This window comes from Schistosoma mansoni (assembly GCF_000237925.1).
Source record: "Schistosoma mansoni, WGS project CABG00000000 data, supercontig 0183, strain Puerto Rico, whole genome shotgun sequence".
NCBI lineage: Eukaryota > Metazoa > Platyhelminthes > Trematoda > Strigeidida > Schistosomatidae > Schistosoma > Schistosoma mansoni.
Genome location: NW_017386067.1, coordinates 349905 through 421993, shown reverse-complemented (window position 1 = coordinate 421993; position 72089 = coordinate 349905). Strand labels below are relative to the sequence as shown.

Here is a 72089-nt window from a genome sequence, read left to right as displayed (position 1 = left end):
CTTTATTTCATAACGAGTTATCTAGTAGTATGTTTTACAAAATTCCCAATAAAATCTGTGCTTCGTTTTCTATCTCGGTTAAGAACAAAATAATTTCTTAGTGGAAAGTTATCTTTTGGTTACTCAATTTGTTTACATTATTGTCAAGTTCATTTCAAGGTTTATATTCACTCTATGGGAATGATCTTCTTCACTTAGTTAATCCAAATAAATCTTCTGTACAAGATTTATTATTTTTTGATTACTCAACGAGAAAAAATAAGTTGGATGATGCAGGTGCATCCAACTGACGAGTCCCGAATAGGACGAAACACGCGTCTTGGATTCCACTGCTAGCCATTATCCATCTTTGCTTACAAAGTTGGATAATGATGGTTATTATAAAATAAAATGAATAAATAAGAATGACAAACTTGAGAAGTGCTCTGACGCGAGACTGGTAGGTCCTGAGTTCGAATCCCGCGAGGCGGGGTCGTGGATGCGCACTGCTGAAGAGTCCCATAATAGGACGAAACGGCCGTCCAGTGCTTCCAGGTTTTCCACGGTAGTCTAGCTTTAATTTACTCATGATCTTAACTATATAAAATTACTAAAATCTCCACAAAACCCCCTTGGAAATTATTTGTTTGAGAAACATTTTGTTGATAAAAATTTCATGGTCTAATTGTAGACTTTCATTTGATACATTAACTGTTCTATTTTAGAAAAAAAATTTTCTAAATTAATTATAAACAGAATGATAGTTTGTGGAAATTGTAGTAATTTATGAATCGGTTTTAGCTAAATCACCATGGAAACCTGGAAGCACTGGTGATAATCATCATAAGCTCACTAATGACTGGCTTAAAGATATGTTTCTTAGAGTTCTAGTAAGTAACCTTGACCAGTGGATTAGAACTGTGTCTGTTGTGAGATAGTTACTCACTGAAGACAATGGTGAACGGAGGCGCAACATCATGGATTGGTTAAAGTTAGACATTAACATCGTTGGATGCCGGTCTGCTCAGTGGTCTATAAGTTAAGTGTTCACGCGAGAGACCGAGGTTTGTGGGTTTTATTCTCGTGAGTGGAATCGTGGATGAGCACTTCTGAAGAGTCCCATACTAGAATGGAACGGCCGTCCAGTGCTTCCAGGTTTCCCATAAGTGGTCTAGTTTAAATCAATTCATGAATTCAACTATTAAATTAATTATAATTCTGTAATTTAGATTTGCACCATGAATGCTTTTATCAGGTATAGATTGCGAATTCTTGACAATAAAGCCGCATCACAGTCTTTTAGTTTAAATCTATTTTAACTGACTAATTGTGTTAATTGATTAATGTACTGAAGTCGCTGCAACTTATTATGGTAAAAGTATAGCATATGGATAAGCCAATCAGAATTTAAAACATAACTTCTAGGCTATTGAGAGACATTAACACTTTTGGATGCCGGCTCAGTGGTCCATCGGTTAAGTGCTCTGGCACGAGACTGGTAGGTCCTGGGTTCGAATCTAGCGAGGAGGGATCGTGGATGCGCACTGCCACTGAGGAGTCCCACAATAGGACGAAACGGCCGTCCAGTGCTTCCAGGTTTCCCCTGGTGGTCTAGCTTCAATTGACTCACGCTTTCAACTATGAAAATACTAAATTCTCCACAAAACCCCCTCTAATCTATTGAGAGAAAGTCAAAACCCAGGAAAACACCATTATGTAATACTGTTACTAAATCATAACCTCAAACTCATTATCCTGAAACAAATTTAAATTCCTTCAGGTTATATTTTGTAGATGAACTAATCCGATAACTTTTTTTGGATTTTTGAACGAGGTTACGGAAAATCTGCATCTTGATAGATGTAGGTATTGGTCTGAATTTATATGTTAAGATATATTCAGAGTAATTTGTAAAGAATATGATTATGTAACATCTTGTTCCATTAATTATCTATTCAGAAAGGCTGTCTTCTAACTGGTTAAGGGCTAGCCTAAAATCAGTCTCGATTGATTTAATCTCATGTTTACTTTATGTATACTCTTGCTGCTATGACTAAGCTAATTACCACAAAATTTAAGCTGAGCAATGCAGGTTATTTTTATATTTTTATTTCGTTCTGGTCTTTGTAATATAAGAGTTGAAATAGAACTCACACATCGAATTTATTAAGCTATGAAAGAAAATGGAATCTGAGTAAATCACTTATGGATAAAAAAGAATACAGCAAAATCCTACTAAGGTTTCCTTGTGGCTCTGTTGGATATTGGGGGCAACTCTGTCAGCCAACTTAGGCGGTCATAGAGATCGAACTAATTACCAACTCTGTTGTATCCGATCGAACCTGGATTCCATATTCGGGGCTTACTTTGTCGTTCAGCAAGTAAATCGTAAACCTCTTTACTTGTTCTTTTGGTGCGATACCATTATGCATACAAAGACTCGTGAGGCAACGGTCCCCACTAAATTACATTTACGTGGTAGTTTAGTAAGCCTCGAAAAGATGGAAGTAGTTTCAAAAGGACCTATAGATCTCCCCAGTAAGCTTCACCAGCTATTTTCTGGTTAGAACACCGTACCAGTCAGTCACAGTTCAGAAATCAATGTGTATATGTGGATGCAAATAAGATATTAAGAAATCTTTCAACTAATCAACCATACTATTTATTGAATTAGGTGATTGCCAATTATAACGAATATTATTGATAATGTGTTGTGATCCTGCTAATATTCTAGTCCGTACAAACATATGGATAAGTAGGCTGTCTTTTCTCATCTTCTAATTGAAGCTTGGAGGATATAGTATAATTCTATGTAGGCTAATTAATTTTAACACCAATAATAACTACTCTACACTTTGGACAATATTCATTAGAATAATTGAATAACACCCGGTTTTATCAAACATAGTAACGATAGTTTAGTTGTGTTTTTTTTCTCGTTTAGTAACCATGGTGAATAGTGAGTTCTCAGCTGTCCTTTTTTTGGACTTTTCATTACCAATTTCGCACAAATAAATTAAGGTTATCGTTATCTATTTAACTAATGACATTTCGATGGGAGAAAATTTATACATTTTCCCCTACTCTAGTTAAGTCAATAAATGGAGGAAAACAACTTATTTATTTTGGGAGATAATATTCTGATATACTGATTACATATTTTAGTAAAGTTAATGGTCAAAGAACATATTACGCCGGGAAATAGAAGCAGATATGAAAAGGATGAATAACAACTGGAAAGAACTGGAAAAGATTGCCCAGGACAGAGTTGGATGGAGAATGTTGGTGAGCGGCCTATGCTCTTTCACGAGGAGTAACAGGCATAAGTAAGTAAGTAAGTAATGGTATGAAACGAGTGTATGGAAATTCTGGCTATATTGGTTTTCATAGTTTACTGCAAGAACTAATTCTTTTTTTAGACAACCAATCAAAATTAAAAAGTACTAGAGAACTGTTAGATATTAGTATAAGATACTTTATCAGTATACGTCAACAACCGAAACAAGGATCGAGCACAAGACATTCACTTATTTGTTATTGTTTGTTTGAATCTTTTCATTGATGTTTAGGAATGCATTTGATCAGTCTCTTATTAGCATATGTATATACTGTGCAGACGTCTTCGATACTATAAATAAAGATAGATGGTTGTTAGCAGTGGAATCCAGGATGTATGTTTCGTCCTATCTTGGACTCATCAGCGGGATGTGCCTGCATTCCAGAGTTGATATTCACTCCGGGACTCAAGCCCAATACCGTTCGCTTCAACTATCATCATGTTGTGTCAACTCCACTGGTCACGGTTCATAATCGGTTTACGATTTCAATGAAATTCAACAATATCCATAATCTCAAAATGGAAACTGTCATTCACTCACCAGTGACTAGCTTCGAGAGGGAATTCTCGGAGTTCCTACTGTTGATGTTAAGGAGTACAACTGACCAATCTCTGCTGACCAATCTAGCTTCAATTGACTCATGATCTCAACTCTATAAAATTACTAAAATCTCCACAAAACCCCTTCTGAAAATAAGACAGTAAACTAGATTATTGTACACTTACCATCTGATCTTGTTCGATCTCGGTGTTTAAATTGTTCCATATTAAATGTATCTAGATTACGTAATTTACGTAAATCTTTTGAATCGCCCGGTTGAATTGGTGTAGACCATTTTACAGTTTCTGGCATTTTTTTTACAATCATACTATTATCAGTGAGTTGAGTACTATCATCCAACCAATCAGTAGTCCTATCACGTTTTTTTAAAGGATTTCTATAATAAATCAGATTTGGCCAAAATGGATTCAAATAGTCAATGTTTTCATCTGTAGGAGGCGTTGAAGAAGCAGATTCTTGTAGTTCATCAGTAACGTCATCTATCGGTGAGCTAATTTTTGGATATAAAAATTCTTTACGATTGAAGTTAATTGAATCGGTTGGGTGTCTATTTGAGTTGAATAAATACAATAATTCATTATCATCGTCATAACCATCATCATGATCATCGTTATCCTCATCAATACGATTAATGCCATCTTGATATTGTTGTTGCTGTGCCTCCTTTTCTGGGTTCCAACTATGACTGTTCCATGAATGCCCTGAAAAATGGAGAGAAAAAGGGTTTTTACATAACATTTCGTGCGAAATAGTTGTGTACTGAGTTTATCATCCACATTAGTTCTTTAGTTAGAACGGTTAATATAAACCAATAATCTAATTGAATCTAGAAGTTTCAGGCCTCCTAAGTAGGCCCTACAGCGGTTTTATTCGTTGTTTATATAAAGTTAGTCCATCGTTCAAAACCTAAAATTCATTAATATTTCTCACTTTTTGCAGCTTTCACACTACGAGGCATTGAATCCTATCCCTGCTTGACGTAGTGATTTGAGGAAATGTTCCTCTATCATTTCCCTTATGGTAATGGGCTTCGGTCTGGTTAGAGTATCTATACCTATGTTTATACTATGAGATGCATAAGTCTTGACTTGTGTATTTCATGTGTTCATGTATCGTATACTTGAAATGATCTGCATCTATGCGAATGTGCAATAATAAAACTAGATGGCTGCATTCAAATATTCAGTATGATGTATATGTGAAAAATATTAAACCAGTTAAGGAGATTCATGAGTTCATAATCTTTCGCTATGTATAGAGTAAACCTTGGTCATTCGAGCCTACAACCATAGTCCTTAGATGTCAAGGAAGTTTGTAATACTTCTATCTCTTACTTGGTCTGAGGATTACTTTCATCCTTTGCTTATTTGTTTCTCTTTACCTCTTTTTTCATATCCCCTTCTTTTCTACTTATGTAATATTTAACTAATCATTCATATACTACTTATTACTCAATAGTTTTAACGATCATTGTCCCATTGTTAAGTTTATTTTTTGGAGGTTTTAACTGGATTATAATGATGGAATATTTATTCAAGCTATTGTCATACATATCACTATTAATAAGCTTTTATATCTACTATGAAGAAGCATTCAACCAGACGAAGATCTATCTGGAAACGATATTGTTATTATCAAGGGTTGTGAAGATTCATAAATTTGAAGTCATTCATTATGGAAGGGGTTTAACTAAAAATTCATTGAAAACAAAGGGACTTTGGGCAATTGTTTCGTCCTGGTGTAGTACTGCACAGAAGGCCTAAAAATCCTGGATACGAAGTTTGGTTCGTTTATTTTGTTGTGCTCTTCTGCTCCATTTTATGTTATCTAGTGCTCTTTAGTTTTGAATTGTTGTCTAGCTACGCTAAGACCATAACATTCAATTATGTAAACAATCCCCTTTTCATGCTAATAAGGTTTTGTTTCCTTGTTAACTTACCTACAGCATGATATGAATAGTAAAATAATTAATTCTATGCCCCCTCAATGTCATTGTCACCACCCAACTGAAATTCTCTATTCATTTACTTATTATCATCAGTGTTAGTTTTATTCTCTCTTACTTACCTATTCGCATAACAGATTTGTATACTGAACTTCTTATATATGTAAACAAATAATTATATTAATTGTCAGAAGAGGTTTTGTGGAGATTTGGTATTTTCATAGTTGAAAACGTGAGTCAATTGAAGCTAGACCACCATGGAAAACCTGTAAACACTGGACGGCCGTTTTGTGCCATTATGCGACTTCTCAGCAGTGCGCATTCACGAGCCCACACTCGCGGGATTCGAACCCAGGACCTATCAGTCTAGCGCCAGAGCACTTATCCGATAGACCACTGAGCCGGCCGGCATCCGATGGTGTTAATTTCTAACTCCAACCAATCCACGAACTTTGAGCAACCGTTCACCAATTGTCTTCAGTGAGTTCCTATCTCCCAACAGACCTGGTTGAACTTCACTAGTCACTGCATCTCACTAGAATTCCTGGATTTACCTCTCGAAGTCAGTCACTAGTGAGCATATGATTATTATTATCATCAGTGGTCTATCGTTGGAGTGTTCTGGCGCGAGACTGGTAGGTCTTGGGATTGAATCTCGCGAGGTGAGATCGTGGATGCGCATTGCTGAGGAGTCCCATAATAGGACGAAACGGCCGTCCAGTGCTTCCAGGTTTTCCATGGTAGTCTAGATTCAATTGACTCACGCTTTCAATTAATTATATTGTTAGTTATGTATAGCGAATCGAATTCAAATATCCTCTTATTTAAATTATATCATAGTTAACGCATTAGTTTATACTTTTTGTTACATGATGTTAACTGGCTAAAAAGTATTTCTCCTCAGCGGTTAGATGTCAGCGGTCTAGAGGTTAAGCGTTCACGCTCGAGACTGAATGTTTTGGGTTCGGGTCCCGAGTAAGGGATCGTGGATGAGCACTTCTGAGGAGTCCCATAATAGGACGAAATGGCCGTTCAGTGCTTCCAGGTTTTCCATGGTGGGGTAGCTTTACTTGATTCGAGAATTCAAACGAATGCATAATTGAGGATAGAACATTGAAAACAATTTTACGGCGGTTTACTATATACAAACATCTATTTTTATTGCTTTTCAATTAAATATTTGATATACAGTATTTTTATAAAGCGCCAAATTTAAGTTTTCATTTTACTCATCTGTAATTCAGTTTTGTACCGTGAACATACTGCTGAGCAGACACTAATAATACGAATATGGTTCCATTTTGATAAGATCGACTGGAAGACTAATATATCATGACATTTCAGTGATAACAGTTCTACGCAAGAAAAAATAAAAGATTTTGATGAGAAACCATGACTAGTGGAGCTTAACAGTTTTAAGTGTGAGACTGTTACCGTAATAGCATTGACAAATGGTTACACAACATCGTGAATCAATTGAAGTCAAACATGTTAACCAGTGGATCATGAATGAGTTGTCTGAAGACTAAGAATCCCCTTTAGAAACTTGAAGGTAATTTACTGGATTGTTTGTGAAGTCGTGAACAAGCACTACTGATGATTCTTATACACGAATGAAACTGATATAACAGGAAGAGAAGATAAAATTGCATTTTTAACTCATTGTGATTCTTGCTCAACATTACTACCGTTTTTTAATTCAATCTGATGATTATTCAGTACACTATCTGTTTTGTTTTTCCAGTGTGATATTATATTCAATGAAACATCAGTTTATATGAGTGTGTTGTTATCTCAGGGGCCGCATCCCTACAATTGAAGAATATATACAACTCAAAACAACTGTAAACCAATATCAAAGTTAGAATCTTCAATACATACGTCAAGACTACCATAACCATCATCAAAGAAGTACAAGTATTTCTAAACAATTTTCTACGTAAGATACTGAATGTCCATAGGCCGGATACCATGAGCAACAGCATACTGTGTGATAGAACAAACCAGATTCCAGTTGAAGAGGAAATTAGGAAAAAGCGTTGGAAGTGGATAGGATACACATTGAGGAAATCATCAAACTGCATTAAGAGGCAAGTGCTAAGGAATCTTGAAGGAAAGCGGAAAAGAGGAAGGCCAAAGAACATACTGTGTTGGGAATCGGAAGCAGACATGAAAAGAATGAACAGATATTGGAAAGGACTGTAAAGGACTGCCCAGGACAGGGTTGGATGGTGAATGTTTGTGGGCAGCCTACTCTCCTCCATGAGGGGTAACAGGCATAAGTAAGTAAGTAATCTGAGGATATGATATCATTGCATAAAATTAACGTGAACAATGCTCAGCATGATAGACAATGTGTGATTTTCACATAGTATTGTTTGTTTGAATCTTCCCATTGATGTTTAGGACTGCAACTCCTCAGTCTCTTATTGGCATACGTACATACCATGCGTATTGCCTTGATATAACCTGAATTCACAAGCATGGTAAGCAAAGATGGATAGTGGCTAGCAGTGGAATCCATTTTGACGCGCGTTTCGTCCTATTTAGGACTCGTCAGCTGGACGTACCTGCATCTCAGAGTTGGTGTTCACTGTGGGACTCGAACTCAGTACTTTGGGAAGATTCAAATAAACAATACCAAATGAATTTAAACTTCACCCCATTGCACAAACAAGTGGCTATCAGGACTCAGTGGCCGAATCGATAACGCGATATCGTCTGAAGAGAAAGGTACTGAGTTCGAGTCTCAGAGTGAACATCAACAAGTCTGAGATGCAGGTACATCCAGCCGACGAGTCCCATATAGGACGAAACGCGCGTCCTGGACTCCACCGCTAGCCACTATCCATCTTTGCTTAACGTGTGATTTTGTCATAACTCTGGGTAATTTTTCATATATATGTGATTTTATTTTAATTAACAATCGAAATGGATGAACAATCAGTATACATTGAGTGTATTTTCGACTAGAGTCATTGTCGAGTTTTTAGTTTAGTAGATCATCACTTGTAACAGTCTTGCTGTTCTTACTTTGCATCGTGAGAATTGAAGTGGTTCCTCTTTCTTCCAAGTATAAATATTCAGTGATGAGGATACAACAATCAGTGACGAGGATGGGATAGTATACTACTTCTTGATTTTCAATGATTACTTGACTAAGATCAATGTATGATGTGAACAAAGAAAGAAGGTCAAAGAATGAATTTGATCGTAAGAGTTCTTAAAAGAACATTCCTTGAAATCAATCGATATCATAGTACATAATATATTTTCATTCGTAAACTTACCTATATCAATTTGAGTTGATAATGAGACCAAATAAACAATTAACGTAGTTGTTTGGAACAGAATTGACATTGTTTATTGAATTTCGTTCTTTGTTTTCCTGTTATCTGTTTTTATACGATCGCTGTAAATAGTTTAATGGCTGGACAGTAAGGAAAAGGCAGAAAACATAAGTGTTTCATGCTATGGAATGATTAAAATTTTACTGTCTTTCACTACAATAAATCAATGGACCATTGAAAGTGATCGGTAATACTATAGAGACATTTCGTTTAGTGTAAAAATACATTTCATAAGATGGTATTCCATTGTATTCAATGAAGACTGAGATGTGTATGAAAATATTGATCAAATGTATCGTAGCATTTGATTCGAAAGTTGGAATACATCTAGTAGAGCTCAGATTCTTTAAATACACTTGTATTTACTTTAGGCGGTTGGAGGTAGTCTGTAGGACACATCTCAAGGGCAAGGTTTTGTACTGTCTGTGATTCGTCAGCTAGACGTACTTGTAATCTGGGGGAATATGATACCACGTATGGGATAAGAATCTAAATCACTCACCTTCACAGCCCGAGGCGTTACCGTTGAGCTATTTGGGTTATGACTGGAAAAACACGACATTGGCTACTACTTAGTAATCAGTCAATGATAAATTTGTGATTATTACGCTAAGAGAACTATGCGTGTAGCTCTTTCAGGGTTACTGCAGGTCTCAAGCCCGGATAAATGACGAGGGTAGGGCATAAGATCAACAACTCCACGTCCCGTAGAAAACAACCTTGCTAAAAATCGCCAGCCAGAATAAACAAATTAAATCACTTAAACTGCCCTCCAATTTGAAGGATCTTCATTCAGAAGAATTATGACAATTCGTGATGAAATCCGAGGTTCTTCGGAAGTCAAAAGGCTGATGCCTCTTCTAACAACCAGAGCAACAATTACCATAAGTACATGGAACGTCCGGACAATGTGGGAGACCGGAAAGATCAGTCAAATGGCAACAGAAAAGAGGATATACAAATTGGTAGTATTTGGAATCAGCGAAACCAATTGGACCCAAGTTGAACAACAAAGGCTAGATACGGAAAGGTGCTTCTGTACTCCGGTCACGAAGAGAAAAATGCTGCACACTCTCAGGGAGTCTCTCTAATGCTGTCCAGAGAAGCATGAAATGCACTTGTAGGATGGGAATCTCATGGATCTAGGATAATCAAAGTATCATTCAAAACAAAGAAGGAGGGGATCACAGTGAATGTTATCCATTGTTATGCACCCACCAATGATAGCAGCGACGACATTTAAGATCAGTTCTATGAGAGGCTGCAATCGAACATAGTGAAGCGTTCAAGAAAGAACCTCACCATCCTGATAGGAGATATAAACGTCAGAGTCGGAGTGGACAACACAGGATATGAAGATATAATGAGACGACATGGACTAGGAGAGAGAAATGAAAATGAGGAGAGATTTGCAAATCTATGTGCATTCAACAAATTGATTATAGGTGGCACAATATTTGCACACAAACTCATACACAAAGCTACATGGATCTCACCGGACCACACCACAGAGAACGAGTTAGATCATACTTGTATCAACAAGCAATTCCGAAGGTCAATGGAAGATGTGAGAACCAGGAGAGGAGCTGACATATCTTCGGATCACCACTAGCTGGTTGTGGCCAAGATGAGACTGAAGCTAAAGATACACTGTAATAACATGAAACCTTATACAAAACAACCAACCAGTCTGCTTGTTTCCCAACATAACAATCAATCTCTATTGATATATGTGTATTGTGAACAGATTGAAAATATGTTACCATCTAATAATACATTTTTGAAGTTGATTAGTGGCTAAGACTGGAAATTAGCTTACATATTTAATTATAGTGAGCATCAGAACTAATTTATTTATTTATTTAAAAACATAAAAAATGGTACAAAGGGTTACCAGATATATATGCACCACACAAATGTCATTTGATTTGTGTGAGGGCTGTGATACTACTCAGGTGCCCAAACTGAAGCAGGTGGTTTTCTTAGAAGGCCACACCCGGAGCCTTTGACCTAAAGATCTAATTGACAAGGCAGTAGAACATTGTGAGGACATGCAGTCTCATGGTAGCCGGTGACCAACGATTGGTTCATACACCATTTGTTCCTTCAGGATATTAGAGCCCATGTGCACCATTGGTTTGGAATCAGGGTTTTCCAACTCCCCTAGGTGGATTCTCCACATCCACCAACCCGGTTAAAGCGCCGGACATTCGCTTTTCGTCCTCTCACTTTTGTGAACAACACCCCCGCCACGAGAAGGCAGTGAGTAGTACTTCCCTGACAGAGGCTATATACGCGTGGTCATATGAGAGCATTTCGAGAAGGAGAGCGGACTTTCTTCACTCTCAGTCGTACCGGAGCATTTAGGGGCAAGTAACTCACAGAATAGCATATTGACGTTCGAGTATGAATATCAGTACTAGAACATAGATACATTCAGCTGATAAGCCCCAGATAGGAATAAACGTGCATCTTAAATTCCATTATTAACCAGCTTTAATGAAATTGTCTTTCTTTGCTTGACATTACATAAGCAAAATAAATAAATGAGCAATTTCATTGCTTAATTACTAAAAAAAATTAGTAAGTAGCCTTCTATTATCTGAGCAATATACAATTATCTAACTCGGAGATTTTTGATTACGTAACAGAGAACTTTATCTGTCTGATAAAAAAACTAAATTTTCTACATGACACAATTTGATTTTGATTATTTTTGTCAAGTTGGAAACAACACATTGATTTTCTTTGTAATTCCACTATTTGTATTTATGTCACCATTCATTAAATTTATTTATACTATAGTAATGATCATTATCAATGAATAGGGTAACTGATCAACTAATAACCTTAGTTACTATATATACAACATGTAGCACACCTCACGAATTTCGACATGACCAAGTTATTGAATAATTAATCAGATGAAGATTTATGGAGATTGTAGTATTTTCAAAGTCGATTTAAGCTAGATCACCATGGAAAACCTGAAAGTACTGAACGGCTATTACGTCCTAGTATGGGACTCATCTGCAGTGCACATCCATGATCCCACACCGAAGGCATTCGAATCCAGAAACTTCAGTAACATGCGTTAATGCTTAACCTCTACACCACTGAGTCAACTGACACCAAACGGTGTTCATGTCTGACTTCAATCGACCCATTATCTTGAGCGACCATTCATTCGTTGTCTGAATTGGATAACTGTCCCACACCTGACACATATTGGACTTCGCTGGTCATGAATTCTCCCTAGAAGTCCGGCAAGTTCATCTTCAAACTAGTCACTAGTGAACACATGATGATTACTGTCATAATGGGGATTTGTGGAGATTGTAGTATTTTCAGAGTTGAAGGTCCTGGGTTTGAGTTGCTTTTGATGAGGGATCATGGATGTGCACTACTGACGAGTTCCATACTAGGACAAATGTCCATCCAGAGCTTCCAAGTTTTCAATGGTAATCAAGCTTAGATTGATTCATTAATTGAACTTTAGGAATATTTAACGATGTATTCTTATCACAATCTAACAATGATTCCTAGTTGTTTAAAAATATTATTGCATTAACATTCATTCATCAAGTATATACACATATATAATACAAATGGATACTTTTGTCGGTATAAGTTCACAACTGATAGTGTAATCTAGTTTATACACATACACGATCATTCAATGTTCTATCACAGATAACTACTGATGAAATTATGTGTATACCATTACTAAATCTACACATTATACATAGTAAATAGTAAAACAACCAATCAAGCAGAAAAGATTAATTAACTAATTAAGTTAATGAGTAAAAGTTATAAAATTATAGTTTCATTGAATAAGATATAAGTAATTACAATTATATTGATTATGTAATAAAATTTAAAGATACATGAATGTTTATCGGTTAAGTGCTTTGGCGCGAGACTGGTAGGTCCTGGGTTTGGATCTCGCTCGCGAGGCGGGATCGTGGATGCGCACCGCCACTGAGGAGTCCCATAATAGGACGAAATGACCGTCCAGCGCTTCCAGGTTTTCCATGGTGGTCTAGCTTCAATTGACTCATGATTTCAACCATGAAAAATATATGAATATGTACTGATTAATTGAGATCAGGTTTTGATTCAATGTTTGTAAGGCATTCATTATCATCAATTATTCAACCACTGAAGCTTAGGGTAAATACCAGTAAGCCAGGGTACATGCAATCCAGCACGAAGCCAGGTGCATGCTTCATTATATCATCAATTGATTAATATTTATTCAATGATTACCTTTTAGTACTATATTCTTTGATGAAGCGTAGTCGGTACGAAAATGTATGAACAATGAAATCAGAGAAGACGTACTGATATTTGCAGAAGGAACAGTTAAGATTGAGACAATTGATTGTTACTTTGCAAATTAACTGTTTACTGTATGGTTATCAGAATTTAGTGAGATAGTCTGTAATTTGTGCTTAAATACATTCGATTGTCTCCAGTCTTGTTCTTGTTCACTACAGTACTTTAGGTCCCCTAATTTTTTGTGTTTATCAGGGCCATATTTTGTTACTTTTTTTAAAATACAGAACTATTGTCCTGTAGTACATCTACTTGATTGTCAGGTTTTTCCGTACATTTATCTTCTTCCTGTTTTTCTCCATAATAGCGGATTATTTCTAAATTACTGTGCGGCAATCGCCATTTTATCGAGTCCGCCATATAAATCCCTTCTTATTAGAATAAGCTTAACCGTTCTGCAATTAGCAGCTACAGTAGGCTTGTACTGAACCTCAGTCACAAGACATGACATAATGATTTAATCACAAAACACTATACTACAATTTTTTTATTAACTTTCATCAACTGGCAAGATCATGTACGTACGCTAGCTGCTCACTAGGTAATAATCAATGCCACAATCATTTGATCAGTTAGTTGGGAATAAATCCTATCGACTGAGGTGAAATTCAGTTACTAGTCTAAATAACATGACATCAAGTGCATTATGTAAGGGAGTTCGAGATAATCAACAAGAAACCCTACATGACCATTGAATAATCTTATTTACCATTTGGAACTCTAAGAAAACTGATATTCTATAAGAGATTCAAAACCGTGTAAATCAGTGACACTGTTAATAGAATTCGATCAACATGAATTAAACCTACATAGTATTGTCTACTGCTTCTTAGACAGTCAGTATAAATGTCACAGTTTGCATTGCTGTCTGTTATGTATCAGATAGTTCAATCGTAATGTATCAGACAGTGAAGCTTATTAACGACAGTGTGAATTTCAAAGAAATCATTCATTGCCTTATAACTGTACATACACCTTCATTTATTTTAATGACAATGAAACTTGAATGGACGGTTTCTAACCAATTACCTCTTATAAGTTAAATTTAAAAGAGCGAATTGTCTTGTTCTACATTGAATTATTATTGTTATCAGAAGTATAGTTATGTAAACCTATAAAATATTGTAAGCAAAGATGGATAGTGGCTAGCGGTGAAATCCAGTTTGACGAGCGTTTCTTCCTATTTGGGACTCTTCAGGTAGATGTACCTGCATCTCATAGTTGATGTTCACTCTGGAACTCGAACCCAGTACCTTTCTCTTCAAACGCCATCGCATTATCCACTCCGCCACTGAATCTTGTTAGCCGCTTGCTTGTGCATTGGAGTGATATTTTGATTCACTGGATAATGATTGTTAGAATCTTCCAAAGTACTGAGTTCGAGTCCTAGAGTGAACATCAACTCTGAGATGCAGGTACATCCAACTGACGAGTCCCAAATAGGACGAAATGCTCGTCAAACTGGATTCCACTGCTAGCCACTATCCATCTTTGTTTACAATGCTTGTGAATTCAGGTTATATCGAGGCAATACGCACAGAATGCACATATGCCCATAAGAGACTGAGGAGTTGCAGTCCTAAACATCAATGGGAAGATTTAAACAAACAATACCAAGTGAACTATAAAATATTATTTGAGATTCATTCAATAACATTCATCTTTAATGTACAATTTTGTTTGAATGTATGTTTACATGTTCTATGAAGTGTGAATCTCCATTATATATTCATCTCTATAGGAAATGAAATAGTTGTCTAATCTATAAATTTGTTATAAATGATGAGATAACAGGAAATAGAATGTCTGATTTCTTGTTGCTAAGAGTTTAATCAACCATGAAAAATATGAAATATAGAATAAAAAAAAAACTTTAGCCTATCAACTCAGATATTATTGATCATTCTATCAGCGATACAACAACAAGACAGATAAAATATTCTAATGCGTCCCAGCCCTTTTAACTAGAGGGAGAAGTCCAGATTCAGATGAGGGAAAGTATATTCCACAATCAACCAAAAAGCTCGAACAATAACAAGCACACAACTCAAGTGTATATATACAGTACAAAAATGTTTTTGGGAAACGTCGAAAAATAGCGTATTGAAAAGGGAAATGAACCAATGACATTTTAGGTTCCTCCACGTGGGAAATGGGCGCTTTTGGAACGGAAACAAGGTATTCAAATTTCCTAAATAAAATTACAAAAATTAGGCTGGGTTCGAATCTCGCGAGCGTGGGATCGTGGATGCGTACTGCCACTGAGGAGTCCCATAATAGGACGAAACGGCCGTCCAGTGCTTCCAGGTTTTCCATGATGGTCTAGCTTCAATTGACTCCCGCTTTCAACTAAGAAAAATTAGGCGTTTGCCAAGTGATCTCTGAGGATCTAGCATCCCCAACAGTTGTATATGATTAATAAGGAAGGTTAGAATTATCCTGTTATATCGATATTATTAACTGAATTTTGACTACTCTCAGTTGACTTATGTAGATCATGTGTGGATTGTCTCAACAAAGATGGGTTAATTCAAACCCCTTATAATAAATATATTAATATCATACACATTAGACAAGTGAGTTACTACCTGAATTCAATAGCTCAGAAAATAATGCTTTGAGGGGGGGGTAATGAATCAAAAAGCATTGAATCTGAGTTACAACTCTTGGAAACAGTCAGGTTTATCTGACAAGTTTCAAAATAGGGCGAAACACTTACCCTAAATTCCTCTGCTAACCATCTTCTATCTATTCTATAAAAGAATGATGTAATTATAGAAATCTTCAATTTAAACTTCGTTTAAAGTTGATTATAAGTCTTACTACAGAATGAAGAGTCCATTTATCAATTTACTAATCTTATTCTTCTACTTTTAGCCAGAAAAAAAACCCACACTTAATCGATTGTAGTTTTATACTAAAAGATAAGAAATGATGATCAATTCCAATGTTCAAATCAAAAATTGATTTATTCTAGACCTTAGTTACTAATAGTGAATAAAAGTTAACTATGAAAAGAAGCTAATCAGTAACAAACAAGTTTCTGTAAAGCCATAGAACATAATATTGTCTATTGATCGTGATATCAATAGATATCACTAAGGTGTTTTTGTTATGCATTGAGATGGTGGAGAAGATTCGTAGCTCAGGTGGGTGATTTTGATGTAGGTTTGTTTTCTGAGCTGGATGGTTTGGTCGTGGAGCTTTCATCGTCCTGCTGAACGACATCATCAGCACAAACTTCGGGCATTGATTACACCAGAGAATTCTCACTCAGAAAAACATTTTAAGATATTTAAAGTTCAGTGGATTTTTCGTCGGGACTATCATTTGTGGACAAGTCTATCAGAAGCGTTTGAGGGATTTCAATGTCACGGCGCCGATCTCATTACCTGATGCTCAGGTACGATCGATTCACAGAGGATTTTAGAAAAGGCGTTATAATTGAGCAGCCGAAACAGATGGGACTACTAAAAATTTCCTTTATTTGAGATTATTTTAATTAAATGAATTGTGAACTTTGTGCAGTTTACCGCGATAATGTTTTCTTTCAATATAATATATGATGGAGGAGAAAGTTTGATAGAATAGGAACTAAGGCAAATTATGATAATTGTTGCGAAACGGATAACAAAAGCACCAGTAACACTGGCTGCAACATTTGAAGATATTACTGAAGCTTTGGCTGTCCAGTGGTATGTGTATTGTGGAGATATATGCGCAGTAAAAATGACACATTTACACGAGTCGTTTGGGGGAGTCAGAAGAATCGTTGAAATAGACGAAACAGCCGTCAGTAAACGGAAATTCAACAGAAGACGTAGTAGTAAAGAAGACTGGGTAGGTAGCGCTTCCATAAATATACTTTACAGGTCCTTGGAATATACGGCTGGTCATCTCAAAAGGGACACTTGCAAAGGGTTGGAAACCAACAGGCTACAACGATAATGCCGATCATACGGGAATATTTGTAGCCGGGTACTACAATATATACGAATGATTGGAGAGTGTACCGATGCCTACCCTGGACTTGGTTATGTGTATCGTGTCGTTGTCCACAAGTGGCATTTTGTGGACCTGACAACCGGAGTGCACACGAACAATATTGAAGCTATGCGGTCGAGGCTGAAAGAGTTTTGGCGACCTTATCATAGCTCCAGAGGTCGACTATTATGGAGCCAAATGGATAAGTTCTTCAATCGTATGCATTACTGTTTCAGAATTCAAGTTAGGGTTAGGGTATAGGAGTAATAATTAGGAGTAGGATTCAGGATAAGGATAAAGAGTTTGAGTTTCATAATTACAATTAAAATTTGAGATTAGAGCATATGAAGGCTAACAGTAAATCCTAATTCTAACTCTTTAACTCTAATCTTATAATCATATAATAACCCTATACACTGAACTATATTCCTAAATATGACGATGATGCCTAAATTCTACAGCTTAATCGTAAATCTTATATCATAACTGTAAATCTTAAACCCTAATCGTAAATCATAAGACTATACATCCTAACTCAGTACAAGCCATTTAATAACATTCATCGTACTGACAATTAACTGAATTACTTCAGATGGTAGTTGGGGGTAGGAAACAGGGAACTCTAGACCTAGGATTTGTGCTATTTGAAACTCGTCAACAAGGTATACCTGAAATCTTGAGGAAACTAATAGTACCTGGAGAATTTGATCCCGTATCACCCAAATACACAGTCTGAGACCTTACAACTGTGCTATTCGAACCTCAACTGACCTTCTATAGGACAGTGATTCAAGAATTTCTCAAGATAATTCATATCATGTAAAATTGTTAAAAAGTAATTTCTACACAGAACTTTATGTTGTTTTAAAAATTAATGCATATCATCTGTATAAAACTATCATTCAATCATTTCTGAGAATATGTTCAATAAATTTTATTAGTCAACAAAAAAATATCAATAGTTGAGATCATGAGTCAGTTGAAGCTAGACCACCATGGAAAACCTGGAAGCACTAGACCGCCGTTTCGTCCTATTGTGGGACTCCTCAGCAGTTCGCATCCACGATACCACTCCACGAGATTTGAATCCAGGACCTATCAGTCTCACATGTGAGCGCTTAGCCTCTATCACTTGAGAAATGAATTTCTTACAAAAAGCAGTAATAACAAGACTAAAAAACCCAGAAAAATGTTGATTTTTATCCAATCAACTGTTGTGCTTGTTCGATAGAGAATGCTGGTGGGTGGCCTATGCTCCTTTATGAAGGATAACAGGTGTAAGGAAGTAAGTAAGTGAGTAAGTAAGTAAGTAACCATTGATTCTTCCATAAACACAACACAAACGAACTTAATATTTCTGACACTAGATGAACAATTTCATCCCCAGTAAATTAACAATATCTAGTAACAATGAAACATGTTGATTACATTCTATCATCTTTATTTAGTCGACACTATGGAGTTCCTGACAAGATTGTCAACATTATTCGGAACTCATACGACGGACTACAGTGTATGAAGTACAACTGACAGTGAGGACCGGAGTCAGACAAGGCTGTTTACTCTCTCCATTCCTCTTTCTTCCGGTGATTGACTGGATTATGAAGACTTCGACATCTGAGGAGAAGCGCAGAATACAATGGACATGTCAGAATCAATTAGATGATTTGGACCTTGCAGATGATCTAGCCATCCTATCCCATACGCACGAACAAATACAGACAAACACAATAAATGCAGCAGCAGCCTCTGTATCAATAGGCCTCAACATTCACAAAGGAAAAAGCAAGATTCTCAAATACAACACGGAGAACACCAACACAATCACACTTGATGGCAAAACTCTGGAAGAGGTGGAAACATTAATGTATCTGGGAAGCATCATTGATTAACAAGGAGGATCGGATGCATATGTAAAGACGAGGGTTGGCAAAGCAAGGCAGCATTTCTACAATTGAAGAACATATGGAAGTCAAAACAACTGTCAACCAACTTCAAAGTGAGAATCTTCAATACGAACGTCAAGACAGTCCTACTGTATGGAACTGAAACGTGGAGAACTACTACATCCATCGTCAAGATAGTACAAGTATTTATAAACAGTTGTCTACGCAAAATACTCAACATCCATTGGCCGGATACTATCAGCAATAGCGTTTTATGGGAGAGGACAAACCAGCTTCCAGTTGAAGAGGAAATTAGGAAAAGATGTTGGAATTGGATTGGACATATGTTGAGAAAATCACCAAAACTGCATCATGTGGAAAGCTCTAACTTGGAATCCGTACGGGAAGCGTAAAAGTGGAAGGCCAAAGAACACATTATGCCGGGAAATAGAAGCAGATATGAAAAGGATAAATGTTAACTGGGATGAACTGGAAAGGATTGCCCAGGACAGAGTTGGATGGAGAATACTGGTATGCAGCGTATGCTCCTCCACGAGGGATAACAGGCGTAAGTAATTAAGTAAGTAATGTTTATTTAAATTTGTATAACAAACAATTTTATTAGTATTGTACTTTATTCATTCCAATACATTAATGTTGTCTAGCAAAATATATTTTAATTTATTGTCTAGTCAAATTGTTGCGTAGGTACTATTGTTATTCTTTATTTTCTTTTCTTTTTTACTTATCTGAAATTGAGTTGTTGTTGCTATCAGGTTTTTTCTTATTTTGACTTGGTGATTTATTAAATTCACTGATAATTGTTGAACTCGTTTGTTTGTATTTTATTTTATCTTATTTAACGCCTACGCAAATTACAAGTGAATGATTGGACGATTAGTAATTGCGTAGGTGTATGAAACATTATATATATATATATATATACATATGTGTGTGCAGTAACATTACTATTAATATCGTATTTATTAGACCACCATGGAAATCCTAGAAGCAATTGGATGGCCATTTCGTCCTAGTATAGGACTCGTCTGCAGTGCAAAGCCATGATCCCACACCGAAAGTACTCGAATCCAGAACCTTCAGCATCGTGCGTTAACGCTTAACCTCTACATCACTGAGCTAACCTGCACCAAACGATGTTCATGTCTAACTTCAGTCGATCCATGAATTGGAGCGACCATTCATTCGTTGTCTGAATTGATTAACTGTCTCACACATGACATGTATTGGACTCCCGTGATCACGGCTTCTCACTAGATTTCCAGGAAATCCATCTTCAAGTTAGTTACTAATGAACACATGATGATTATTGTCATAATGGGGATTTGTGGAGATTGTAGTATTTTCAGAGTTGAAGATCCTGGATTCGAGTCTCTTTTGATGAGGGATTGTGGATGTGCATTGCTGACAAGTTCCATACTAGGAAAAATGTCCGTCCAATGTTTGCAAGATTGCAATGGTAATCATGCTTAGATTAACTCATGAATTCAACAATTTAAATTATGCTTTTAAGATGAAAAATGATGATTGATCGTAAAATGGTAACTTCTGAGTTTGAAATTAATTGAATAAATATTTGTCTTGGAGAAAATGTTTGACCAGAAGTGCATTGAAGAACGGGAGGCAAAATCAGACTCACACGTCCTTGTTGTGCCTCCTGGATCATGACAGCCATCCCATGTACTAACGTTAGCGATAATAAGGGTGGTGGAGATCGGCCTAATCAACCACTCTACCAATACCCCAGAACGATTACGAATGCTACAAAGAGTCATTGCATAACTATAGAGGGTTCAAAAGAGTGGTAAAAAAATGAGTCTGCCCAAACACAAAAATAAAAAAAATGGGTTGTGAGTGTTATGTAATGGTTCTGCGTAACCAGTGCAGAAACAGCTATCCCGCCCCGGTAGTTCTGCCGTGCTTCGATGTAACACTTCTCCAGAAGGGCCTACTAAGCTTCACCATTCTATAGGCTGGAAGGGGGGAAGGGGTACTGAAGAATATGAATGGGTTGTTTACAAACTACTACCTCATATAAGTATTATAGATTTAATATCTCCAATGATTGAAGTAGTTACCATTATTATGCTTGAATAATCCACAGAGTTGATCGAATCCTACTGAGTATGGTGCAATTTTAAATTTCATAGAGAGTATTAAATCTGTCAAAGTTGCCGACATGTTTTGTCGATTAGTGAAAACTAACAAGAAACCTAAGTCATGATTCATTTCTTACTGACTGCGTTTAACCATCTAATATCAAAACATAGTTCACGTGATGTTAAAAGTCACTTAAACTACTGACCATATTTCAACTTGGTAGAAAGAATTCTATTAACAGTAGCAAAGTAAATATATACTGATATTAAAAACTACTCTGTTTCTAATCAATGTGAAATAGTATTTTATTATTTGGACATATAAATGTTACATATCCCGAACCATCGCCTATCTCAACGCCCTATGTTGTGGTTGATGTAGAAATAGATCGGTATAAAGATAGGGACGGACAAACCAAAATATAGCATCAATCCATAAAATCATCGGCTATCAAAACAGACCCTGTTACTAAATGTAGACTAGTAGGGATATATGTAATTGTTTTAATCAATGTTTTGAAACACTCTATGAGATAGCTTAGAAATGACAGAAATAGATCAGTTACATTCAGTGTTTATCTCTTCTTACATCTTAAGTTTTAAAACTATTTTACACCTTTACCTTCCAGCAATTCATTCTTTCTTCTCTGATTATATTCTCTGTCTAATGACTTTTTTTAGTATTATTAATATTACAATTAACTCCGCCTGTAGCTCTTCTAGGAGGTTTGGGCATGGAGTTAGCGATCTCATCCCGTAGAAAAACTAACTCGCTAAAAAAACGCTAACCAGAAAAAATAATTCAAACCATTTAAACTCTACCCTGGGAGTTGAAGGAATAATTATGACGAAATAAAAGCAGGTATAAAAAGGATGAATAACAACTGGAAAAAACTGGAAAGGATTGCCCAATATAGAGTTGGATGGAGAATGCTGGTGTGAGACCTATGCTCCTCCACAAGGGGTAACAGGCGTAAGTAAGTAAGTAAGTAAGTAAGTAAGTAAGTAGTAAGTAATATTACAACTATGTCTATCATTATGGTAAATCCATCTCAATATATAACCTCAATCGATGGACTTATTGACCAAGTTCTATGTGTTATTTATTTATTTATTTAAACACATAAATATTGGTACAAGGAAGCACCAGATAAATATGCGCCTCACAAATCTCATTTGATTTGTGTGAGGGCTGTGATACTACCCAGGTGCCCAGACTGAAGCAGGTGGTTTTCTTAGGGAGCCACACCCCGAGCCTTTGACCTGAAGGTCTAATCCACAAGGCAGTGGAGCATGGTAAGGAGATGCAGTCCCATAGTAGCCGGTGACCGACGATTGGTTCATATTCCATTTGTTCCCTCAGGATCCTGGAGCCCATATGTACTATTAGTTTGGAATCAGAGTTTTTCAACTCCCCTAGGTAGACTCTCCATATCCACTGACTCGGTTAAAGCGCCGGACATTCGCTTTTCTTCCTCTCAATTTCGTAAACAACAGTAATGCCACGAGAAGGCAGTGAGTAGGACTTCCCTGACAGAGGCTATATATTCGCGTGTCCATGTGAGAGGATTTGGAGAGGGAGAGCGTACTCTCCCCACTCTCGGCCGTACCAGGGCATTTGGGGGCTAACATTGTGATGGAGGTGGGACTTGTGTTACTTTTAACTAATTGACCGAAATATACATCAATAGTGATTGCATTTTTATCTAATTTTAACTGATTTACTTTTTAAAATATAATGACATTTAGTCTTGCATTCAAGTCTATTCAATCTTGATTAGGACAAAGTTATATGAAAACTAGTTCTGTTTATTTTTGGGAAATAATTATTCTAGGAAATATCTTCAGGCTATATGTGCATATATATAGAGTACCCAATGTAGCAAAGTTTTACTTTTTGTGAAATTCAGACATTTTGCATACGTTCTACATTTTCCATTATATATGTATATTAACACTATCTATCCATGTACGTATCTATCCACACATCTATCTATCTATCTATCCATCCACGCATCTATCTATCTACCTATCCATCCACGCATCTATCTATCTATCTATTTATCTATCTATCCACTCATCTATCTATCTATCTATCTATCAGTCTGTCAATTGAGTTAATAGTTGTGAGTTCTACTTGTTGATAATTGACTGTATAGTAAAGAATCAAGACGAAGATTGCAAATTAATAAATTATTCCTAACTTCTGTTAAACCATAGTAGTATAAAGTTAATGTTTTGAATGAAAGACTTTTGTGGAGATTACTTTTCTTTTATAGATAATTTATAATCAATAATTAACATCAGTAGTGCACCTATTGGAAACTGAAGAGTTCTAAATAACTATTCCATCTTAATATGAATAGAATAAACCAATAAAACTATCAAGAATCGAATTCTATAATCTTTAGGTTTCCTGTTTAACTCTAAGCTCACTGACTATTTTGTTAGAATATGACCAAACTCATACCCTGGTACGGCCGAAGGTATGGAGAGTCAGCTCTCCTTCTCGAAGTGTTCTCGTATGGCCACATGTATACAGCCACCGCCAAGAAACTCCTGCTCACTGCCTTCTCGAGGCACCGGTGTCGTTTACGAAATTGAGAGGAAGAAAAGCGAATGTCCGGCGCTTTAACCGAGTCAGTGGATATGGAGAGTCTACCTAGGGGAGTTGAAAAACTCTGATTCCAAACTAATAGTACATATGGGCTCCAGGATCCTGAGGGAACAAATGGAATATGAACCAATCGTCGGTCACTGGCTACCATGGGCATGCATTTCCTTACGTTTCTCTACTGCTTTGTGGATCAGATCTTTAGATCGAAGGCTCTGAGTGTTGACCCCTAAGAACATCACCTGTTTCGCTTTGGGCACCTGAGCAGTATCATAGCTCGTTCATAGATCAAATGACTTGTGTGGCGCATATGTATTCGGTGCCCCTTTGTATCAATATTTATGTGTTCAAATATATAATAAAAAATCACTTGAAACTTCAATGAATACACAAATAATAGCGTGAATTGATTGTGAATTCGAATAATAGCTATATCAGATAAAAAAATAACGATATTGGTACATATGTTGTGAATCTAACTGATAAGACACATTGTTTCTTTTTTTCCGGCCGAAATTATTTCACAGTTGAAATCATGAGTCAATTGAAGCTAGACAACTATGGAAAACCTGGAAGCAATGGACGGCAGTTTCGTCCTGTTGTGAGACCCCTCAGCAGTGTGCATCCACGATCCTGAGATTCTAACCCAGGACCTATCAGTCTCGCGCCAGAGCGCTTAACCATTAGACCACTGAGCCGGCATCCAACGTCTAGCTTCAACCAATCCAGGATGTTGAGCAACCATTTACCAAATGTCTTCAGTGAGTTGATATCTCACAACAGACCTGGTTGAACTCCACTGGTCACTACTTGTCACTTGAACTCCAGGAAATGTCTCTTGAAGTCAGTCACTAGCGAGCAGGTTTTCCATAGTGGTCTAACTTCAAGTGACTCATGATTCCAACTACGTAATTATTTCGTTTGTTGATTTTATTTTTAAAAAAAAACTCTATTTATTTGTTTGTTTATTCATCACTGTTGACCCATCTTAATCGAAATGTAAATATAGACCATACTATCGAGGCAATATATTCCATTAATTAAAAGGCCATATTGTCAATAATCAATTAATAAATAAGTCAACATTAGGAAAAATATTTTTACAGTGACAAATAATGGATATTCACTTGGTATTCTTTGTTCCTATCTTCCTATCGATGTGTTAGGACTGCAACTGGTCAGTCTCTAATTGGCATATGTGCATACTGTGCCTATTGACTAGGTATGGCCTTAATTCACAAGCATTGTAAGCAAAGATGGATAGTGGCTAGCAGTGGAATCCAGGGTATTGGATATTGTAACATTGCTAGCCTATTGGATATATATCAAAGTTACTTTGAAGTTAAATTGGGATAAGTCTAGAATGATATAAAATATATATTATGTTACATCCCATTATTGGAAAGTATATGAAATTCGGTATTCTTGTTAAATTTGGAAATAGTTTTATAAAAAAGAGTAATAACTTTACAAATATAAGTATTACAGATAATTGTTGGAGAGACCCAGAAAATTCCTGGAAAAAAATTCAATGGAGCCTTGAAAATGCTGAGAAACGTGTTGTCTAATCAGCATTCAATAGAAGTGTCTCAGAAACACATAGAAAGTGAAGAGTCACGTGTCATATTTCTAATTGGATGATTGTCTATCCTGCAACCATGTTTAGAAGGGCTCCAGAGCTTTCCAGAAACCCTAGGCCATCTGAAATGATATGAATACCCTAAATTTTCTGTATATAAACTAACTTTGGATTAAGGCATTCTTTTCATATTTCGCGCCTCGTCTCTCGTGTTCAAGTTGCTGCGTAGATCTAGACTGGGGTTACTATAACAGCTTAGGAAACCAGATCAAGCGTCCAAGTAGAGGATTTGTCAAGTCAAAGAACTGTTTACTACAGTGAGAACACTAAACTCTCTAGAGCTACCTTGTTTTAACAGTTATGGAAAATCAATTGAACAGTATGGAAGTTAATCGCGATTACTCGATACGATGATGACTGTAGACAATCTACAGGAATTTGTGCCTAATTTAGATTTTAAGCATTTTGATGAATTAAAAAAAGCTTATCTATACTCTCAAAAACAACATATTAACCTATGGGTCCTGAATTCTTATCCCGCGGGAGGAGTGATGGGTACGCATTGCTGACGAGTCCCATACTAGAACGAAACGTTTATCCAGGGCTTTCAGGTTATAATAACTCATGAATTCAGCTATAAAATTACTGAAATCTCCACAAGACTTCCTTCTGATAATTATATTTTATTTTTAATGATCCAATCAATAAATAAATTTGATTGGATTGAACTATTAGTAATTAACATAAACTAATCAATAATTTAATGTAAGTATACAATTTTAGAAAAAAAAAATCAATAAATTAATTTATCAAACTGAAATAAGTATTTACATTGATTGATTGATTGATTATCTATTAATAATCAATATCTTGTTTGTTTAGTTTTATTAATGTTAATTAGATTTTATTGATTAAGATAAAATTTGGAAAAGGGTTTAAATGAATCAATATCAGTATATCAATAGGACGAAACACGTGTCAAACTGGATTCCACTGCTAGCCACTATTCATCTTTGCTCACGATGCTTGTGAATTTAGGCTATATCGAGGCAATACGCACAGGATACACATATGCCAATAAGAGACTGACCAGTTGTAGACCCAAGCATCAATGGGAAGATTCAACCAAACAATACTAAATGAATTTAATCAATATCAGATATATTAAATTTTAAGAATAGATAGTTGAATAAAAGTACTGACACTCCAAGAAATCTTGGACTAAAAATTTGTCATCAGGGAATATTTGGAACCTTTTTTTAAAAAATCAATAGTCTTTGTGAAATTCAAAGTCTCTGAGATGGTGGAGAAAGTTTTTAGCTCAGGTGGGTGATTTTGATGGAGTTTCTTTCTTTGAGCTGGATGGTTTGGTCATGGAGCTTTCATCGTCCTTCTGGACGACATCATCAGCACAAAGTTTGGCTAGAAGTGAAGTGTTTGAATTTCTCCACAAGCTGTGAATCACATGTTGTGAAATTTAAACACTTCACTTCTACCTGAAATTTGTGCTGATGATGTCGTTCAGAAGGAGGATGAAAGCTCCACGACCAAACCATCCAGCTAAAAAAACAAGACTCCACAAAAATTCAAAGTCTCATTATTCTGTCATACAATCTAAGACAATAACATTAAGATATTCAAGTCTGTGGTAATCTCTTGTAGGAATAAGATATTTTTTAGATTGAACAACCGCCAAGTAGTAACTCTGGCAATCATTCTTAGTTTATTTTTATTATCTACCTAACATCGATAAATAAGAACAATTAAGAGCTCGCGCACGAGACTGATAAATCCTGGGTTTGAATCTGGTGAGGCGGGATCATGGATGCGCACTGCTACTGAGCAGTCCCACAATAGGATGAAACGGCCGTACATTGCTACCAGATTTTCCATGGTGGTCTAGTGAACAGAACACTGGTTGGGGACAATCGAATGTATTTAAGCAAAAATTACAGACAATCTCAGTAAATTCTGAAAACCATACAATGGACAGTCAATTTGCAAATTAACAATCATTAGTCTCGATCTTCACTGTTTCTTCTATAATTCCATTGTTCGTGCATTTTCCTACCGATTGCGCTTCGTTTCAGTTCTTTCCTCATCGGTCTTCTGCCAAAATACATTCTATGTCTGACCAACACCATATACTACTTATATGAATATAAGTAGACCACGCCACAGTGGTATAGCTTCAATTAACTCATGATCTCAACTACATTACAAATACAAAGTGCTTTCAACTAAGTATTTATGTCTTTAAGTGAGTGTTTTGATGGGATTCATGTAAATAAATTTATACATATGTATTGTTATGTATTATTCTTAATTATTTTATAGAGTGTTTTAACCGTTGTTGTATTACACTTAAACTAGTAGTTTAGATAAGAAACTGTCATCATAGATGAGGCTATTGAATTATGTAAAATAATTATTTGAAGTGACATTTTGAACCGTTGCATGCTCAAGTTAGGTTGTCAGTGACTGACTAATGTTAAGTGTAGATATCAGGTTTCAGATAACAACAGTAATCTTGACTCAGAGTATGCATGGTAACTTGGTATGAAGTGGTAATGATATTAGCATAAATCAACTACATATCAGTAGCCTATAACGATGACTTGGAAGTAAATCAGTTAGTTTCCTAGTAGTGTTATATCCCGACGAGAATTATGAATGGTAATTTTTGAGGATCATTTATGGACCAATACGAGACTAGATTTTGTACAAATGTTACTTTCTATTTTGTTATGCGATGTAGTCCGTTTGGTTCGTATATAAACCAAGTATATTTGAAATACATAATTCATATGACATAGGCTGTTAGTGGTGTTCTGGACTTAAAAAGCAGGACTAGGTAGGAAGTAGGACCGATAACGACTCTAGACTGCTCGTAAGGGTTTATGCGTCAATAGTCCGGTCGATAATTCACCATTCTCTATTTGGAGGTATCATTACGTTTTTACATCAATAAAGCACATAAGGCGACAAGTTATAACAAATAGTAAGCGGCAGATTTAAATCCTACCATTTATACTTTGGTTAAGACAGTTTCGTAAGTCTAGTATAAGTGGTAGGGTTCAAAGTTGGGTACATGAACCTGCGCTTACATGATGAATTACTTACTTAATTCATAAAATGATATTACTATGCTTTAAAAAGCAAATATTACTCAATATATTACTTATTAGTAGTTTTAAGACATTAGGTAACTTTTTTGACTTTACTGACAATTAAGCTTCTTCTTAATTGAAGACGACCAAAAACTACACTTCAATACATTTTTTTTGACTTCTTTATCCTACCACTATATTGGTAGCGTTGCGAGACTAATAAGATTATCTTTAGAAATGGTTTTCATCTTGAAATTATGAAAGTCGGAGGACTGTTGAAAGTCAGGGATGATAATGGACGAATATTTCCATTCTATTGTTTTTTTTCCTACTTCTTAAATGATAGAATTCGCGAACTTACACAGGATCGTGGCGGTTGAGACCTAGGAGTTAAATAAAAAACAATATACTCCAAGACTACTGAATTGGATACTGTAAACTGTGAAGCTAACTAATTTGAGAGAAAGAACTTAACTGACCAAAGTTATTGAACTTTCTTGTGAATGGTAATAATGATCAGTGATTTTAATTTAATGATCTCGATAAGCTGAGAAAGTCTAAGCATACGTCATGCCTTGGGTCATAAGCCATCTCAAGGTAAAGATGTATTTGAAAAATTTAAATGAGATACCTAGTTCAGTTCCAAGCCTCTGTCTCTTTCTTTGAATAGAATGAATAAATGAAATGCATACCAACGTTTTGCAAATATTTGCATTCAGTTTATTATCCTAAGCTTCCTAATCATCTCTCATTCTTCTTAGTAGTATCGATGGTTGGATATGTTTGTATCTGAATCTAATGTTCATAACAAATCTCACAGTACCTGACAGATGATATTAATTTAGCAACATATGAGTTTATGGGTATGAATTTTTAAAGAATCCTTGCTGGAGACTGGCCAACAGGCTGTCACTTCGAAATTTTAAAATGTTCAAGAGTTTGTCACGTTTCATGATGTAAAAATTACTTCTGCATTATTAATCTCAATAGTAAAACGGACTATGTGTATACTTCACCCACCTGAGCTACAAATCTTTTCCACCATGTGTATACTTCATTCAATATGGAGTATACAGCAACAGGTGAAGACAGCTAGTGTAGCAATGATTTACCTTAACATATCTAATGGAAAAAGCAAGGTACTAAGATGAAACTTAATGGGCACCAACACAACCACACTGGAAGGAGAAAATCTGGAACATGTTGAGTGTCTCACGTACTTGAGAAGCACCATCGATGAACGAGAAGGATTAAATGCAGATATGAACTCAAGGATTGGCAAAGCTAAGATTACATTTCTACAATTAAAGAACATATACAACTCGAAACAACTGTCACAAAACCTCAAAGTAAAAATTCTCAATACGAACTTCAAGGCGATTCTGTTGTACGGAGCCAAAACCTACAGAACTAATAAATTTATAGTTTAGAATATACAGGTATTTATAAACAATTGTCCACCCAAAACACTCCATATCCGTTGTCCGAACATCAATAACAGCGAACTACTGTGTCAGAGATCAAACTAAGTTCGAGCTGAAGAGGAAATCAGGAAAAGTCGATGATGGTGGATAGGACTTACATTGAAGAAAATCACCAAACTGCATCACAAGCCAACCTATAAATTGAAATCTTCAATGCGAAAGGAAAAGAGATAGATCGAAGAACATGCTGCGTCGGGACTTGTAATCAGACATCAAAGAAATGACTAACAACTCGAAAGAACTGAAAAAAATTGTCCAAAACAAAGTTTGTTGGGGAATACTAGTGGGCGACTTATACTCCTCGAAGAAGGGCAACAGGAGTAAGTAAAATACGTAGTCTTTTAAAATATCTTGAATCAACATCTGTTTGTAAAAATCTTAAATCTGTTGATCTTGTACTATGCTTATTCCTGTTGTGATAAATACAATCTAGTTAGCAGGTACAACTGCGAAGGTTTGACTTGATAATTTCGAATAAATTGAGTATAATATTTTGTAATATGCTTATAGGTAGAAAACATCAAATTATGAATGTTCTGACGTTTCGTCACCCAATGTAAACCACTTCTTCAGAGAATAATTAAACAAATTAAATCGACCCAAATTTAAATAATATGAAAGAACGAAGCATTTATTTTTGATGTAACCAGTCAAAAAGCAGGTCTAACCAAATCAATATCCTATCATTTCGGTCAGTGTGATTTATGTGAGACATATCTACTCATTCAATTTACATCTTACATCATTATCGTACATAGAAATTCAACTTTATCCTTCTATATTTTACATGCTTTAACATACATACAGAAATATAAATACAAAAACATGTCTCATCTACATCTATTCGACAGAAATGAAGTGATATTGACTTGGTCAGACATGTTTCTTTGATTGATCTCACTAAATATCTCGACTTTATTCCTCTGTATTACTTAAACTTAGGTTAATTTAATGTGTTTACATATTCTTTGAAGAAGTGGTTTACACTGAGTGACGAAACATCGAAAAATTTAAAAACCTCAGTTTTCTACTTATTAGGGTATTTAAAAATGTATTATTTTTATTAATCTAGTTATGTAATAGTGAAAAATGAAATAGAATATAAATGAAAATTTCATATCATCCTTCTTCCTCCAATGGATTACCCATATGTTTTTTTTAAAATTTAACTGAAGTTGATTGCCAGAAGGGGGTTTTGTGGAGATTTTAGTAATTTTATGTAGTTGAGATCATGAGCCAATTGAAGCTAGACCACTAAAGAAAACCTGTAAGCACTGGACGGCCGTTTCGTCCCATTGTGAGACTCCTCAGCAGTGCGCATCCATGATCTCTACTCGCGAGATTCAAACACAGAACATATCAGCCTCGCGCGTCAGCATTCAACCTGTAAACCACAGAGATGGCCAGAATCCAACGGTATTAATGTCTTACTTTAAACAATCCACGAAATTGAGCAACCATTAACCAATGTCATCAGTGAGTTGATATCTCCAAACAGACCTGAATGAACTCAACTGGTTAATTCTTCTAACTAGCTTCAACTGACTCATGATTTCAGCCATATAAAATTAGTAAAATATCCACAAAACCCCCTTCTAATAATGATCATGTGCTCACTAGTGACTGGCTTCAAGAGGTAATTCCTGGAGTTCTAGTGAGAAGCACTGATCAGTGGAGTTTAACCGGGTCTGTTGTGAGATAGTAACTCACTGAAGACATTGGTGGATGTGTAGCTCAATTTTATGAATCGGTTGAAGTTAGACATTAACACCGTTGGATGTTGGCCGGCTCAGTGGTCTATCTGTTAAGTGTTCTGGCGCGAGACTGATAGGTCCTGGGTTCGAATCTTGCTCGCTAGGCGGGATCGTGGATGCGCACTATCACTGAGCAGTCCCACAATATGACGAAGTGTCTGTTCTATGCTTCTGGGTTCTCCATGGTCGTCCAGCTTCCATTGACTCATGATCTCAACTATTGAAATGACTATAATATCCACAAAACTCCCTTCTGAAAATATTCATTAATTTCAATTTTCCCTTTATAATTTTTTTTATTTCTCTTTTTTCGTTTTTTCCTAATTCTCATTTAATTATTTTTTTTTATTTTTTTCTTATTATTTTTTCTATATTCGATTAGTTTCATTAATTATTGAAATAAAAAGAAAAACAAAAAAAAAGTTGGAGGCAATAACAATTTGGATAGAAACAAAAAAAATCGTGCCTTATATATCAAGGTGAAAATAAATATTTACTAATTTTTTATTGGTCAATTTAAAAGAAAAAAATAATAAAAATCATTTTGTGAATTATAAATTATTATTATTACTATTATTATTATCAATATTACTACTACTACTGCTACCACTACTACTAGTATTACCACTACTACTACTGCTACTAGTTTTACCACTACTATTACTACGACGACGACTACGACTACTACTACTACCACTACTACTACTATGACTACTACTACTACTACCACTACTACTACGACGACGACTACTACTACTACTACTAATACTACTATGACTACTACTACTACTACCACTACTACTACGACTACTACTACTACTACGACTACTACTGCTACGACGACTACTAATACTACTACTACTACTACTACTACCACTACTACTACTATGACTACTACTGAATACTCTTAGTATTATCATCATTATGTTTGAACTATTTCAAGGTTATATTTCAAAACAATTAACCTAATTAAATAATCATATATATAATATATATTCAAGTATACGAATGTAATAAGAGAATAATTACATAGGTCACTTTTTGTCAATAAAAAAATATTTTTTTGGTATAATTAATTGCAAATAGAATAGTGGGGTAGATACAAGGTATATCCAAAGAGAAAACATTTAAAAAAATGTTTCCTCTTTTTCTTTTTGGTAAACCATTTTCATTTATGCATAAAGTTTTATTCTGATAAGGTATAGAGATTATTTTAGTTAAATTTAATAAGAGATAATGGTATAACTCTCTGGTGTTTAAATATTGAAAGAGGGAGGGGGGTATTTAAGTAATATGGTAAGGGGAAGATGAATGATATTGAAACTATGTCGATACATATTATCATAGTATAGTTTAAAAAAAATAATATGGTCACACCTTTATTTTTTAAGGTATTTATGTACATGAAACAAAAATAATAAGGTTATTTAGACGAGCTGGAAGGTAAGGGGAAATTAAAGCAGTAAGGAAGATAATATGGATCACAGCAGATCAGATAATAGCTTAGTGTTACTATGGTAGGCTTAACATGAAGGATTTGAATCCTTGGATGGCTAAAATTTCAGTAAATCTCAGTATACGCCCTTAGACACTTATTAAATGCTACTAAAGCTTAAATGATATCAATGCTTTGATTGGTTTCAACCCAATATTAAACAATAGAGGAAAATGTTTGTCAATCTTATTCTCTGATTTGACAGTTGGAATTTATTTGTTATTGTAGTCCCTGAGATATATGTTGCACCATCTTTAGTTTGCATAGGTGTGTACACAAATACGTGAAGTTCGATAGATGTAATATGAAGTGATACATTCAATCACAGGCATTTTGGTTTTTGAGACAAACTTAACCCTTGCTTCTGATATAGATGAGTTGAACCAAGTACGGTTTCTACTGATGGTCGATTTAAATCGTCGTTTCAACATAAAACTATTTGAATCAACTCTGAATGGTAAGATGCAAAAGACATTATTGTGGGTGGCAAAATAACTATCATGAAAACTAACATTTTCCAATTTTCGAAGAGTAAAGAAAAAGTACATCAAATCAACATTGATTTATATCGAAATATACAATCCTGTTAGTTTTATGATCAATAATAGGTTGACCTACTAAATATAACACACAATTCAATAAAGTATGGAAGATTAGTGTTGGCTAGAAAAGAGGACCTTTAGATTCAGAGGTGATAGATTCGAATACCGTGTGCGAGATTGTGGATACGGACTTCTGAAGAGTCTCACACTGAGACGAAATGACCATCCAGTGATTCCAGCTTTTCAATGGTTATTTAACATCAATCTGTTCATGATTTCAATGAAAGAAGATTTTGTTAATTTATGAATGATAATAGAATTGAAATCAATGATGTAAATGAATTTGAAATTAACAGAACTAGTTGTCAGTCATTTGTTGATAAATTATGGATAATTCACTTTAAGTAAAAGCTATCCAGAAAAATAATGAAAGTTTCACGGTTAAACCATTCAACTTATAAAAAGTGATATCCCTCTTACTTGGAAAGACACCTATACCTGACGTGATCGTTAGTAAAAATAAAATATACATTTATGAATAGTATAGGACATAAATTGTGGAAATCAACAAATTGTATCCTGAACGGAAACGGAAAAGAGGCAGATTGAAAAACACACTACGTCGGGACTTGTAAGCAGATATCAGAGAAATGAATAGCAACTGGAAACGACTGGAAAAGATTGTTTAGGATAGAGTTTGATGGAGAATTCTGGTCGGTGGCCTATGCTTCTCCACAAAGGGTAACAGACGTAAGTAATTAAGTATATATTTAGTAAGTTTTGAAATGTCATTAAGACACAGTGATCGGTTTATAATATCTTTTGGCTCAGCAAAGATGGATAGTGGCTAGCTGTGGAATCCAGAACAGGCGTTTCGTCCTATTTGAGACTCGTCAGTTGGATGTACATGCATCTCAGACTTGTTGATGTTCACTCTGTGACTCGAACCCAGTACCTTTCGCTTCAAACGCCATCGCGTTATCCACTTAGCTACTGAGTCCTGATAACCACTTGCTTGTGCAATGGGATGGAGTTTAAATTCACTTAGTATTGTTTGTTTGAATATTCCCATTGATGTTTTCCACTGCTAGCCACTATCCATCTTTGCTTACCATGCTTGTGAATTTAGGCTATATCGAGGCAATACGCAGAGTATGCACATATGCCAATAAGAGACTGACCATTTGCAGTCCTAAACATCAATGGGAAGATCCCAAAAAACAATACTAAGTGAATCTTTTCGATCAGTTACAGTACTCCATAAGTTACTCTAATATTTGACACCTCAAAATAGCGATTATGATGAATTTATCATATTAAACTAACTCAAAATCAAACTGATAATTTTCTTCGTTTATTTGCTCTTCCGCTACACTAATTTTATGTGAGTTTCAGTTAATGATCAACATCCTGGTCAACACTTTCTTGAATAGAAATTTGAAGAAAGTTTGTAATTCAGATGGATACTTTTGATAATGTTGTCTTCTCTAAGCTAGATGATTCGATTTTGAAGCCTTCATTTTTTCTAAGTTCCAGATAACATAAACACCGGGATCAACTTCTCATTATCATTTTTACAGTCACTTCAATTTGTCTTGATTGTTTAATTCTTGTAGTGTCTATTAGTACCAAAAGTCCTATTATCAAAGTATTGTTAGACCATACTTAGTTCATGGAATACATTATCATATTTTGAGTTGGGTTCAAACATTCAATAGTGACTAACATGAATCTAATTGATTCCAGTGTATGTTTTACTTTAACCGATTAGTGGCATCGATAGTGAAACAGTAACTTAACTAGTAACCTAAATGAACCTTACATGATATTAGAACTGAAATAAAGTTGATTTAATGTGAACGATTAAATAACAACTAGGTGATTCTGTTGTGAATGAGAACACAGATGGGAACGACCAATTGCATTTCTATACGAAATGAGAACCATACACTAAATACTTCATTTGCAAATTTTCATCATTTATCCTTCATGTTCTATATGATTCTTTTGATTCACAATTGTTTTCGAATTTCGTTTCTGTTTTATTCAAGTCGACCTTCATAGTTTGCTCCTGCCAGGTTTTACACTTTCTATTATTGTCACATTCTACTTATATCGACAGATATAAGTAGCATACACCATAACTCAACGTTCTCGATAACTTAAAGTTACCGTAGATCAGTTTCATTTGAGGTTATACATACACATTGAGCTTAGTAGAATCAGCTGTCTCTCATTCTCACACACACACATTTAGATCCGTACACTCTCAAATTACTCTCATAACTACATTTCTATCCATTAGTTTTGGATTTAGTCTTTAAACTATGAAATTTCATTAGTCCGGTTTTTATACATATAATAAATGATATGTACATTCAGTTTAATTACTACCCAGTAATTATATGGTTTACTTTGTTTAAAAAAAGTGTTATAACTGATTCATTTTCATCAAAGAAATATTCAAATAAAAATATTACAGATCATTAATTGAATTAATTTGTTATATCAGAAACGGGGTTTCGTGGATATTATAATAATTACAATAGTTGAAATCATTAGCTAATTGAAGTCAGACCACCATGGAAAACCTGAAAACATTGCACGGCCGTTTCGTCCTATTGTGGAACTCCTCCTTGACAGTGAGCATCCATGATCTCGCCTCATGAGATTCAAACCCAGGACCTATTAGTCTCGCGCGCGAGCGCTCAACCTCTAGACCAGTGAGCCGGCATCGAACGCTGTTAATGTCTAACTTCAACCGATTCACGAAATTGAGCGACACATTCACCATTTTCTTCAGTGAGTTACTATCTCACAACAGTTCTGGTTGAACTCCACTGGTTACTGCTTCTCACTAGAACTCCAGGAAATACCTCTTGGAGCTGATCACTATTGAGCATATGTTGATGAATATCAGAAGACAGTGGTGGATGTGTCACCTAATTTGCAATAGCTTACCATTTGTTAACAATATATATTATTTGTCTATTCAAATGTTATTATAGTCGAGGTGACAAGAAATATATATATGTATATATATATATGTATATAATTTGTAAACTCCGTCTGTAGCTCTTCTAGAGTTACTGCCGGTCCCAAGCTCGGGTAAAAGAGAGGGAAGGTTGGGCATTGGGTTAGCGACCCCATCCCGTAGAAAACTAACTCGCCAAAAAAACACTAAAATATAATTTGTCATCTATGTGTTACCTTGAACTTAATTATTGCAATGAGAAGTCTGGTAATGTACGATATTACCGGCTATATGTATATATGTATATAATTTCCCAAATACTCAATCACATTTATGTTTACAGAATATACATAACACCGTGTCATTAACATACTTTAAATATGAAATATATATATTATTACAGTCTATTGACTTAAGTTGGAAAGATGAATTGGGTAAAAAAGGTCAGTTATTTTGTCAATGCATATATATCAACAAATATTTATTCTGAAATAGTTTAGTTTATACAATTGATTGATCATTGAGTGATCATTGTCATGTATGTCAAGTCTTTCTTAGTGCTGATCGAATCTAGTCGACCAACTACCATTATGTCTCAATATAGTGTATGTAATGTCGAGTCACCTAGACTAGTGGCCACATTGAAACTTGATCGATAGGATTTGATCTGCACTAACAAAGACCTGATACACATAATATTGATCAGCATCCAATGATCAATCAATTGTAAGTACATCTCAATTCTACAGAAGTTTAGTCACGACCTCGATAGCTCAGTGGTAACGTCTCTAACTGTTAAGTTAGATGACACGGGATCGAATCCGTTAGGAGATATCAGTCCTCCCAAGATTACGGGTGAACTTTGCTGACGAGTGCCAAGTAGAATTAAACCTAGGTTTAGAGTTTTCTGTCGACTACCTCCAACCACTATCTTAATAATGGAATTATGAGTGCATAATACTAAGGAGTTTCATAATAGAGTGTAAAAAACTATCAAGCTTTTCGCGGTTTTCATTAGTTATCTAACCAATATTAGTTCATGGTACAAAACTCTCAAAATATATGCAAAATAGTCGATACTGTCATCCTCTATGAAAAATCATAGTTTGAAAATGAACGACAATATATATTGTTTGAAACTTATGATCAGAATGAATGTAAGACAGTATCCTAAAGAGAAATGAAAAACAGGAAAACTAAAGAACATACTGTGTCAGGAATTGGAAGCAGACACGAAAACGATGAATAGTACTACGAAACAACTGGAAAAGTTTTCCCAGGACAGAGTTCAGTGGAAAGTGTCTGTACGCAGCCTATGCTCATCCAAGAGGGGTAACAAGCGTAAGTAAGTAATATGAGGCAGATAGATTATATTTAACTTATAGAAAACAAGATCTCAATATGAATAATTAGTTCAACATCTTAATATCTTGTATTGAACATATTGAATAGCATAATATTGAATTAAAGGATAATAACTCTAAGATTCATTTAACCTGTAATACAATTAGATCTATTGTATTGAATGGGAGAATATTCTTACGTCATGAAGCATGGTTAATCTTTACAGTTATACAGAATGTCTAAGAAAAAACAACATTATAATAAGTATGACATACTAATCGATTACCTACTAGTAACCTTTATTAGCAAGGTTAACTCATTATCTAACATGGAATTATGTACTCGGCTTCGAGTTATACTCTAATTATGAATGTTTGCACAACTACTCAATTATCCAAATTTACAATTTACTCCTTTGAAGTACAAAAGTTTCAATTACTGAATAGAAAAAATATTCACTTGTCAATAACTGATATCATATTTGCATAGTTGAAAGCATCAGTCAATTGAAGCTAGACCACCAAGGAAAACCTGGAAGCACTGGACAACCGTTTCGTCCTATTATGGGACACCTCAGCTATGAAAATACCGAAATCTCCACTTAACCTCTTATGATGATATCATATGGTTTACTGTTCACTGTTCATAGAATTTAGTCGTCTAATTCTAAGTCTATTTCATTCACCTAGTAAGCAGTGTCAACTTTCCCTAACAAAATAACATTTCCACTCTATAAACAAAATGGCAGCAAAAGTGGATTTGTTTTTTGTTCCTATTGTATTCAATTGTATTGCATCAATGATTTTACATTGCATTTATTATCTATTCATTCCTTCTATCTTTAAATTACTTAATAAGTTCTGTCAATGATAGAGTTAGGATCTCGCGAGGCGGGATCGTGGATGCGCACTGCTGAGGAGTCCCACAGAAAGACGAAACAGCCATCGAGTGCTTCCAGGTTTTTTATGGTGGTCTACCTTCATGATCTCAACTATATAAAATCAGTATTTATTTCGGAAATAGATTTATTTCATTGTAAAAAAATCAAATGACTCGTAGCGATAATTTAAAAACACCATAGTATAGTTTTAATATTAAAAAGGTATCATTAGTTTCACAAATAACCGTCATTTATATCTCTCTAAAATCGATTATAATCCAAACAGGATGCACATATGACAATGAGAGACTGATTAATTTTAGTTCTAAACATCAATGGGAAGATTCAAACAAATAATTTGAAATTCGCCCCATTACACAAGCAAGTTTCTATCAGGACTCAGTAGCTAAGTGGATAACGTGATGGTGTTTGGAGTGAACAGTTCTGAGTTTGAGTCCTGGAGTGGACATCAACTCTAGGATGCATGTACATCCATCTGACAAGTCCCAAGTAGGATGAAACGTGAGTCCTGGATTCCACTACTAACCACCATCCATCTCATTTTATAATACTTATGGATTAAGACAATATCGAGACAATCCTCAGAGGATGCACATATGTTAATAAGACACTTATCAAATGCAATTCTAAACATCAATACGAAGATTCAAACAAACAATACAAAATGAACTTACTTTTGTTCTTTGAGAAATTGTACTCAGTTGTGGAAATGTCAGAATATATTAATATTTAATAAGAAGCATAGGAATTAATACTTCTGTTTATAAATCGGGTGATCGTGTAATTTAATTTATAATCAGTTGTTTATATATATTTTTAAGAAAAAGATTAACCAATCAAATTAGTGTCATTATTTTTCTTTCATTTGATTGGTTAATTAATACATATATAATCATTCTTCAATAATACATTCTGTTATCTATCCATTTATCTATTTATCCTTCTGTTCATATATTTGTTTAGAATTTGTGTCATAATAAGACGAAAAAAAACTCAGCTTTATATTTTCTCAGAGGAATCATCATTCTTTATGTATATACAATAGTATAACTCTGCCAGGGAAGTCCTACTCACTGCCGTCTCGTGGCGGGGGTGTTGTTTACAGAATTGAGAAGACGAAAAGCGAATGTCCGGCGCTTTAACCGGGTTGATGAACACGAAAAGTCCACTTACGGGAGTTGGAAAACCCTCATTCCAAACCAATGATACACATGGGCTCCAGTATCCTGACGGAACAAATGGCGTATGAATCAATTGCTGGTCACCGGCTACCATGGGATTGCATCTCCTCACGATGATTCACTGACTGGTAGATCAGATCTTTAGATCAAAGGCTCCGGATGTGGCCCCCTAAGAAAACCACCTGTTTTAGTTTGGGCACCTGGACAGTATCACAGCCCTCACATAAATCAAATGACATTTGTGTAGGGCATATGTATTCGGTGCCCCTTTGTACCAATATTTATGTGTTTAAATAAATAAAATAAATTACTACTGTTGAAAGAAAAGTACACTTAAACTGTTGTGTATATGGTGACGGTAAACTAAATTTTTTGCAAACACTTCTAATTGATTGTTTAAAAGATGGAAGACACTTTTCTTTGCTTTTGGGTATTAATAAGATATTTTTATGATGAGTTATCTAAACTTATGACACGTTTGTTATCACACAATCTCAGATTTTTTTTCGTATAATATCATAACTATGAAACATGGTAAAAGATTTGTGCAGGCTGTAGAATGCTTCAAGCAATTGGTTCCTTTTGTGAATTGGAATAAAGCTGGAACAACAAGTGAGTTAGAATATTATAAATTCATTATATTTCGAAGGTTTCCCATCAGCTGTTTACAACCATATATGTATTGAAAGGTAACATTGAGGTGTTATATAAGGTGAAATAATTGACATTGATGACGGAAAGAACTAGAATGAGAAAGTTTATCAATAATAACTGTATATATATGTTTGTGCAAGAACAGATGTGAGGTCACTTGGAGATGGAATTCAAAAACATAGGGGGTCGGGTAAGGCGGTAATTGAATGAGATCCAGAAACAGATACAATAGTTTGTGTGGTAAGTTTAGGAGTTGTGAAGGTTTAACATAAGATTCCTGGAATGCGAATTTGATAAGATGGGTTTTTTTAATAATTCCTCCTTCATAATTCTCTTTCTGAACCGCACTCAATTACTGCATCACCAAAATTTCCAAAGTATTGTCCGCGTAAAGTGGAACAACAAAGTGGGTAGTGTTGAGGTCAGGTGTACATTATTAGTAAAAGAAGTTGAATAGGTTAATGAAGTTTGAAATTTTTATCGACTGAAGTGCTTTGGACATTCGTCATGTACTCATAGCCATCTCCTACCAAGGAGAGCAATGTCAACTGGTATCAGTCCATATAGTCAGTTATTAATTGTTGAACTGATCCACCTTTATAGATGCATACTAATCGGTTAGGGTCATTTAGCTAAATAACAACAATCAGTGATTGAAGTCTTTAGGAAGCATAAATCAGAATTGGTCACAATAGTGTTTTAATAGTGCACTCTTTTTTTAAGTTTCCCAACTATACTCTTTGTTATCAATCTTCTCTATTTTCACTTTAGCTGCATAGTTTCGATTTTATTTACTACTCATCTGGTTAACTTCACTCTGTTGCATTTATATGGTAACGACAACTTGAACCAATGCATATTTATACCGGGCTCTAAATTAATGATGACTGACTAGAGTGATTGATGAAAATGAAGGTACCAAATGGTTGAATTCAGATTAAAATCTCTCCAATTAAGTTAATTTATTTTATATAGTTAAGATCATGAGTCAATGGAAGTTAGACCACCTTGGAAATCCTGGAAGCACTGTACGGCTGTTTCGTCCTATTGTGGGACACCTCAGCAGTGCGCATCCACGATCTCACCTCACGAGATTCAAACCCAGGACCTACCAGTCTCGAGCCAGAGCACTTAACCGACAGACCACTGAGCCGGAATCCAGTGATGTTAATGTCTAACCTCAAGCAATCCACGAAATTGCGCGACCAACCCTTTTGTGATAAGTTAGTTTATATTGAGGAAATGAAAAAGATGAAATAATAATTTAAGGCAATATTTATCTTATCAATTCAGTGTGCATTTCATTTAATCTTACATGGGTAAACTTTCATTCATTATTGTTCTTATATCAATTTAGGTGAACTAAATTCATTGTGGATGATTTTACAGTAACATGTGTGACGTATATAAAACCACTATGTGTGTAAAGAAGAAATCAGTATGGAAATGATTGTACTTCGGTATAAGGACGGTGTGGTTTCAGAATTTATTTGGTGATATGTATCCTGAGTGTTAATAAATCCACATTACATCTGTTACGTCCTTGATCTGTCTACCCATTTTCGTGCCGAGGATAACTTGTCTAATGTAGATTAGGACCTTGACGCGATAGGCTGACTGGCATAACTTTGAGGCTAGTTTGCGTGAGTTCAAAGTGGGGGGTGAAGAGACGAAAACGATTCTATCTTTGATTGGCTGACAAGCATGTTCGAGAGAGAAGACAAGACAACTGGAACACTAATCGCTTTATTCCAAAATCCGACCTGGTACCCGAATTCAGATCAGTGTGAAAAGATATATGAATAAATGGATGATTAACCTCACCACAACGTACAATAATTAGGAAAATACAATTATGTCTAAAACTGGGGGATTAGGGTAGAAAATAGAGTACAAAAAGTTACGTCTAAATTACAATAGCTTTGGAAGAGAAAATGCTATGACAATGAATCATACATCAAACGAAAGCTTATGATTTGTAAAATAGACTAAGGGCAAAAGTAAATGTTACTGTGATACAAGCTTTGGATTTAACGAAATAACGTCCCCAAAAATAGCTTCCGTAGTTTGTTAAGGTTTCTTCTTTCACAGTTCACAACAACATCAGTTTTCCATATTCTTACTTTACGTCGAGAGTATCGCATGTGTTCTCAATTGTCAAGTAAAAACAGTTATACTCCGGACTTCAATATAATCTACACGTACATAACGGCAAAATGCCACCAGAAACAACACAGACAACCGCTCAGATATAATAGCGGTTATATACTATATCAAATAACATCATTTTGTAATGGTAATAGATTCTTCAGTTACTTACTTACTTACGCTTGTTACTCCCAATAGAGCATAGGCCGCCGACCAGCATTCTCCAACCCACTCTGTCCTGAGCCTTCTTTTCTAGTTCTATCCATTTTTTGTTCATTCTTCTCATGTCTGTCTCAATTTCTCGGCGTAATGTGTTCTTTGACCTTCAGGATTCTATGTGAGGGCTTGTCTTGTGACGCAATTGGGTGATTTCCTCAAAGTGTGCCCAATCCACTTCCAGCGCTTCTTCCTGATTTCTTCCTCCACTAAAATCTGGTTTGTTCTCTCCCACAGTAACTTGTTGCTGATAGTATCTGGCCATCGGATTCGAAATATTTTGCGTAGACAACTGTTAATAAACACTTGTATCTTCTGGATAATGGCTTTCGTAGTTCTCCGCGTCTCCGCACCATGTTATGTTTAGATTCTTCAGTTATGAGAACCTAATTATAATTCATTGATCAGTGAAGACAATGACATTGATAACCTACAAAAAACACTAAATTCCAGTATCCATTGCATACTCGCTTGACACTGTCATTTCAGTAATATATCTTTTCTTTTAACAATGATAAATCTCCTTATGTTACATTTTCTTATACAAACAACTAACAAGTAGTTTTTTTGTTGTTGTTGCCATTCTTGATATACTTCTCTATAAATAGTTTGGTTCTTTTATTTACTCTTCGAATAATATTGAATTATCATAAATCAAATGTGTATGCATCACGCAACTACTGTTTGGGATGTATCGGATTGTTTCGTCTTCATCTCTCTTTCTCTACCACACTCGCCCACTCATCCGCTTACCCACCAACTAAATGTTTGACTAAACATAGTAGTAATCAGTTAACTGTTTTTGATAGTTTCTATCTCTTGCATTTGTTTTCTTCATGTCACGTAATCATACTCAAAAAGTATAGTTTAGTTGAATGAATTTAAATATATTAATCGTCAACATCACATTAAGGAAATGGAAGTGTCTCCAGTGAACTGTACAATCACATGTAATACTGACTACTTAGGAATGTTAATAATAACAGATTAGTTTTCCTAGTCTGATCACTAAACCACATATATATATCCTATAGTGTATGATATGGTGAACAATGAATGAATAGATTGAAGTGCGAATGACAAGTGTAATTGATAGTTTGTGACATGGTATTAGATGGTACTCACAAGATTGTTTGCATGTAGTGCGTAGCGGAAGGCGACATTGTCAAACGGAGTGAAGATCTTCACTGCATCGAAAGCAAGGCTTTGGTATAAATCACGGAGACCAGACTAGAAAATGGTTCAGAATGAAGAATACACCAAAAGATGTAAATACGAGATTTAAAGCCATGTATATTTATTATGTAAATACTATGTAACTTCTCACAATGAACACGAATACCCCCTGCCTACTGACTTGTTTTACAACAGATTAGCATATTTTAAAAAGTAATAATTAAATGGTTTAGTCATTTAACTATATATGTTGGTTCCAAATGGTTCACGGTATAGTATTGTAAATATATGTACACACGGTTATTTATTTATTGATCGGTGTTAAATACTACTTATAGATCAGAAAGGGTTTTGTGGAGATTTCAGTGTTTTCATACTTGAAATCATGAGTCAATTGAATTTAAACCACCATGGAAAACCTGGAAGTACTGGACGACCGTTTCGTCCTATTATGAGACTCCTCAGCAGTGCGCATCCACAATCCCGCACTCGCGAAATTCGAACCCCGGACCTACCAGTCTCGCGCCAGAGCACTTAGCCGACATCCGATGGTGTTAGGGTCTAACTTCAACCAATACACGATTTTGAGCAACCGTTCACCAATTGTCTTCAGTGAGTTGATATTTCTACAACAGACTTGGTTAAACTGAGGAGTCCCATAATAGGACGAAACTGCCGTTCGGTGCTTCCAGGTTTTCCACGGTGGGCTAGCTTCAACTGACTCATGATTTCAACTATGAAAATACTACTTAGTTTAAAATATACACATCTGACTGTGCATAAATCATATAAGATATCATGTATCCACAGATGGTTTAGATTTACTTCGAGGGTCATATAAATTCATATTACCGGTCTTTATGCTCCCACCATGTGTCGTTGAATTAGGAACTTTCAACACGAAATATAAGTCAATTAAGTATTTAACAGGTAATAACAGGGACAAATATAACAGTATGCTAACCGGAATTAGAATAGGTTTAAATCATCCAGTTGTTGATATTCAGGACTGGATTTTAAATAGTATTTATTGGTATATGTTCATTCTGAGCTTTTTTGTCTTGATATATCCATTTTATTACATGACTAGCCATAGACTCATTAGTTAAATGCAACTAGATCCTAGTGTTGATTTTCACAGTGATACTTTAACCCACTACTAAAGTTTTATTCATTGTTACTTAATCCAGCTGACCAAATAGAAGGAATAATGCGTCCTAAGTTCAGCTTCTGGACAATATCCATTTATTGTATTGTAAATCAAAAGTCACATATAACAAATGTGTTTGAAGCAAAAAACACAGATTTGAATTTGTAGGAAATGTGAAAATAGTCCAGAATTGCTGTTTAGTTAATCAAATCTTGTAGATGTTCAATAACCTTCTGTTATATACAAATAAATAAGTCATAAAGCTGTAACTGCTAGAATACTGGATTATTATACGTATATTTATTGCGTAATTACTAAGTGTCCGTACCGGCCATAAAGAGTGGTGAAACGTTCTGGAGGAGCTATTTAACTCTTCTGCAGTTTGTAGTCGGAAGTAAGAATGTTGACTATATACTGTATTGTGGCATTTAACAGTTAGTAGGTTGTCTTGATAATCAATACGTTTTAAATCTAATGGCGTCAACCCTTGTATCCATAATTTGAAAGTATATGTAACATAGAACAATGATTTATACCGAAAATTTAACAACTTATCAGTTTCTCCAGAGATAAGCTTACGTGCATAAGACTATCATTCATAAAAGTCACTTGTTAAGACGACTACTTTTGTCGGTACCAATAGTATGGACACGTTTAAAATACTAACTTTGACATATGTACACGCGCTACAGACAGAATAATTTGAAATCATGTGAATGGATTTTTATACCGCTTTCATTATTTATTTAGCTTCGATGAGCTTTTTCCAGACCTCGATAAGTTTCTTAATTAAATAATAAATTTTTAATAGTTGAATTCATGAGTCGATTTAAGCTAAACCACCATTGGAAACGTGAAAACACTGGGTGGCCGTTTCATCCTAGTGTGGGACTCTTCATCATTGCGCATCTACGATCCCACACCGAAGGAACTCGAACTCAGGACCTTCGGTTTCGCACTCGAACGCTTAATCTCTAGATCACCGAGCTGGCATCCCACGGTGTTCATGATCTTACGCAACCCTTCATTCGATTGTCTGAGGTGGATAACTAACTCACATTCGACACGGATTAGACTCCACTAATCACAGCTTCTTACTAGAACTCCATGACATCCATCTTGAAGCAAGTCACTAGTGAGCAATGGTTTAGAGGTTAGGCTTTCGTGCGCAAGACACGAAGTCGTGGGTTCGAGTCTCACATGCAGGGTCGTGGAGCAGTCCCATACTAGGACTAAACGGTCGTCTATTGCTTTCATATATTCAAATGTTGTTTAGCTTAGGTCAACTTATGAATTCAACTATTAAAATGTTCATACATTTGTTATATCTTGCTAAAATCGTTGATTACTGTTACTGGTATGGCTATTAGTTATGACTGAGAAATACCCATCACTTTCTACTTGTTCAACGGAAAATGAATAAAATGTCTCCATACAATCATGAATGCCAGATTGTTGATGAAGATTTATTTCAATAACACACGATTACAGAGTTGAGATCATGAGTCAATCGAAGCTAGACCACCATGGAAAACCTGGAAGCACTGGACGGTCGTTTCGTCCTATTGTGGGACTCCTTAACAGTGTGCATCCACGATCCCGCCTCACGAGATTCGAACCCAGGATCTACCAGTCTCGCTCCAGAGCACTTAACCGATAGACCACTGAGCCGGCATCCAATGGATACACACTTCTGAGGAGTCCTATAATAGGACGAAACAGCCGTCCAGTGCTTCCAGGTTTTCCATGGTAGTTTAGCTTCAATTGACTAATGATCGCAACTTTATAAAATTACTAAAATCTCCACCAAAATCCCTTCTGATAACAAACGATTAATTAATTCACATTTGATATTTAAAATAATGATGGAATGTACATATATCATTTGAAATATTCGGTCAGTGAATAAATTTGAAAGCAGTGAATTGGCAAATTAATCATTAATTTAATCTGCATTTATACACCATTTAAAAAACTGAAATCTCCACGAAACCCCTCCTGATTAAAACCATCGGAGTTGAAACACTTGAAATAACATTTTAATTTAATTTTAAATATGGTTGGATTTCATAAGTCTTCTAATTGAATGCTAGATTCGGTTCCTAAGCTCTTCAAGTAATCTCCAAGCTAGATCAACACAGTAACTTGAACTCGAGAGAAAAGACACGAAATATGGAAGAAACGCTTAACTTCAAAGGTTCGTTTATGTACAGAAAATGTATGGTTTTTATGGTATATTAGATGGGCTTGAGTTTCGGAAAAATTCTACAACGCTACTAAACATCGTAGTAGTATGGGTAACCATCTAACCAGAAATGTGATGTGTGACTTTCTACTTTCTAGATGTTACCGGTAAAACTTATATTGAATGCTGATTGGATAAGATCTTTCTCAATGTTTTCAGAGCCTGTTTTGGCTTTTTTTCAAGGAATTTTCTGGATCCCCCCAACAGATTATGTTTGGTTTCACTTCTTCATAGTTACTTTCAGAGTTAATAAAAGTCGTCTCACAATTGTTTTCTTTTTGACTTCTTGTGTAACCAATATAGAGTTTTTTATTACAGATTTAAAGTTGAAACGAGTACTTTATTTCATTATCTTGCTTGCATTACACAAATTCAATATCCACTGTCTTAACTGATATTACTTAGTTTCCACGTCTGAAAGGAGGCAGAGAATATTATGGACATCTCAGAATCAACTAGAAGATTTATAATTTACTGATAACCTCACGCTTCTATCCCATACACACTAACGAATTCAGATGAAGACAACTAGTGTAGCAGCCTCTGAATCAGTAGGCATTAAGATACACAAGTGAAAAAGCTACATTCTCAACACGGAGAAAACCAACTCATTCTCACTTGTTGAAGAAGCCCTAGAAGAGGTGGAAACATTTACATATTTGTATAGGTTCACCAATGAACAAGAAGGATTTGACGCAGATATAAAGGCAGTGATTGGCAAAGCAATGGACCCATTCTTACAGTTGAAGAACATATGTAACTCAAAACAACTGTCAAACGACATCAAAGTCACAATCTTGAATGCGAACGCATATACTGTCCTACTATATGGAGATGAAACTTCCAGAACTACAATAACCATCATCGTATTAGTACAAGTATTTATAAACATTTGCCTACACAAGACACTCAATATCCTTTGGCTGAATACCACCAGCAATAGACCACTGTCAGAGAGAACTAACCAACTTACATCTGGAGAGGAAATTAGGGAAAGACATTAGAAGTGCATATGACACACATTAAAGAAATCATCAAAATGCATCACGAAGCAAGCGCTATATTGTAATCCTGAAGGGAAATGAAAAGGAGGAAAGTCAATGAACACAATAGGTTGAGAATTCGAAGAAGACATAAGAAGGATAAATAACAACTGGGAACAACTGGAAAGGATTGTTGTGAACGAAGTTGTATGGAGAACGTTTGCATGTGACCTATGGTCCTCCACGATGAATAACAAGCGTAAGTAAGTACGTTTCTTTAAAATAATAGTGAATAATTGTAGTCCTAGTGTCACGTTCATTGTAGTGAATAAGTAACACAAAAGCTTTAAATAGTTTTAAATGTAACATATCGTCCTATTGATAATACGGTAATATTGATATGAAGAATATTCCAATCTTTAATCACCAAGTAAAACATATTACAACACGAATCATTTTATTTCAAAGACAAATATCTTGTGGCTATCAGGACTCAGTGGCCGAGTGGATAACGAGATGGCGTTTGAAGCGAAAGGTACCGGGTTCGAGTTCCAGAGTGAACATCAACTCTGAAATGCAGGTACATCCTACTGACGAGTCCCAAATAGGACGAAACGCTAGTCAAACTGGATTTCACTGCTAGCCACTATCCATCTTTGCTTACCATGCTTGTGAATTTAGGCTATATCGAGGCAATACGCACAGGATGCACATATGCCAATTAGAGACTGACCAGTTATAGTCCCAAGCATCAATGGGAAGATTCAACGAAACAATACTAGTTGAATTTAAATATCTTTATATATAACCTGTGTTTTTCTTAAACACTTATCTTATTACTATTTTCCAGTAGTAAGTTTCTTACCTTATTTTCACGGTTTAATTCAATTACATTGATAGAAATGATTTACACTAAATTTCGGACAGTCTTTATATGTATATCAATACTTTACAATATTATCAACAACACCACACAATTCTACAGAATTTCTATTATAGTCCACTACTTACTTACTTCCGCTACATCGACGACACATTCATTATCGTAGATCAGAACACCAGTGAGGAGTAGAAGTAATAGTAGTAGTAGTAGTAGTAGTAGTAGCTTAGTAAACAGAACACGACTGGTTGGGGACAATCGAATGTATATAAGCACAAATTACAGACCATCTCACTAAATTCTGATAACCATATAGTGAACAGTTAATTTGCAAAATAACAACCAATTGTCTCAACCTTCATTGTTCCTTGTGTAAATATCAGTTCATCTTCTTTAATTTCATTGTTTATGCATTTTCCTATCAATTGCGTTTCATTTCAGTTCTTTCCTTATCGAGCTTCTGCCAAAATACATTCTATGTCAGACCATCGCCATATACTACTTATGTGGATATATGTAGACCGCACTACAGTAGTAGTTTTAAGATAGATTTTCAGAAGTTCCAGTATAAAGTTGTTTACACTCTAAACGATTGAGTCGAGAGTATGATACAATTACTAATTGACGTTGTTTGTTAAAGATTGAGAATCATTAGGTGTTAACTGAAGTTGGAAATGTAAATCATTGAATTCTGTATGTTACTTTGTTGTATGTCATACATCTAGAACATACATCTGCCTATTAAATGTACCAGTCTAATCTGATCAAGTATTTCGTGACCTTCTAACTAGGTATAATTTTGTGTATCATTTTTAACTATATTAAATTATATCGTATATCTTATGTAAAGATGTGTGTGTGTATTTAATACACTGGATCAATCAGTCACAAGCCAAATAATAAATGGGATATAGTGATTGGTGCACGCTATCGATCATGATTTGGGTCCACTTTCTTAAAAAAAGGAGAGATACCATTAATTGAAAATTTGGTTTTATTTTCTGTGGTAAAGAACTATTTACTTATGAATGACTTATTCGTATATTCTATTTTGGTTAACCAGTATGGGCTTCCTACTCATATTTGGTTATTTCATTTAAGTAGCTAATTGGGTTAGTCCATAAGATGTTTGTTTATCAGAAGTAGACTTGAACGATCACACAACATAAAAGCTTCTTCCTTATGTGTCTGTCTATTGAATTATATCTTATGTTTGGTCTGTTTTCATAGATATGATGATTGAGTAAGCTGATAGTTCCCTTTTCATCAGCATCTATTCAATTTTAGTTCATGATTTATCTGCTATAGTATACAGATGGAATGTATTCTTTAAACACATTTAGTATTGGTATCCTCAATCTGGCATACGCACCCAAACGGAGAGCTATATTTCAATATAGTCATCAAAAGGGGGGCACTCGTTGGTGAATACTTTGATAATGTTAGCACTCACCCTATTTAATACCATATATTTAATTAAAACAAGGGGTTCTCAGTATAAAATATACAAATTAGTGACAAAATGCCTATTTTATAAAAGTTTAACTTGCAAATATCTTAAGAAGTTGTATAAATTGTTTGATCCGTGATCACTTGCTATTTATATCACTCAGTTTTGCTGCCATAACCACCTCTTGTTTCGTCAAAATACTGAGAAAGGAGAAAGTATGTGAATCATCACGATGTTTTGGTGTTCTAAGCGTGTTAAGGTCAGTCAAGCCTTAACTGGTGAAACCATTTAAGTTTTCTGGAAGCCAACCGTGTGGGTGTAATGGTGTGAGAAACTCATTGTGTCCAGGTGTCGACGCGTGGGCATCTCATCAGAGTCAAGTATAGTCTACTTGCATACTGGTAACATATAAATTTTCATCCATGCATCCCTTGTCATACACATTGATATATTCAGCGACCTGGGAGGGTAGATAGTCACCACACCCTAGTATTTGTTACCATATATCTTTTTTAATTATGTCTTCGACCTGGAAACTTAGGCCTCTGATTTTAGTAGATATATGTCAAGGATTTTCTAACTTACTCTTCGCATATATCTAAATACATGGACCATACAAGTCGGAACTCGTGCAATTCATATACATAAGCATATACGTCGAGAGGCCAGCAAGAGTTTTAAGGAGCACCGAAAATGGTCACCAAGTAATCCGGTCTACATCAACGTGGTGGACTAGTCCGATATCCATCAACCGCCCAAATTAGTTAACAAGGTTTTCCCTACTATCCACCAGCGCCGCAGGAAGGTCTTAAATCAGATTTTGCTGCCACCACAATTGTAATCCTTTAGTTTTTAGTGTTAAGTTGAATATATTGTATAAAAGGCAAAATTAATAAATGATTAACAGACTTAAGTAGTCTATTAAAACACATCCAAAAATGTTAATGGCAACAATTAGACTATCCATTCTTTTTTCAGTGTTCTACGGAAGTACACTATCAAGCATTTTCTATCATTTTTCCGGTCATCTATCATGTGAGCAATGCATATAATTGTATAGTTTTCACTAGGATTTTCATTCCACTCATTTAAAACTATCTACATATGTTTCCCATGAAGTAGTCATAGTAGCCTGTCCCAACTTACCAGATGAAAAAAGGAAATACATGGAAATTTCAAGCTTGTAATGAAATTTCTCTTTTATGTAGTACTAACCGACTAAATCAACAGAAAAGTGTTCAGAAGTACTTAGTAGGGTAACCCTGACCGTTGCTGCTACCTTGACGTAGTGGTCGGGCTTACCTATCGTGATGAACCAATTGAGCTACACTGGCTGGAACAATCATTCCTCAAGGTCCTACTTTGCCAGACAGGTCGGTTGAAGAACGGTTAGACTAAAAGCAGCAAACCCAAGGTCTGAAGGTGAAGTCGTACTGCTGACTGCACAGAGGTGTGGCGGCAGTAAGGTGTTTCCTTCAGACAACCAGCATAACAGCAATGCCGCCTTCCCACAGGGAGGGGTGGGGTTAGAAAAGGTCGACCCTAAAAATGCACACCTCGCCTTATCCCACGGATATCCGTCTCCGGCGGTAAGGCCCATTGAAGAACGGAGCTAACACAAAAATTACTCACAAAAAGGTCGCATGTGACCGACCTCAAGTAGTTGTCCCTTGGGCATTGCGGTCACGCTCTCAGGTCATTGTGACCACTTCTAACCCAATTTCCTTTTCAGATACCTCTAGAAGAACCATTTCATAGTGTGAGCAACCGGGAAGTGATAACTGCCCTCATACCTCTAACAGCACTCAAGTAGGGTACATATATTGTACACTAAAAAACGGATGCGTTACAAATTCACGAACATATATTCTATCTCCAATGATTTCAGGTTTTCCATAAAACTATGGTGTGTTCTACTGATGTCGACAGATATAAATAGTATGTATCAACAATCAAAAGTGAAATACCTGGCTACAGATGGTTAAGAAGATCAAAGAAAAGGGAACGAGAACAGTGAATGGTTGATATGAAATTGGAGGAACAGTCAAGTTTGATACAATTGATTAACATCTTGCAAATGGAGTATTCACTGTATAGTTCTCAGATTTTACTAAATAATCCTGTAATTTTGTATTTAAATACATTCGATTGCCCCCACTTGTGTTATCGTTCACGACAAGACAAATTAACTTAGAAGTTTGTACAAGTCATCAGTTCTTTTAAATGAAATACAAAACAAAGTGTGACAATTGACTATATAATCAGTATATGTAATTCTATTTGACAAATATAACTTATGAGATAATTGATATTATACACATTCAACAGTAAACAATAAAAGATCCAAGAATTTTAAACTTAATCTTTACAATTCAAATAAACATAATCTATATTTTCATAGGTGAAGTCATGAGTCAATCGAAGCTAGACTACCACGGAAAGCCTAGAAGTACTGGACGGCCGCTTCGTCCCGTTATGGGACTCCTCAGCAGTGCTCATCCACGATCCCGCCTCACGAGATTCAAACCTGGGACCTATCGGTCTCGCATACGAGCGCTTAACTACTAGACCACTGAGCCGGTATCCAATGGTGTTAATTTCTAACTTCAACCATTCCGCGAAGTTTGAGCAACCGTTCACATAATCTCTGGTTGGCATGATTAGATTTCATTTTGCTTTAATTAGAATAATATAACAACTCGATGAGACTATAACTTATGGACGACCGTTGAGGATTGCCTAAGTGACCTTCAGAATATTGACCTACTAACTAAGACTAAATGAGTGTTATAAACAAGTATAAGGAATTAAAATTATGATTAACAATTGATGCTTAAAGTTAGGCATTGAATTTAGAATTTTCATCACGAACTGACATCAGCTAAAATGCCAACAGGTTATTTAGCCAAAAGAATGAATGAATTTCGCGCCAAAATCCAAGACCTGTTATTCTAAATCTGATTGGTTCGTTCATAAATTATAGTCTCGCCGACAACCGAAATATAAGGCTAGTTAATATATTAATGAGATGATAGCTGAGGAACATGCCACTTGCTTGAATATCTGTGTTACCTGTTCCTGTCATCTAGACATTTCAACAAGTTTTCTGTTTCCTTGTTTGTTTTAACAGACCAATTAATTGCATAACCTATTTAGTTACAAAAATTTGCAATCATTGACATTAAGATGACTAGCAATATGCATGAAGAAGACTGAATATTATTCAGTTGTAGACTTCCAAAATGTTACTATATAATTGGCGATCAATCAAAATTTATCGTCTATATCGATCAAGAAATAATAAACGGGAACTGGCTGAAATACTTCGTGCTAAGAATTCTATATTGTACCAAAAATATAATATTGAATAAAGCTAATAATAATAAATATGATTTTTACCATAAGATGGTGGTTGGAGATGGTCAACAGGAAACCATGGACCCGAGTTTCGTGCTACTTGGCACTCATCAGCAAGGTGTACCTGTATTCTTGAGGGAACTGGTGCTCCCTGACGGATTCGATCCCGTGTCACCATCAATTGAAGATTGGTTACATGAATGGTAATTGCTTATTTTAAGCTCACGTAATTCCTCGGATGCACACTAAACCATCCAGATCAGAGAACAGAACTCCACCAAAATCATCCACCTGAGCCACAAATCTTCTCCATCATCTCAAGAATGATCAAACTTGTCATAAATGGCTATTCACCAATATCGTTCGTATTTTCACTGAATTGAAGGTTTTTAGTTGGAATTCGATATTAGGTGGGATTTCAAACCCTGGAACCACCTTGTCATGAATTTATAAAAAACAGATGTATGACAATTCGTTATTGATTTTTATGTCCGGCGTTTATCACGTGAAATATCTGCCAATCGAAACATGACTTCTTCGATCTTAACACTGTGACAAATCAATGACGTTCAACCAGTATGAGAAGTCTAGCGTCCTTATTGGTCCTTTGTCCGCCTAGCTCTTCCAATTGAGTCCAGAACACCTATTGCAGCTTCTGTTATGCGAATCTATGCAAATCATTTATTTCAAGCATACTCGGTCTATATACCAGACAGACAGACCACATCACACCATCAAATAGAAAATAATATTTGTACAAGATGAAGCCAAATGTGGCTGTGAGCGTGGGATACAATAATCAATAAACTGAATATAATTTAAGAACAGTAGTTCGTATGATAATAATCCATAGGTCAAAATGAAGCTTATAATAAGATGAATATAGATATACACAATCTAGTTACTCAATAGCTAGACCATAAAAATATATATAGAATAATCGTCCATTATTAGGTTTCAGAAGTTACCCATTTTTATTTCTTCACTAAGATACAACACACCTAACACTTGATTCACCTACATCTGGGACTCATCAATAACATTCACCAATAGACCTATCGGCAAAAAAACCTGAAGTCTATTGTTTGAATAAGAGTTATATATTCTGTTTAATGAGTTTGAGTGAAATGGTTTCAATTTGTACCTTATATTTAGATTCAATTCGTAACATGAATGTAAATTTAAGTAATGTAAAATAGAATTTCATTAATCAAAGAAGAAGTTCACATCATTTCAGTGTACTTAAAATGTATCATAATGTAGTTCGTCCATATATGTATATCTTGTAGTCTAGGGCATTAAAATATATTTCCCATGACATTCCTAAAAAAACAATACCCCCCCCACCAACATTCACTACATCGTATCCTCAAATAAAAATCAATTAAAAAAACATACTTAACAATTCCAATCGATTAGAAATAAGCTCGTTAGTCTTTTTTGTTATTGTTTTACTTTTTTTTTCACTTGGCATCTTCATCTTCATCAAATCCAAAATGAGAAGAATTCTTTTTCCAAATGAATACGTAATTATTCTACATTGAATTAATGAAATTTTATTATATAGTTGAAATCATGAGTCAATTAAAGCTAGATCACCATGGAAAACCTGGAAGCACTAAACGGCCGTTTCGTTCTATTGTGGGACTCCTCAATAGTGCTCATCCACGATCCTGCCCCGCGAGATTCGAAATCAAGATCAGTCAGTCTCGAGCGCAAGCGCTTAACCACTAGATCATTGAGCCGACATCCAACGGTGTTAATGTCTAACTTTAACCAACGCACGAAATTGAGCAACCATTCACCAATGTCTTTAGTGAGTTGATATCTCCCAACAGACCTGGTTGAACTTCAATGGTTACTGCTTCTCACTAGAACCCCAGGAAATACCTCATCATTATCAGAAGGGGGTTTTGTGGAGATTTTAGTAATTTTCATATAGTTGAAATAATGAGTCAATTGAAGCTAGACCACTATGGAAAACCTCGAAGCACTGGATAACCGTCTCGTCCGATTGTGGGACTCCTCAACAATGCACATCCACGATTCCTTCTCTACAGATTCGAACCCATGAGGGTTGCGTATTTTCGTCGATTGGTTGAGGTTAGAGGTTAGACCTTAACACCGTTGGATGCAGACTTAGAGGTTAAGCGCTCATGCGCGAGACTGATAGGTTCTGGGTTCAAATCTCGTGAGGCGGGATCGTGGATGAACACTGCCACTGAGGAGTCCTACAATCGGCCGAGACGGCTGTTCAGTGCTTCGAGGTTTCCCATGGTGGTCCAGCTTCAATTGACTCATGATTTCAACTATATAAAATTACTAAAATCTCCATAAAACCCCCTTCTAAAATGTTATTACTAACGTCATAGAGATTGTTTATTTCTATATCTAATATTAGATTATATTATAAAGCTTTATGTTGACAAATAAAAACGAACAATCCTTTGTCTGTTTCTTTTTTTCGATCATATTTAATCAAAGAGAACGTTCTTCTTCTTCTTCTTCTTCTACTTCTTCTTTCATAATGATTGTCTACTTCTAGATAATAAAACGATAATTATTTAAATAATGAGCGAATATTTTTTTAGATTACACTTAAACAAATAAAATATTGAATATTGAATAAAACAATCTGTTAAGCTGTTCAAATAACTCTCTCTCTATATATATATATACCTATATATGGATGATTGCAAAGATAATCATTTACAGGAATTCGTTTCAAAACAAATGTTAATCAAATATGAATAATGTACAATACATTTGTAATGAATAAGAATATTAATGGGGACAACCAAATGTATTTCAACAAATAATTGCAGAATTCACTTAGTATTGTTTGTTTGTATCTTCCCATTGATGTTTTAGGACTGCAACCAGTCAGTTTCTTATAGTCCATATGTGCATACTGGGCGTATTGCCTCGATATTGCCGTAATTCACAAGCAAGTGGCTATAAGGACTCAGTAGCTAAGTGGATTATGCGAAATGGTACTTGGTTCGAGTCACAGAGTGAACATCAACTCTGAGATGTAGGTACATCCAGCTGATGAGTCCTAAATAGGACGAAACGCGCGTCAAACTGGATTCCACTGCTAGCCACTACCCATCTTTGCCTATGGTGACGGAATTTCTTAGTAAAATATAAGGTTATTTATTATTTAAACACATAAATATTGATACAAAGGTACACCAGATATATATGTGCCGCGCAAATCTTATTTGATTTGTGTGAGGGCTGTGTTACTGTCCAGGTGCACAAACTGAAGCAGGTGGTTTTCCTAGGGTGACCACACCCCGAACCCTTGACCTAAAGGACTGATCCACAAGGCAATGGAGCATCGTGAGGAGTTGCAGTCCCATAGTAGCCAGTGACCAACGATTGATTCATATGCCATTTGTTCCTTCAGGATACTGGAGCCCATGTGCACCATTGGTTTGGAATCAGGGTTCACAACTCCTCTAGGTGGAATTTCCGTGTCCACTAACTCGGTTAAAGCGCTGAACATTCTCTTTTTGTCTCCTCAATTTCGTAGACAACACCTCAACCTAGAGAAGGCAGTAATATTTCCCTGGTAGTGGTTGTGTACGCGTGGCCATGCGAGAACATTTCCAGAAGGAGAACAGACTCTCCCCACTTTCGGCCGTACCAGGACATTTTGAGGCCTAAGATCCATACAATGAATACTTCATTTGTAAAATGACAATCAATCGTCTCAAATTTCATTGTTCTTTCATTTTCATATCAATCATTCTCTGTTCTCATTCTCTTTTCTTTGATCTTCTTAACCTTCTGCCTTTAGGCATTTCACTTTTAATTGATGATACATACTACTTATATCTGTCAATATCAGTAGCATACAATACAATTGAAACCATATAGTTCTGTAATTTATCCTTTTAAAAATAATTATAAATGATAGTTTTATTTTTGTTTTATTAAATTCCAATCCATTTCAAATTACATTTTTTATGTAAGTCTCATGATACAAGATATGTGACTTGTTTTTGGAAAGCCTCATTCAAACTTAATTTCATATCTTTATTAATAACCATAATCTATGGAGTTCATTTTATTGATAAAAGAGGTAGATATTGATCGTTTTTTTTTGTTGTTGAAAATGTATAGTAGTCAAGGTATTGTTTAAAAGTGAAAATATAAACTATACCATAAAGAAGGGGGGTTTTTATGGAGATTTTAAGAAATTTGGATAGTTGAATTTGTTATATCTAGAGCTTTGATTCTTACTCTGCCGCGTACTACTAGACTACTTGAACGATAGAACCCTCAACGTCGCAAGAGAGAAGATAGAAGACTAGTAAGTAGGAACTTTATTCCCCAAAACAGTGTCAAAATATAGTACAGAAATCTCATGTATTTATAGTTTTTTGGCTGAGAGTAAATCATCATTTCAGACAAACAATAGGCACATAGGGGGTCATGCTTATCCATCCAATGGGGGAGCTACACGTCAACATTCTAGAATATTCCCCTAACAGTGATTGGGTGGAATGTCTTCGGCTATTTCTGGGTTTCTTGAGGCTTCCTAGAGTTTACCAACGAGCCGTCCTTACAGAATTCATGAGTCGATTAATGTTAGACTTTTATGGAAATCCTGGAAGCAGTCGACAGCTATTTCGTTTTAGGATAGGATTCCTCAACAGTGAGCATCCAAGATTCCATAAAGATTAATTAACTAAAAATTATCGTTCTTTCAGAACCATTTTAAGGTTATAGGTATGGTTACATGTGAGATCTATAATGTCTAATGCTAGCAAGGAATCTCATTCAAATGTCTCATTCTTTTCACAGCTTTTTCAGCTATAAACATGTACACTAACCAGTGTTATTTTTTTGTCCAAAACTATTTCAGTGGTAAGTAACTTAAAAAGAATGACACTATACTAAGAAAATACTAAACAAATCACAAATCTATTATAACCTGTACCCGCCTATTAGAGACAGTGAATTATTGATCGGACTAATGACAAATGAAACCTGTACGAGCAGTCTGGAGTACTTAACGGTCCTACTTCCTGCCTAGTCCAGTCACTTAAGTCCAGAACACCGATAACAGCCTCTGCAATATGAATCATTTATTTCAAACATACTGGGTTTATATACCGAACAGAAAGACCATATTGTACCATAAAATAGAAAATAACATTTGTACAAGACTCAGCCCAGAGTGGCTGTGAATGTACTTACTTACTCTCTTACTTACGCCTGTTACTCCCAATGGAGTGTAGGCCGCCGACCAGCATTTTCCAACCCACTCTGTCCTGGACCTTCTTTTCTAGTTCTATCTACTTTTTGTTCATTCTTCTCATATCTGTCTCCATTTCTCGGCATAATGTGTTCTTTGGTCTTCCTCTTCTCTTTTGGCCTTCAGGATTCCGGCTGTTAATGTGAGAGGTAGTAATCAATTGACTGAGGATAACTCAGGAATGGTAAATCGTATAATAATAGTCTATGGGTCAAAATAAAGCTTATAATTAAAGGAATATGAATGTGAATAGTTAAGCTACGTAACAATTATACAATAGGAAATATAAGCATCATATTGGTCCATAAATAGTTCCCAAAAGTTAGACAATAAGTTAACATGATGCCCATCATATCACATCATAGACTTTTGTCGCTACCATTGTTTAACAATCTCTAACAAAGAGAAACAAATGATCTGCTTTTGTATTATGTTGTAATCTATAAAAAAAAGATGATATTGGACATTGGAATGACACAAATCTACATATTATTAATATAAAAGATGTAATCAATTACAGAAGTAGATATTATTCATTACCTCCCCTCCTTCCCCCCCCCCTCTACTCAGAAACACAATAATCATTTCCTGGGATTAACTAATCCATTAACCAAAATCTCCTATAAGGGGAAATATGATAATAGACATGACACAAAATGATTACCATAACAACCAAAACAACTATGATACAAAGTTAAAAATTTGATCTCTCTTAACTTATTATAAGTTCACTTATGATATATAGATAGTCGTTTCATTTTGAGATCAACATTTTTTTAAAAAAAAGTCAGGTTGAATGTTGATCGGTTTATTTTTATCTAATTGAAACTAAACTAATTATTGATCTATAATTCCCTTAGGGTATTCAACCTACTTAAAATCTTGTTATAATCACCCTTACATTCGAAAAAAAAAACTGATCATGCGTAATTGATAAGTGTATAGTCGACTAATCTGTTGTCTAACTGATAAATTGATATGATTGATGCTATTACGAGTTCACCTGAGTTGATTAACGGAACCAACGTCAAAGATACTGTGACACATTAGGCTAATTCTAATCCGTTGTCCCCAGTCATACTAACTAGATCAAGAAGTTATGATGAGACGTCGAAGAATGTATTCTACTGTAGTGAACAAGAAGACGATTGGGGACAATGAAATATATTTAAGCACAAATTACAGACTATCCCACTGAATTCTGATAACCATACAATGAACAGTTAATTTGCAAAATAACAATCAATTGTCTCAATCTTCACTGTTCCTTCTGTAAATATCAGTTCATCTTCTCTATTTTCATTGTTTGTGCATTTTCCTACCGATTGCGCTTCATTTCAGTTCTTTTCTTTTTGTTCTTCTGCCAAAATACATTTTATGCCTAATCATCAATATATACTACTTATATGGATATAAGTAGACCACACCACACTACATGTACACAGAGAATGCGAGGTCACTAAGCACACAAATTAAGCTTATTTATATAATGATAGAAACGGCCTTGAGAGAGCCACAAAACAGTATACTGAAAAAATCCGTTAAACAATGACAGTCAAGGGATTCCTAGTGGGAAATGGAAACTATAGGTCAACTAAGCGTCTCTTAGAGAGAAAACATAAAATTCAAATTTTCAGAATAAAATACCAAAACTAGGACCTTTTCCAAGTGAGTTCTAGGGAACTAACGTCCTCAACGTAAATATGTAATGAAATTCGATGAAATTATATGATTTATTAGTAAATACTACTCATTACAAAATAGTAGTTCTCTTCATTTCGTTCAGTGAAAATTACATCGTTAAGCTTTAAGAGCAGAAATGAATGTGCACCATTGGTTTGAAATCAGGGTTTTCCAACTCCCCTAGGTGGATTTTCCGTGTCCACAACCCAGTTAAAGCACCGGACATTCGCTTTTCGTCCTCTCAATTTCTTAAACAACAGTAATGCCACGAGAAGGCAGTGAGTAGGACATGTGTGGCAGAGGCTGTATACGCATGGCCGTGTGAGAGCATTTGGAGAGGGAGAGCGGACTCTCTCCAATCTCGACCATACCAGGGCATATGAATTTAATCTGTTAGCAATGACTTGGAGTAACCTTGTATCCTACTAGATTGACCTAATTTGTCATGTTGTGGTATATGCTACTTATGTCAGTCGACATAAGTAGCATGTAATATTCACAAGTGAAATATCTAGCAGTAGAACGTTGAGAAGATCAAATTGAAGAGAACAGGACTGTAAACAGAGAGTAATTGCTATAACTACAGGAATGAAGTAATGATGAAGTTTGAAAGAGACAACTTAGGGAAGATGTGTAAATGTAGTATTTAATGGTGGTAAAGATTTGTTGCACAAGTGAATGATTTTGATGGAGTTTTGTTCTCTGAGTTGGATGGTTTGGTCGTGGAGCTTTCATCGTCCTTCTGAACAATATCATCAGCACAAACGTCGGGTAGAAGTTGCTCTTCTCGACATGAGCTTTCGTTCATTACAATGAAAGTGTATGGGAAAACCACTCTGAAGATCCATTTCAAATCAAGCCAGTAGTACTCTTGACTCGTTATCTGACTCTTCCGTGAACAAAACAAGTAATAAAACATGAATATACAAATCTTCCGTTTTATTTTATATGTTTTACTTAGGTTAATTCCATTAGGATGACGTCGATAATAAAAGAAACCAAGTACGAATTAAATTGGATGGATTTATTTCAAATACTCGTTTGCTCGGACAACTATAAAGATGGCTCACATGAAGTGAAGCGGAGAAAGCAAGCATTCCAGCTCGAATAGATAAAGGCTGACTCAATATTTATGGTCAGACAAAAAAATAAGCTAAAAGTATTCGAACAACAGATTGAAAGATAATCACAAACACGTACTGTGATATAGAAACAGTCAAGCGAATAACTGACAAGATCAAGATTCGATACTGACTCAGAGAGAACGAATTGATTGGCCTGTTCAAAAGTCGGAATAACGAATTTAAATGTGATATAATACTGAATAGTACTATATATACTTCGAGAAGTAACACAACTCTCGTCAAAAAGGTACAAGTATTTATGAGGATTGCCTACACCATGAAGCCAGTCACTAGTGAGCATATGATCATTATCAGAAGGGGGTTTTGTGAAGATCTTAGTAATTTTTAGACTGGTATATCGTAGGTTCGAATCTCACGAGGCGGGATCGTGAATGCGAACTGTCGAGGAGACAAAACGGCCATCCAGTGCTTCCAGGTTTTCCATGGTGGTCTGACTTCAATTGATTCATGATCTCAACTATTAAAATTACTATTACTAGTTTGTATTTCTTAAAATCATTCAACAGAATTAAGGTCGATAGGTTAAATGCAATGACAAAATATGATGTAATAATGGCTACTCATGGGACCAGATCATCAAATTAAACTACTGAATGAACGGATATCAGAAGATCAATCAACTAACCAAAGTAATAGGTTGTTTCATCATCCAAAATAAAACATGATTAAACATCCTATATAATTGAGTACTGACAGTTTTGTATGTTGCTCAGTCTTCAATGATATATAACTTAACTATTGGTCATCAATCTTCCATGACATTTACTGGTTTTTACCTAACACCATATCAGTCAGTCATTATAAACAACTTAAAACTAGTCAGTGAATCTATTTAAGTCACTTGAACAAAAATCAAACTTCAACTGAGTAAGATTTTCCTTTATTTAAATGGTTGAGTGAGTCCAAATGGATATACGAGATTTTTAATTCAAGGAAGCTGTTACTTAACAGATTGACTGTTGGCATAGCAACTAATTAACTTAACTAATTATTAATTTATCTAATGTTCATATAAAATAACTATGCATATTATATAAAACTAAGTCTCCTGTAAGCAAAGATGGATAGTGACTAGCAGTGGAATCCAGGACGCGCGTTTCGTCCTATTTGAATTACCCACTCGGCCACCGAGTCCTGATATCCACTTGCTTGTGCAGGTAGATACAGCTGACGAGTCCCAAATAGGACGAAACGTGCGTCAAACTGGATTCCACTGCTAGTCACTATCCATCTTTGTTTACAATGTTTGTGAATTAAAGCAATATCGAGGCAATACGCACAGTATGCATATATGCCAATTAGAGACTGACCAGTTGCAGTCCTAACACATCGATGGGAAGATTCAAACAAACAATACTAAATGATTTTAAGTCTCCTGTGTTGTTGTCTAATATATTCGACTAGGAGGTCAGAATATATGATGAACAAATCGGATGATTTTAGGCAAATCTGAACATGAGCCTAGTAGGATTATCCAGATAACTTTGAATTCCAACACTCAGATTAACAGTAATTGTACAGATTTAGTTATGATATATTTTGTGAAGGATAGTTATTGAGTTCTTTTGTGATGATGTTAATTGACATTATATGAAGGACTGATAAAACCAGAAATGTTGTCACGGTTGTATCTAAAGCTTAAATTCTTGATATACCGCATACAACTTGAGTGCTTGGACGCTAGAATCTTCCAAGTCGCAAAATCAGAAGATAGAAGACGGGTGGCAAGGAATGTTATTACCAACAGTGTCAAATATGGTACAAAACTCTCAGGTATTTGTAGATTTTAGTAAAAGTAAAATCATTATTATAGTCATCCAATCCACATACAGTGGCTTTTAGCATTTGTACATTAGGGAAGTTACACGCAGAGACTCTGCAACGTTCTTCTAGAAGATGATTGGATGGAATGTCTTCGGCTCATTGTGAGCTTCTTAGAGCTTCCGCGAGTTCACCCGTGGGCAGTCCTTAAAGTAATTAATTATATGCCTTCAAGTTACATGTTTTAAGATTTCAAATAAGGGACATACAAACGTGTTAAGTCGGCTTCCAGCGAACTCCAACAGAGCCTCCAGAGGTTCAAAAAGAGTCCCAACCAATCAGAGTGCGACAGAACATTCTGGAGTTCCAACGCGGTATGCTACCATTGGTCAGTAGCAATTTATGTCGTTAATTGGATTGGCTGAATTAGGATGTTGATTTAACTTAAGCAAACATCTATAAATACCTACGATTTTCTGTACAAAGATGATCCTTGCAGTAAAGGTTTTCTCTGATACCCGTGTCTTCTCTCTGGTTGCTGAGTAGTGCTAGCCCTGGGGTTATCGGAATAGCTTAGGATCCGAATAAAGCGTTCAACCTACAAGACATATCAAAACGGTACTGTACAAAGCTTTATATTTGTATTTTGATATCACCGAAATAAACTAGTCAAAGATATTAGGATATGTGGAGTAGCACATCGTGTTGTTATGCAATCCATGTGATATGAAACTCCTTGATTGTATTTCATTTGAGATCGTTAGTGTTAACGTAAAATACTCAACATTTACTGGCCGGATACTATCAGCAACAGCGTGTTATGGGAGAGGACAAACCAGCTTCCAGTTGAAGAGGAAATTAGGAAGAGATGTTGGAAGTGGATAGGACATACATTAAGAAAATCACCAAACTGCATCACGAGGCAAGCCCTAACATGGAATCCGGAGGGGAAACGGAGAAGTGGAAGACCAAAGAACACATTACATCGGGAAATAGAAACAGATATGAAAAGGATGAATGTTAACTAGAAAGAACTGGAAAGCATTGCTTAGGACAGGGTTGGGTGGAGAATACTGATGTGCGGCTTATGCTCCTCCACGAGGGATAACAGGCGTAAGTAACTAAGTAATTGAGTTGTTAGTGTTAATATAAACGAGCTGATATTAATAAAATAATCAGAATAGATTTACACTGATAACTTACGATCAATCTGATCGAAATAATAATAGTTTTGTAACTCACTGAGATCACAAAACATTAAATAAATGATTACGTAATAAGAAGTATGTAAATAATTAGATCGTGAAGAATACAAACGGAAAGAGACAAAAAATTACAAACAAATAACGGATGTGAAAATAATGCTAATGATAACAAAATAATAATGTCATGTGTTAAGTCATATCCGGCTATGAAGTGTACAGAGGGGGGTTACAAATTTCTTTTGTACACATAAACTGGGGTGAAATGTAAGAATTTATATGACGTCAGCTATATGAAAGAGACGGGAACGAAGTTCGTTGGGAAATGATTTCAATGTATCTACATTATGATCACTATCAATTAGATGTGCCAACATAGAACTGCATATTGTTTTTATCTGGCCTTTCGTTAGTTAAGTTGCCTAGTAGTACGCTCGATATAGCTATCTCCACAGGAGCAGCTGAACTTGTAAAGGCACATAGAGGATGCCAACTCAGGTAACTTTTCCTTCGTTTGAGTAGACATCACTGGTCGACTCGAGAAAGTCAATGCAAGATTGGCTGCGTAGAATGTCCTACTAATTACTTTCGTTAACCTATCTTTCAGAGTATCGCTAGCCATATCTCTGTTGAATTGTAGTTTCATGTATAAAAGTTTTTTTCGAACAGTTGAAATCCTGGACTTCTTTCTTGTATCATACATGTACTTCTTAATGAACGCACTAGGGTAGCCGATCTCGGTCAGTGAGTTATTGATAAATTCCAGCTCCTGACTTAAAGTATCTACTGAACAGATCATTTTTGTGCTGCTAGTGAGGCATCTAACTAAATTTCTCTTATATCGGATAGATTTAAATCTATAGAAGTGGTTATATTGGCAGGCAGAGGGACTTTTTCCATGCACACTTCTGCTTAACGAGCCATCACTTCGCCTGCTTAGTGTGACGTCAAGGAAATTCAGCGTTTTGACACACTCTCACCAATGAAACATACCTCTGGGTTTAGACTGGTAAACTGTCCTAGGGTTTTATCCTAACTGGTTTTCTGATCTAAGATAATGAATGTGTCGTCGATGTAGCGAAAGTATAGATCAAGCTTCGTAATAGCCTCATTAAATGGTCCATTTTCTAGCTTTGCTAGGAAGAGATCAACTAGAATCGGGTCTAGAGGTAAGCCCATGGCTATCCCGTCTATTTGTCTATATTAAGTATTGTTGATGGCAAAATGAACATTCAACGTACGTCTTAGGATTAGTTCCTTCAGACAATTCTCAGGTAAGCCAACGTCAATTCGTTTTTCCGATTTTTGCTTGAATATAAACTCAACAGTCGTCTCGATAAGCGGTACGTTGGTAAACAAATATACTACATCCAAGGAGATAATATTTTTCATACTGACACTCATAATTTCTACTTTCGAGGTGAATTTGAAGACATATTTTACATTCTTCCTAACAACTGATTTGTACAAAGATTTTAAGATTTACACTAGCCACTTTGCGATTTTGTGATAAGGATGATTGTACATAACTAGAACCGAGAGTAGAGGAAGACCTGGTTTATGAATTCTAGGCAAACTGTACAGTCGTGGTATATATGATCCAGTCGGTTTAATGGGGTCATGAATCTCTGACGTAATTATTCTGTTTTTCTTTAGATCTTTAAAAGAATTTGCCAATTGTTTTTCTACTTTTCTATTGATGTCATAATTACTAGTAACCTTTTGAAATTTGCCAGGATCACTGAGTATTGCTTCCATTTTTTCAATGTAATTCTTTTTGTTCATCAGAACTATTCTTACTAATATCAGTACACCTGTCTTCCCACTATCAATTTGTACTTTTAACTGGTGGAGAAGATTTGTAGCTCAGGTGAATGATTTTGATGGAGTTTTGTTCTCTGAGTTGGATGGTTTGGTCGTGGAGCTTTCATCGTCCTTCTGAAAGACATCATTAGCACAAACTTCAGGTACTTCGAGTATTAGAGTAAGGCCCGATGATGATCTAATTGAAAACAATATTGTTCGCTTACATGTGTTGTTCTAATTTTCACAATGGGAATCTTTAATATACGAAAAATACGAAAATGTTCAAACAGTTTGTGCTGTTTGGTTAGACAACACCATGGACTACCTAATAAAGTTGTGCTGATCACACAGCAAGATGAATCAAAATGAGAAGTAGAAAAGTTTCCACCTCACTATCTAATGGCTCAAAATGTTGATTTTCAATTTTGGCTACTTCATACGAATAGATAAACTCACATTGATAAGATTGATATGTCCATAAATGAATCTTATAAGTTTGAATGAAAGTTTTAATTCCTTAACATATGTTTGTCACAAGTGAAGTTCAATCAAGTTGGATGTGAGGCAATTACCCGTTGAAGGGACTATAAAATAGTCGAGAAATATTATGAATAGATTGAAGTTAGGCATATTAAATATTGGATTCTGGTCCATTAGTCTGAGGATTAGGCAATCGTTATGAGACCTTAAGGTCTAGGGTTCGGTCCCGGGTCGGGTAACGGGTATATTCTATTTTGGGGTACCATACTAGGATGAAATAGTTTTCCAATGGTTTCTGATTTTCAGTAGTAGTCTAACTGAGGCCAATCTGTGACATAAAATGAAAAACAAAACAGAATCTCCACAAATCCCTTGAGTTCATACATTTGATCACTCATCCAGTCGTTTTTTTCCTATAATCTATTTGATTTGCAATTATGAGCCAATACCGTAGTCACGGTAACGATTTCACCACCTCAGCCATCCAAGTTTAACTTGTTAAAGAACCATACAATTGAATTATATCTGCTTTAATTATTTTAAGGTTTAACATGTAATCCGGAAGGGAAGCAGAAAAGAGGAAGGCTGAAGAACACACTACGCCAAGAAATAGAAGCAGATATGAAAATAATGAATAACAACTGGAAGGAACTGGAAAGGGTTTTCGTGGACAGAGTTGGATGGAGAATGTTGGTGAGCGGCCTATGCTCCTGAGCGAGGGGTAACAGGTGTCTGTAAGTAATTAAGTATATTAAGGTTTGATATTCACTTTACATGTTTCTTACTGTTCTTGTTATTAAAAGAAAAATACTAATAACCTGAACGATTCTGGCATCAATACTTACATTTAATTTGATTCATAATATTCCTTATTAGTTTCAGCCTATATAAATTCTTACTTCAGACGAACGCTGTTTTAACCCTCTGATTACCATATCAAACTTATCTAAAACAAGCTCACAATAGAATACTTCTATATAAATGTCTAATTGTTTAATTTCGAAAGCATTTCCTCCCTATCACTTAACAAGTAGGATTGTAAATGCAACATTGAAATCACTTTTTTTTATAATCTATATTGAATAAAATCTACTTCAAAGTCCTTTCTCAAAATTTCGATTATAATTCTTAACTACTCATGAGTAAGCAAAGTAATTTGATTAAATTATCCTTCCCTTTATCTTGTGAATATTGAATTGAATATTGAAAGCGCCAATGACAATTTAACAGATAAACTGTTTGAAATTGAATTTGTTTATTTTCTATGAATCTGTTTTTTTGCTGTTGTAAATCTGTTCAAATCAAAGGAAATAATAACTTTGGTTAACAAGTTTTTTTCTGTTTATAACTTAGTAAAGATTGTAATTTTTTAAAATGTGAACACTTCAGCTATGCCTTTAATCCATGGAATATAATCTGATACTCGGGTATATACTCCAGGATAACCTGCTTTACCGCATCCGTAACCAAATGAAATTATTCCACTGACAATCCATTGTTTCTTAATTTGACACATTAATGGACCTCCAGAATCAAACTAAGATAAAGAAAAGGAAAATGATAAATGATTATTATCAGAAAGAGGTTTTGTGTAGATTTTAGTAATTTAACAGTTGAATTCATATGTCAATTAAAACTAGATCACCATGGAAAACCTGGAAGCACTGAATGTTCGTTTCGTTGTAGTATGGAACTCCTCAGCAGTGCGCATCCACGATCTCGCTGGCACACTGTTGACGAGTCACATACTACAACGGAATGGCCGTCCAGTGCTTCCATGTTTTCCATGGTGATCTAGCTTTAATTGACCTATGAATTCAACCTTTAGATCATAAATGAATTTAATGTTTATTAGTGGACGACAAAATTCATATTTTATGTTTGCGATCAAATGTTGTTATTCGCCTGCCTCTAAATCAATTAACATCGATGATGTTCGATGCTTCTCATGAATGTTATAGTGATATAATTGCAAGAGAACAGACTGACCTTTAGAATTACTTTATGCACTTTTGACTAAGAAACAAGATCAATAGAACGTTAAAATTATGTTTTATTACATTGTCATCTCATTTGGAAGGGGACCTAAGAGAACTAATGCTTTTATTGAGGGATTGATCATATAGACACTGATAACTCACACAGTCTCATTGAATGACGTAATCAGGATCACAACTGCTGAAAAGTATCAACATTGAAAGTATATGCACTCAGTAATCATATTAACAATAACTTTATCTTTCCGAAACTTATCAAACTACATCACAAAGTTTGCCTTAACTTGAAATCCTCAATGTAAGAAAAGAGGTAAACAAATAAAAGAGAATTGAGCTGAGAATTGGCACTTGGAAACAACCGAAAAACAGATCTATAATCTATTTATTATATACCTATTATAAAATCAACAAAAAACCAATTATTCATTACCTGACATGCATCTCTACCACCTTCTGCATGTCCTGCACAAATGACATTACTTTCTATAGTAACATCAATAGGATTTGGTCCATTACGTAATGTAGCATAATTCATTGTACATTGATCATTTGGAACAATTGGTACACCAACATGTTTCAATATTGTGGAAATATTTTTTGCTCCTAAATTAGAAAGAGTTTTGTAAGTAAACTTACTTAAGGGTATTTCATTAGGAATCCAAATTACTCGCGAAATTTAAATATTTTCATAGTTGAAGTCATGAGTAAATTGAAGCTTGACCACCGTGGAAAACCTGGAAGCACTGAATGGCCGTCTCGTCCTATTGTGGGACCCCTTAGCAATGCGCATCAGCGATCTAGCACTCACGATATTTGAACCAAGGACCTTCCAGTCTCGCGCCGGTGCACTTAACCGATAGATCACTGAGCCTGCATCCAACGGTGTTAATGTCTAACTTCAACCAATCCACGAAGTTTGAGCAACCGCTAACCAATTGTCTTCATTGAGTTGATATCTCTACAACAGACTTGGATTCGAATCTCGCGAGTGCGGGATCTTCGACGCGCACTACTGATGAGTCCCATAATAAGACGAAGCAGCCGTCCAGTGTTCTCAGGTTTTCGACGGTGGTCTAGCTTCAATCGACTCATGATTTCAACTATGAAAATAATGAAATCTCCTCAAAACCCCTTCTGATCTAAAATGTAAATATAGCAAACTGTATCACAACACCATTGAACAGTACAAATTAATGTTTGGACATCTATTGGAGCTTGCCAATTATTATGTAGTGAACGAGAACACCATTGGATACAACCAAATGTATTTGAACCAAGTTACGGAATCACTTGGTAAAATCTGAGAATTATACAATATATACTTCATTCCCAAATGTCAATCGATCGTCTCAGAATTGATTGTTCCTTCGTTTCCTCATCAATCATTCACTGTTCTCATTCTCTTTTTTCCAATCTTCTTAATCCTCTTCTGTCAGACATTTCACTTTCGATTAATGATACATACTACTCATATCTATTGACATCAGTAGCACACACTACAGTTATTCATACAAGCAACATAATATGTGCCTTACCTTGTCATCAGTTACGAGAAATGGTTGAAAAAACTATCGATATGCAGAATAACTCATACAAATGATTCAGTTATCGGTTAGGGTTAATGTAACCGATATCATATTATCAAGTACTTGGAACTAACCAACCAATATTTTATAGGGTCACACTGGTGGTCATAAAGCTGGTGGGCGTCCTATGCTCCTCCACGAAAGGTAACAGACGTAAGTAGATGAGATGGTCATAAGGCTAAGATATATGAAATCGTAATATAAACTGAATGTGATCTATTTTGTCATAATGCAACGAATAAGAACAGTAGTTGGCGACAATCGAATGTATAATGGCATAATATTACAGAATATCTTATTAAAATATAAGAACCATATAGTGAAGAGTTAATTAGCAAAATAGCAATCGATTAGCTTAATTTGACTGTTCCTTCCGTAAATATCCGTCCATAGTCTCCGATTATAATTGTTCATGCATT

At 35.4% G+C, this 72089-nt stretch overlaps 2 protein-coding genes and 3 non-coding genes across 5 annotated transcripts in view; 2 read left to right on the top strand and 3 right to left on the bottom strand.

Moving 5' to 3' along the window:
• Smp_129220 (hypothetical protein) overlaps positions 1 to 5955 on the bottom strand; it is a gene marked incomplete at both ends in the record, with an annotated part of 7309 nt that extends 1354 nt beyond the window's left edge. Inside the window, 2 exons of the mRNA XM_018794821.1 lie at positions 4043 to 4425; positions 5942 to 5955. Of these exons, the coding sequence (XP_018647033.1) occupies positions 4043 to 4425; positions 5942 to 5955 (397 nt within the window). The remainder of the gene's footprint in view (positions 1 to 4042; positions 4426 to 5941) is intronic.
• Positions 5956 to 35012: 29057 nt separating this feature from the next.
• Positions 35013 to 35079, bottom strand: Smp_tRNA_00455_Pseudo_TTG.1.1. Its single transcript has one exon. It is a non-coding gene (tRNA).
• A 2740-nt stretch (positions 35080 to 37819) lies between these two features.
• On the top strand, positions 37820 to 37890 carry Smp_tRNA_00926_Pseudo_GTT.1.1. The gene has a single exon. It is a non-coding gene (tRNA).
• A 9076-nt stretch (positions 37891 to 46966) lies between these two features.
• Smp_tRNA_01276_Pseudo_CAA.1.1 lies at positions 46967 to 47031 on the top strand. Its single transcript has one exon. It is a non-coding gene (tRNA).
• A 22297-nt stretch (positions 47032 to 69328) lies between these two features.
• Smp_129230 (subfamily S1A unassigned peptidase (S01 family)) overlaps positions 69329 to 72089 on the bottom strand; it is a gene marked incomplete at its 5' end in the record, with an annotated part of 30144 nt that continues 27383 nt past the window's right edge. The window contains 2 exons of the mRNA XM_018794809.1: positions 69329 to 69624; positions 70515 to 70687. Coding sequence (XP_018647032.1) covers positions 69457 to 69624; positions 70515 to 70687 — 341 coding nt within the window. The 3' untranslated portion in view covers positions 69329 to 69456. The remainder of the gene's footprint in view (positions 69625 to 70514; positions 70688 to 72089) is intronic.